This window comes from Triticum urartu, chromosome 5A (genome assembly GCF_056163025.1).
Source record: "Triticum urartu cultivar PI428250 chromosome 5A, HENAU_Tu73, whole genome shotgun sequence".
Lineage (NCBI taxonomy): Eukaryota > Viridiplantae > Streptophyta > Magnoliopsida > Poales > Poaceae > Triticum > Triticum urartu.
Genome location: NC_141877.1, coordinates 558,416,557 through 558,488,645, shown reverse-complemented (window position 1 = coordinate 558,488,645; position 72,089 = coordinate 558,416,557). Strand labels below are relative to the sequence as shown.

General features: G+C 45.7%; 1 protein-coding gene and 1 long non-coding RNA gene across 2 annotated transcripts; one reads left to right on the top strand and one right to left on the bottom strand.

Annotated features, from left to right (window-relative positions):
* Nucleotides 1-209: 209 nt before the first annotated feature.
* LOC147972849 (disease resistance protein RGA5-like) lies at nt 210-4,003 on the bottom strand. The gene is made up of 2 exons (XM_087521721.1): nt 2,808-4,003; nt 210-2,675 (listed from the first exon to the last, which is right to left on the bottom strand). The coding sequence occupies exons 1-2, from the start codon at nt 3,650-3,652 to the stop codon at nt 695-697; spliced, it is 2,826 nt and encodes a 941-aa protein (XP_087377847.1). The 5' UTR covers nt 3,653-4,003; the 3' UTR covers nt 210-694.
* Nucleotides 4,004-30,948: 26,945 nt separating this feature from the next.
* LOC147972848 (uncharacterized) lies at nt 30,949-32,040 on the top strand. Its single transcript, XR_015603510.1, has 2 exons — nt 30,949-31,461; nt 31,667-32,040. It is a non-coding gene; the product is annotated as an uncharacterized LOC147972848 (long non-coding RNA).
* The last annotated feature ends 40,049 nt before the right edge of the window (nt 32,041-72,089 follow it).

Below are 72,089 nucleotides of genomic sequence, written 5' to 3'. Positions count from 1 at the left end.
CCATTTTTTCATTTTGTTTTTGTTTTTTGCAGATCTGAATATATTACTGTGAACAACATCATTTTGAATTTACTTTTGCAAACTCCAAATCTCACGAACATGGGCATAATCCTTCTGGGCATAAAAGGGAGATCAAAAGCATGCGCACAATCTGTGCTGCAAACCAAGCTAGGCAGTGCGATAATAATCACATGCCAAGAGCAAAAATGTCACACACAAACAGCACCATGATTTTGTTACCATCCGTTCTGTACAACAAAGAAATGGCAAAACGATACCTGGAGACACAGTTGCAACATTTCAGAGGAAGAAAGAAAAACTCGTCCATATGTCTAGCAGTCAACACTAGACATGCGCGGAGACACGGTTACAGCAGTCAACACTGAGACATTTGTCCACAAAGACAGATGTACTGACACCCCGGAGGTTGGATGCATCAATTTCACCGATTCACCAAGACAAAGACAAAAGGAAGGGACTCCAGCAACAGCTACAAAAATCCATAGCTATAATTTAGCTCCTGATGAGAAGTGTGTGCATTGCCTGGAATGATAGAAGATCACTATGCGAAGTCCAGTTTGTGCAGCAGAGTCGAGACCCAGATGAGCAGACATTTTGGTTTGGTTTGAAGGAACCACCAGTCAATCAATACCTTAATAGTGTGGATGCAGCCTAGGATGGGCGTAAAAGTTGCTTATTGTTCTGCATCATCTGCTAGCATCTCCGGTTCACGAAACCTACGTAGTGTCGGTGTCGGACTGTTGGGAAGCATACTGACAGCAGCCTGAATAGCAGCCTCTAATGCCTCGACCTCCTCCACTCTCGCACACTCACAGTAGATGTTGACAGCAAGGTTCCTGAGGGCAGAGAGGTGGCGGATGCCAAGATCAAGAGGACAACCAAATCCAGATGCAGTTTTCACTTCATGCACAATGATCTGAAACTCGAGCCTTTCGAGCATCGGCATCGCTCCTTCCAAGAACATCAGATTCGTCCAATGGACAAAGTTCAGTTTCTTCAGACATCGAAACCCATTGTTGCCGACAACGAGACATCTTCCTTCGGGGTCCGCTACATTTGAGTATGACTTGAGAAACTGCAAGACAGGGAAGTCCGCAAGCACCTCGAGGGCTTCCTGTACAACTTCAACCTCGATGTCTAGGTAGGTGAGGTTGGCCAGTGAGGCCATCCACACTGGGATCTTCCTGAGACACCAACCTTTGATTGTTAGTTCCTGAAGGTGGTGAGGAGGAGGGCACCAGGAATCCAACAGGAAGTTCAGTGACCATGGGCTGATGAGCGTTAAACATCGAAGGTTAGATGTGCCTAGTTTGCCAAGCGATAAAACAAGATTATCTGCGTACGTCATTTTATCCTTGTATGCACCACTGATGCGCCAATCCAATCCAAGGCTTCTCAGTTTGGTCAAGCTGCCAAGTTCTTGTAGCACGGTTACCGGGGTAGTGTAGTCCACAACTACAAGTGACACAGATTCTAGAGCTTGCATGTTGCAGACTCCATTGGGCAATTTGACGCGATGAGCAAGTAACCATTTCAAATTCCGAAGTTTAGCAATACTTGCAGGCAGTTCGCTTGTACCATAGCAGTTGAGAAGGTCCAATATCACCAATAACTGCAGCTCTCCTATTTGTTCCGGAAGTTTAATGTTGTTACTTGCTCGAATCCTTAGGTATCTCAACTGAAACAATTTCCCTATATCTTCAAGATAGCAGCTTTCCAAATCCTCATTGCCATCTAGATCTAGCACTCTTAGAGCCCGGAAATTCAAAAGAGGAGGCATTCGTCCAGAGTACCTGAACATGTTGAGGGATCGAACATGAGCAACAGCCTTGGAACATGTTAACATATTTTCTGCATTAGTGCAGTCAGATGAGAGTCGGTGAACTTTGCCTTGCGGGCGCAGTACTTGTCTTTTGTCAGTAAATATAGTAACAAAATTATCTTCAACCGCCTTGGATACAATTAGATCGAGGATCAAATCATGCACCCGGCACGCATATACTCTGCCGTCGTATTGAAAATCCACAGCTTGGATCAGGCTTCTGTTTATGAGTTCATTAAAATAGCATTCCCCCTCCTCCTCTAGAGTCCTGCCTCCAAAAACCTTGATGAACCCTTCTGCTATCCACCTTCTTACCAAATAATCCCTCTTGATCACATAATCTTCAGGAAACATACTCATATACAATAAGCAGGTCCTTAAATGATGAGGAAGATCGTTATAACTCAGAGATAGTATCATGTTCATTTCCTCCACATCGGAGTTTTTCTCGAGTCCAAAACCAATCGAACCACAAACCTTCATCCACTCTTCTCTTGTGTCTGACTTGGTGGTTAACAGACTAGCCATGGTAATGATTGCCAAAGGTAAACCACCACATTTCTTTACAATTTCAACTGAAACTTCCTTGAGTTGGTGTGGGCATTTATCTTCAGAGCCGAAAATTCTTCTGAAGAACAACACCTTAGAGTGATCCTCACTCAGCGCCTTCAGTTCATACACAAGATCATAATCAGGGGAGGAGCATGATTTCGCGATGGTGCCGATTCTGGTTGTCACAATTATTCTACTGCCGCAAGCATTATCGCCGAAAGCACATTTTATAATCTTCCAGGCTTGGGTACTCCATATGTCGTCGATTACGATCAAATATCTAACACATGATAGAGAATTATGATTAAATAAACAGAAAACACAAGCATGTTATCTCTCCATATGTCATCAAGACAATCAAAATGTTCATGAGAAGGCGGCTAATTAAGAGTTGATTTATGGGATTATATACCTCTTATCCTGTAGGAAATCCCTCAATTCATTGATGAGCTGCTCCATGTCACCTGATCCAGTGATTTCACACTCATCTTTTTTGACTTGAGAGAGCATTGTTCGGAAGATCATCCCAATGTCAGGATTTTGTGACAAGGAAACAAAGGATTTGCAATCGAATCGATCTCCGATGTTTCGGTACACCTGATTAGCAAGAGTGGTCTTGCCCAATCCTCCGGCCCCCACAACTGACACCACCTTCATCCTCTCTTCTCCATCGTCCAGCAGCCTGACGAGCTCGTCCCTCGGACCGTGGACACCAACGAGGCCCCCCAACTCCGCATAGAGCGCCGGCAGCCGGCGGTCGACCGGCACCACGCCGGCGCCACTAGGGCTAGCCGCCGCATCAATCTTGTACCTCTTCCGGCGGTGTCCAGCCTCAACGACGCGGTCCCTGAGCTCCTGGATCTGCTCCGCGATCGCGCGGCGCGACACCATCTCCCTCACCCTGCCTACGTAGCCGAGGACCAGCCCCACCACGCCGCCGCCGCCGTCGGACCGGCGGCGGAGCTGGCCCATGTACTCGTCGACGCAGTCCTCGACGTCGTAGCTCATCTCCCGCACCTGGTCCCTCCACTCCCTGGTCTGCGGGTCGAGCGGCGCCGCGGCGTCGGCGTCGGCCAGCCGCTCGAGGAGCGCGTTCATGCTGCTCAGCTCGTCCCGCAGGAAGGCCACCTCCCGCCGCGTGCCCCTCTGCATCTGGTGCTGGTAGCAGTCCTCCCCCAGCAGCTCGGCCAGCTTGGCGAGCAGGGAGCTCATCGCCCCCGTCGCGGCGCTCGCCATGATCCCGCCGCCCCCGTCCATCCCTTGTCGATCGCGCCCCTCCCTTGTCACGCAGAGCAGCTCGAGGATTGATGATATGGCTTTTCTGCAACGGTGAGTGAGGATGATGGAGAGGGGGAGACGGGCGGAGGGGAGAAGTCGTAGCAAATCTCTGCCTGGGTCTTGGTCAACAACGAGACGCGGCAAGGCAAGGAAAAGAGTAGTCCTTTGGACTATGGAGGGTGGAAGACAGGGACGGGGATACGCGGCGGTGTGAAGGCGAGTAAAACAGAGCACCGCCGCCGCTCGCCGTCGAGGCTCCGGAGGCGCTGGGCTCTGTTCTCCTTCTTCTTCTTTTTTCTTTTGACAACTGATTGTGCCCCGATTTTTTTCGGGAGAGATTTTTTTGCTTTAGGTCTTTTTCGATTCGACGGAGGTGTGTGATTGCTTCTTTGATTTTTCTTGGCATTTATTTCTCACCCACGGCTTTACTACTTCTACCTCCTCGCATTGGCTGCACCCGATCTCCTTCTCTCCTTCCTTGCAAGATTCACTTTGTCTCGTTGCGGTTTATCAATCAAGCTATTCGATTGGGAGTGGCGATGGTGGCGGGGGAAGGTGTTGGGAAACTTAGTAATTTCAAAAAAAATCCTACGTACACGCAAGATCATGGTGATGCATAGCAATTAGAGAGGAGAGTATCGTCCACGTACCCTCGTAGACCGTAAGCGGAAGCGTTATGAGAACGCGGTTGATGTAATCGTACGTCTTCACGATCCGACCGATCCAAGTACCAAACATACGACACCTTCGAATTCAGCACACGTTTCAACTCGATGACGTCCCACGAACTCCGATCCAGCAGAGCTTCACAGGAGAGTTCCGTCAGCACGATGGCGTGATGACGGTGATGATGTTGTTACCGACGCAGAGCTTTGCCTAAGCACCACTACGATATGATCGAGGTGGATTATGATGGAGGGGGACACCGCACATGGCTTGGAACAATCAACTTGTGTGTCCTAGGATGCCCCCCTGCCCCCGTATATAAAGGAGCAAGGGGGAGGCCGGCCGGCCCTTGCAGGGCGTGCCAGGCGGAGGAGTCCTCCTCCTAGTAGGAGTAGGACTCCCCTTTCCTACTCCTACTAGGAGGGGGAAAGGAAGGAGGAGAGGGGGAAGGAGAGGGGGAAGGAAAGGGGAGGCGCCCCCCCCCCTTCCCTAGTTCAATTCGGACTAGAGGGGTAGGGGGCGCGCGACCTTCCCTGGCCGGCCCTCTCTCTCTCCACTAAGGCCCATGTGGCCCATTACTTTTCCCGGGAGGGTTTCGGTAACCCTCTGGCACTCCGGTTTTCTCCGAAATCACCTAGAACATTTCCGGTATCCGAATATAGTCATCCAATATATTAATCTTTATGTCTCGACCATTTCAAGACTCCTTGTCATGTCCGTGATCACATCCGGGACTCCGAACTACCTTCGGTACATCAAATCACATAAACTCATAATACCGATCGTCACCGAACGTTAAGCGTGCGGACCCTATGGGTTCGAGAACTATGTAGACATGACTGAGACACGTCTCCGGTCAATAACCAATAGCGGAACCTAGATGCTCATATTGGCTCCTACATATTCTATGAAGATCTTTATCGGTCAAACCGCATAACAACATACGTTGTTCCCTTTGTCATCGGTATGTTACTTGCCCGAGATTTGATCATCGGTATCTCAATACCTAGCTCAATCTCGTTACCAGCAAGTCTCTTTACTCATTCCGTAATGCATCATCCCACAACTAACTCATTAGTTGAATTGCTTGCAAGGCTTATAGTGATGTGCATTACCGAGAGGGCCCAGAGATACCTCTCCGACAATCGGAGTGACAAATCCTAATCTCGATCTATGCCAACTCAACAAGTACCATCGAAGACACCTGTAGAGCACCTTTATAATCACTCAATTACGTTGTGACATTTGGTAGCACACAAAGTGTTCCTCCGGCAATCGGGAGTTGCATAATCTCATAGTCATAGGAACATGTATAAGTCATGAAGAAATCAATAGCAGTAAACTAAAACGATCAAGTGCTAAGCTAACGGAATGGGTCAAGTCAATCACATAATTCTCCTAATGATGTGATCTCGTTTATCAAATGACAACCCATGTCTATGGTTAGGATAACCATCTTTGACCAACGAGCTAGTCAAGTAAAGGCATACTAGTGATACTCTGTTTGTCTATGTATTCACACATGTATTATGTTTCCGGTTAATACAATTCTAGCATGAATAATAAACATTTATCATGAAATAAGGAAATAAATAATAACTTTATTATTGCCTCTAGGGCATATTTTCTTCAGTCTCCCACTTGCACTAGAGTCAATAATCTAGATTACACAGTAATGATTCTAACACCCATGGAGCCTTGGTGCTGATCATGTTTTGCTCGTGAGAGAGGCTTAGTCAACGGGTCTGCAACATTTAGATCAGTATGTATCTTGCAAATCTCTATGTCTCCCACCTGGACTTGATTGCGGATGGAATTGAAGCGTCTCTTGATGTGTTTGGTTCTCTTGTGAAATTTGGATTCCTTTGCCAAGGCAATTGCACCAGTATTGTCACAAAAGATTTTTATTGGACCCGATGCACTAGGTATGACACCTAGATCAGATATGAACTCCTTCATCCAGACTCCTTCATTTGCTACTTCCGAAGTAGCTATGTACTCCGCTTCGCACGTAGATCCCGCCACGACGCTTTGTTTAGAACTGCTCCAACTGACAGCTCCACCGTTTAATATAAACACGTATCCGGTTTGCGATTTAGAATCGTCCGGATCAATGTCAAAGCTTGCATCGACGTAAACATTTACGACGAGCTCTTTGTCACCTCCATAAACGAGAAACATATCCTTAGTCCTTTTCGGGTATTTCAGGATGTTCTTGACCGCTGTCCAGTGATCCACTCCTGGATTACTTTGGTACCTCCCTGCTAAACTAATAGCAAGGCACACATCAGGTCTGGTACATAGCATTGCATACATGATAGAGCCTATGGCTGAAGCATAGGGAACATTTTTCATTTTCTCTCTATCTTCTGCAGTGGTCGGGCATTGAGTCTTACTCAACTTCACACCTTGTAACACAGGCAAGAACCCTTTCTTAGCTTGATCCATTTTAAACTTCTTCAAAACTTTATAAAGGTATGTGCTTTGTGAAAGTCCAATTAAGCATCTTGATCTATCTCTATAGATCTTGATGCCCAATATATAAGCAGCTTCACCGAGGTCTTTCATTGAAAAACTCTTATTCAAGTATTCTTTTATGCTATCCAGAAATTCTATATCATTTCCAATCAACAATATGTCATCCACATATAATATTAGAAATGCTACAGAGCTCCCACTCACTTTCTTGTAAATACAGGCTTCTCCAAAAGTCTGTATAAAACCATATGCTTTGATCACACTATCAAAATGTTTATTCCAACTCCGAGAGGCTTGCACCGGTCCATAAATGGATCGTTGGAGCTTGCACACTTTGTTAGCACCCTTTGGATCGATAAAACCTTCAGGTTGCATCATATACAACTCTTCTTCCATTCAGGAATGCAGTCTTCACACCCATTTGCCAAATTTCATAATCATAAAATGCGGCAATTGCTAACATGATTCGGATGGACTTAAGCACTGCTACGGGTGAAAAGGTCCCATCGTAGTCAACTCCTTGAACTTGTCGAAAACCTTTCGCAACAAGTCGAGCTTTGTAGACAGTAACGTTACCGTCAGCGTCAGTCTTCTTCTTGAAGATCCATTTATTCTCGATGGCTGGCCGATCATCAGGCAAGTCAACCAAAGTCCACATTTTGTTCTCATACATGGATCCCATCTCAGATTTCATGGCCTCAAGCCATTTTGCGGAATCTAGGATCATCATCACTTCCTCATAGTTCATAGGTTCGTCATGGTCAAGTAACATGACCTCCAGAACAGGATTACCGTACCACTCTGGTGCGGATCTTACTCTGGTTGACCTACGAGGTTCGGTAGTAACTTGATCTGAAGTTTCATGATCATCATCATTGGCTTCCTCACTAATTGGTGTAGGTGTCACAGGATCCGGTTTCTGTGATGGACTACTTTCCAATAAGGGAGCAGGTACAGTTACCTCATCAAGTTCTACTTTCCTCCCACTCACTTCTTTCGAGAGAAACTCCCTCTCTAGAAAGGATCCATTCTTAGCAACAAATGTCTTGCCTTCGGATCTATGATAGAAGGTGTACCCAACAGTCTCCTTTGGGTATCCTATGAAGACACATTTCTTCGATTTAGGTTCGAGCTTATCAGGTTGAAACTTTTTCACATAAGCATCGCAGCCCCAAACTTTAATAAACGACAACTTTGGTTTCTTGCCAAACCATAGTTCATAAGGCGTCGTCTCAACGGATTTAGATGGTGCCCTATTTAACGTGAATGCTGTTGAAAATATGCCCTAGAGGTAATAATAAAATGATTATTATTATATTTCCTTGTTCATGATGATTGTCTATTGTTCATGCTATAATTGTGTTATCCGGAAACCGTAATACATGTGTGAATACATAGACCACAACATGTCCCTAGTAAGCCTCTAGTTGACTAGCTCGTTGATCAATAGATGGTCATAGTTTCCTGATCGTGGACATTGGATGTCATTGATAACGGGATCACATCATTAGGAGAATGATGTGATGGACAAGACCCAATCCTAAGCATAGCACAAGATCGTGTAGTTCGTCTGCTATAGTTTTTCTAATGTCAAGTATCATTTCCTTAGACCATGAGATTGTGCAACTCCCGGATACTGTAGGAATGCTTTGGGTGTACCAAACGTCACAACGTAACTAGATGGCTATAAAGGTGCGCTACGGGTATCTCCGAAAGTGTCTGTTGGGTTGGCACGAATCGAGACTGGGATTTGTCACTCCGTGTAACGGAGAGGTATCTCTGGGCCCACTCGGTAGGACATCATCATAATGTGCACAATGTGACCAAGGAGTTGATCACGGGATGATGTGTTACGGAACGAGTAAAGAGACTTGCCGGTAACGAGATTGAACGAGGTATCGGGATACCGACGATCGAATCTCGGGCAAGTATCATACCGATAGACAAAGGGAATTGAATACGGGATTGATTGAATCCTTGACATCGTGGTTCATCCAATGAGATCATCGTGGAGCATGTGGGAGCCAGCATGGGTATCCAGATCCCACTGTTGGTTATTGACCGGAGAGTTATCTCAGCCATGTCTGCATGACTCCTGAGCCCGTAGGGTCTACACACTTAAGGTTCGATGACACTAGGGTTATAGGGAAAGTATGTATGCGGTTACCGAATGTTGTTCGGAGCCCCGGATGAGATCCCGGACGTCACGAGGAGTTCTGGAATGGTCCGGAGGTAAAGATTTATATATGGGAAGTCCCGTTTTGGTCACCGGAAAAGTTTCGGGTGCTATCGGTAACGTACCGGGACCACCGGGAGGGTCCCGGGGGTCCACCAGGTGGGGCCACCCGCCCCAGAAGGTTGCGTGGGCCAAGTGTGGGAGGGGACCAGCCCCAGGTAGGCTGGTGCACCTCCCCCCCACCAAGGCCCAAGGCGCGTGGAGAGTGGGAGGGGGCAAACCCTAGGTCCAGATGGGCCTTAAGGCCCACCCTAGGGCGCCCCCCTCTCTTCCCCTCCCCCTTGGCCGCAACCCTAGATGGGTTTTGGGGATGCCTCCACCCCTAGGGAGGGAAACCTAGATGGGGGCGCAGCCCCTCCCCTTCCCCTATATATACTTGAGGTATTGGGGGCTGCCCAACATATGATTTGATCTCTCTCTTGGCGCAGCCCTACCTCTCTCCCTCCTCGTCTCTCGTAGTGCTTGGCGAAGCCCTGCTGGAATCCCGCGCTCCTCCACCACCACCACGCCGTCGTGCTGCTGTTGGACGGAGTCTTCCCCAACCTCTCCCTCTCTCCTTGCTGGATCAAGGCGTGGGAGACGTCACCGGGCTGTACGTGTGTTGAACGCGGAGGCGCCGTTGTTCGGCGCTTAGATCGGAATAGACTGCGATCTGAATCGCTACGAGTATGGCCTTCATCCGCGTTCTTGTAACGCTTCCGCTTAGCGATCTACAAGGGTATGTAGATGCACTCCTCTTCCCTTCGTTGCTAGATTACTCCATAGATTGATCTTGGTGATGCGTAGAAAATTTTAAATTTCTGCTACGCTCCCCAACAGTGGCATCATGAGCTAGGTCTATGCATAGTTTCTATGCATGAGTAGAACACAAGTTGTTGTGGGCGTTGATTTTGTCAATTTACTTGCCGTTACTAGTCTTATCTTGATTCGGCAGCATCGTGGGATGAAGCGGCCCGGACCGACCTTACACGTACGCTTACGTGAGACTGGTTCCACCGACTGACATGCACTAGTTGCATAAGGTGGCTAGCGGGTGTCTGTCTCTCCCACTTTAGTTGGATCAGATTCGATGAAAAGGGTCCTTATGAAGGGTAAATAGAAATTGGCATATCATCGTTGTGGTTTTGCATAGGTAAGAAACGTTCTTGCTAGAAAACCATAGCAGCCATGTAAAACATGCAACAACAATTAGAGGACGTCTAACTTGTTTTTGCAGGGTATGCTATGTGATGTGATATGGCCAAAAGGATGTGATGAATGATATATGTGATGTATGAGATTGATCATGTTCTTGTAATAGGAATCACGACTTGCATGTCAATGAGTATGACAAACGACATGAGCCATAGGAGTTGTCTTAATTTATTTATTACCTGCGTGTCAATGAAAACGCCATGTACTTACTTTACTTTATTGCTAACCGTTAGCCGTAGTAGTAGAAGTAATAGTTGGCGAGGCAACTTCATGAAGACACAATGATGGAGATCATGATGATGGAGATCATGGTGTCATGCCGGTGACGATGGTGTTCATGTCGTGCCTCGAAGATGGAGATCAAAGGCGCAAGATGATATTGGCCATATCATGTCACTTTATGATTTGCATGTGATGTTTGTCATGTTTACATCCTATTTGCTTAGAACGACGGTAGCATAAATAAGATGATCCCTCGCAATAATTTCAAGAAAGTGTTCCCCCTAACTGTGCACCGTTGCGAAGCAGGTTCGTTGTTTTGAAGCACCATGTGATGATCGGGTGTGATAGATTCTAACGTTCGAATACAACGGGTGTAAGCCAAATTTACACACGCAATACACTTAGGTTGACTTGACGAGCCTAGCATGTACAGACATGGCCTCGGAACACGAAAGACCGAAAGGTCGAACATGAGTCGTATAGAAGATACGACCAACATGAAGATGTTCACCGATGATGACTAGTCCGTCTCACGTGATGATCGGACACGGCCTAGTTGACTCGGATCATGTATCACTTAGATGACTAGAGGGATGCCTATCTGAGTGGGAGTTCATTGAATAATTTGATTAGATGAACTTAACTATCATGAACATAGTCAAAAGGTATTTGCATATTATGTCGTAGCTCACGCTTTGGTTCTACTGTTTTAGATATGTTCCTAGAGAAAATTTAGTTGAGAGTTGACAGTAGCAATTATGCGGACTGAGTCCGTGAACTGAGGATTGTCCTCATTGCTGCACAGAAGGGCTATGTCCTTAATGCACCGCTCAGTATGTTGAACCTCAAGCAACGTCTGTAGATGTTGGGAAACATCTGACATACACGTTTTTGATGACTACATGATAGTTCAGTGTGTAATGCTAACGGTTTAGAATTGTGGCACCAAAGACGTTTTTGAAACGTCGCAGAACATATGAGATGTTCCAAAGACCGAAATTCGGATTTCAGACTAGTGCCCACGTCAAGAGGTATGAGACCTCTGACAAGTTTCTTAAGCCTGCAAACTAAGGAAGAAAAGCTCAATCGTTAAGCATGTGCTCAGATTGTCTAACTACTACAATCGCTTGAATCGAGTGGGAGTTAATCTTCCAGATGAGATAGTGATAGTTCTCCATAGTCACTACCACCAAGCTATTAGAGCTTAGTGATGAACTATAACATATCAGGGATAGACATGATGATCCTTGAGCAATTCGCGATATTTGACACCGTGAAAGTAGAAATCAAGTAGGAGCATCAATTGTTGATGGTTAGTTAAACCACTAGTTTCAAGAAGGGCAAGGAAAAGAAGGGATACTTCATGAGATGACAAATCAGTTGCCGCTCTAGTGAAGAAACCCAAGGTTGAACCAAACCCGAGACTAAGTGCTTCTATAATGAGGGGAACGGTCACTGAAGCAGAACTACTGTGACGCCCGGATAATTAAGCTACAGTGAACCTCCGCTAATGATAATGCGTCACCTCGGTTACTGTTGATAAACTCGCGTCAGTTCAAATTTCAAATTTAAAATAAAGTCAAACAATAAAAGTTTTCAAATATTAAAACTAAATGTTCGGGTGGAGACAAATGATGCATAGGTAATTATGGTGGAGAAACCACACTTTTATAAGATTTTTAAATAATATAAAATGAATAAAATAGTAGCTAAAACAATTAAATAAATGCCTTTTGATTTTATAAAATACTAAACTATTTTGTTCAGGGGTAAAACTTTTTGTGACAGTAGTTGGAATTGTAACTTTAATTTAGGTGTGGGTTTTACTTTTTGTAAAATTATAAACTATTAAAGAAATAAAAGAAAACAGAAAACAAAGGTAAGAATAAAACAAAACAAAAGAAACCAAGCCCCCTTCCCCCTGGGCCGTTCGGCCCAACCGGGCATCCCGGCCACCAGGCCCAGCCCACCAGCTCCCCATCTTCAACCCCTGTTCATCAGGGGAGTGCTGGCTGTTGCTCGTGCGTCCATGGACGGATCGTCCACGCGCCGTGCATCCATGGCTCCTGGACGGTCTATAAGATCCCCCTCGACGCGTTGACGAACCCTAGCTCTCCTTTTCCCCTCCCCTGTGCCGCTTTCGTCCCCGCAACCCTTGGCCGAACCTGCATCGCCATGGCCTCCGACATCCACGCGCCCACCGAGCTCCCCGCGCCCAGCCACCTCGTCCGCGAGCTTCGCCGACGTCCACTCCTTCGACTACGTCCACCAGTTGGAGCCGGGAGCCCCTGGATCGCAGGGATCGACGTCGTCTTCAACCTCCAACCACCGCGACGCCATCGACGAATTCGTCGCCGTCGCTCCACCCCCGGCCTTCTCGATCTCGCCTACGACACCGCGGTGAGGTCCTCACTCGATTCCCGCTCTTCCCTGCTCGACCCATGCCTATAGCCGTCGTTCCCCACAGAACTTTGGCCGCCGTTAGTCCTCATGGCCTCTTGCTTCGACCACCTCCACTGCTGCGCTACTGCTGCTACTGTCGCGCAGGCTCGTTCGCTACTGCATCCTGCGCTCCCGCGCGTGCCCACCCGTGGCCTCGCCTCCGCCTACCGCCGCTCACCCGCTGCCATGCGTCCGCCTCGCCTGACCGCGTCGGCCGTGGCCGCCATCGCCGTCCACGCGCGCGACACCGTGCCTGGCGCTGTTCGCTCGCACCGGCCACGCCCCCAGGCTCCCCTGCCCGCGCTGCCCTGTCACCCGCACCTGCCAGCCTCTCCCATCCGCCTGGCCATGCTCGCCCGCGCCGCTCGAGCTTCCTGCACGCGCGCTCGCCGACGCTGCCGCCGCCCCTGCTAGTCCTGCGCGCGCCCGCTGGAACCCTTGTCGCCGCCTCCGCCTGCAGCTAGCTCCGGCAACGCGGCCCGGGCCGCATCCGGCCGTGCGCGGCGTTGCCTGGGCGTCTCCGCACCATGCCGATAACTGCTGCTGCTCTGAACGTACTGCTGCTGCTGAATGCTACTGTAACTATGGCTAGCTTTGCAAATATTAGGCTGACTAACCCCCTTGACAGCCTCTAATCAGCGGGTAAACAATTACTAATAGGCCAAGAAAAATTATGAGTAGAAAGTATACTTGACAAACTTCATTTTATCCCATTGGACCAAATCCTTTCGATGAACGGATTAAATCGTACGAAAATCACAAAAGGCTATCTTCTATTAACAAAGAACATAATTAACCCCTAGTTGTGTGTGTGCGTGTGTGTTCTGTGTTTGTGAGGCCGGCCCCATGTTCAATTAGTTTAGGGTTAATTAGTATGTAGGTTAGCTACTAGCAGATGACATGTGGACCCCATTAATTAGGTTAGTATTTATTTATTTGTTTAGGTATAGCCTATGACATGTGGGATCCACTTCTACTATTCATGTGTTGACCAGTCAAATGTTGACTGGTTCAACCCAGCCCCACTGGCCCCACTTGCCACACAATAGACTAGGAAACCCATGGGTACACTTAGTATATTCTGTTTTAATTTCGAAATATAATTAAATCCAGAAATTTTAGAAAATCATTTAAACTTCGGAAAATCATATAAAATAATCCATAATTCGGATGAAAATACTTTATACATGAAAGTTGCTCAGAACGATGAGACGGATCCGAATACACGGTACGTTGATCAGCCACACGTCCCTAGCATAGCGAACATGCAACTTTCACTGTCCAGTCCGTCTATCCGAAAACGTGAAACATTGGTAATACTTTCCCGGATGTTTCCCCCCTTCGCCGGTATCACTTATTCCTGCGTTAGGTCACCCCTAGCACAACGTATTGCCGCGTCTTGCTTTGTGTTACATTTGATTGCTCTGTCATTTATTGTGTTCCCCCTCCGTTACTTCTTTCCGGTAGGCTCCGAGACCGTTGCCGATACCCCTGTGATCGACTACATCGACGACGACCCCTTCTTCTTGCTAGAGCAACCAGGCAAGCCCCCACCTTGATCACCAGATATCGCCTACTCTTCTCTATACTGCTTGCATTAGCGTAGTGTAGCATGTTACTGCTTTCCGTTAATCCTATTCTGATGCATAGCCTATCCTTGCTACTACTGTTGTTACCTTTACCTGCTATCCTAATGCTTAGTATAGGATGCTAGTGTTCCATCAGTGGCCCTACACTCTTGTCCGTCTGCCATGCTATACTACTGGGCCGTGATCACTTCGGGAAGTGATCATGGGCATATATTATACACTTTATACTATTACATTACTTGTGATGCTGTTCGGAGATGGGGGCTGAAGGGGCAGGTGGCTCCATCCTGGTAGAGGTGGGCCTGGGTTCCCGACGGCCCCCGATTGTTACTTTGAGGCGGAGCGACAGGGCAGGTTGAGACCACCTAGGAGAGAGGTGGGCCTGGCCCTGGTCGGCGTTCGCAGATACTTAACACGTTTAACGAGATCTTGGTATTTGATCTGAGTCTGGCTACTGGCCTATACGCACTAACCATCTACGCGGGGACAGTTATGGGCACTCGACGTCGTGGTATCAGCCGAAGCCTTCATGACGTCAGCGACTAAGTGGCGCGCGCCGGATTGGACCGTAAGCCTGCTCTTGTATTAAGGGGGCTAGTTCTGCTTCCGGTCACGTACGCAACGTGCAGGTGTGCAATGGGCGATGGGCCCAGACCCCTGCGCCATAGGATTTAGACCGGCGTGCTGACCTCTCTGTTGTGCCTAGGTAGGGCTGCGACGTGTTGATCTTCCGAGGCCGGGCATGACCCAGGAAAGTGTGTCCGGCCAAATGGGATCGAGCGTGTTGGGTTATGTGGTGCACCCCTGCAGGGAAGTTAATCTATTCGAATAGCCGTGATCTTCGGTAACAGGACGATTTGGAGTTGTACCTTGACCTTATGACAACTAGAACTGGATACTTAATAAAACACACCCTTCCAAGTGCCAGATACAACCGGTGGTCGCTCTCTCACAGGGCGACGAGGGGAGGATCATCGGTTAGGATTATGCTATACGATGCTACTTGATGATACTTGGAGGACTTCAGTCTACTCTCTTCTACATACTGCAAGACGGAGGTTGCCAGAAGCGTAGTCTTCGAAAGGACTAGCTATCCCCCCTTATCCCGGCTTTCTGTAGTTCAGTCCACATATGATCCCCTTATTCCATTTGATACCCATGCATATGTAGTGTAGCTCCTTGCTTGCGAGTACTTTGGATGAGTACTCACGGTTGCTTTCTCCCCCTCTTTTCCCCTTTCCTTTCTTTCTGGTTGTCGCAACCAGATGCTGGAGTCCAGGAGCCAGACGCCACTGTTGATGACTACTACTACTACTACTACTACTACTACTACTACTACTACTACTACTACTACTACTACTACTACTACTACTACTACTCGGGAGGTGCCTACTACTACGTGCAGCCCGCTGACGACGACCAGGAGTAGTTTAGGAGGATCCCAGGCAGGAGGCCTGCGCCTCTTTCGATCTGTATCCCAGTTTGTGCTAGCCTTCTTAAGGCAAACTTGTTTAACTTATGTCTGTACTCAGATATTGTTGCTTCCGCTGACTCGTCTATGATCGAGCTCTTGTATTCGAGCCCTCGAGGCCCCTGGCTTGTAATATGATGCTTGTATGACTTATTTAAGTTTTAGAGTTGTGTTGTGATATCTTCCCGTGAGTCCCTGATCTTGATCGTACACATTTACGCGCATGATTAGTGTACGATTGAATCGGGGGCGCCACAACTACCCTAGATACTTGGTAGACGAGAAGGTTGGCAAGGTCGAAAGAAGTATTTTGGATATACGTTATATTAATGTGTACTTTACTAGTACTCCTAGTAGCACGAGGGTAATAAATACCGGTTCGATTGCTAAGTGTTAGTAACTCGAAATAAAAGGCTACGGAGACTAGCTAAAGGTGAGATGACGATATGTTGGAAGTGTTTCCAAGGTTGATGTGATCAAACATCGCACGCTCCCTCTACCATCGGGATTGGTGTTAAACCGAAATAATTGTTATTTGGTGTTTGCGTTGAGCATAGACATGATTGGATTATGTTTATCACCACACGGTTATTCAATTAAGGAGAATAATGGTTACTCTGTTTATTTGAATAATACCTTCAATGGTCTTGCACCTAAAATGAATGGTTTATTGAATCTCGATCGTAGTGATACACATGTTCATGCCAAAAGATATAAGATAGTAATGATAGTACCACGTACTTTTGGCACTGCCATTTGAGTCATGTTGGTATAAAACGCATGAAGAAGCTCCATGTTGATGGATCTTTGGACTCACTCATTTTTGAAAAGATTGAGACATGCGAACCATGTCTATTGGTAGATATGCATGAAGAAACTCCATGCAGATGGATCGTTTGGACTCACTTGATTTTGAATCACTTGAGACATGCAAATCATACCACATGGGCAAGATGACTGAAAGACCTCGTTTTCAGTAAGATGGAACAAGAAAGCAACTTGTTGGAAGTAATACATTTTGATGTGTGCAGTCCAATGAGTGCCGAGGCACGCAGTGGATATCGTTATGTTCTTACTTCATAGATGATTTGAGTAGATGCTGAGTATATTTACTTGATGAAACACAAATCTGAATTATTGAAAGGTTTAAGTAATTTCAGAGTGAAGTTGAAGATCATCTTGACAAGATGATAAAATGTCTATGATATGATCATAGAGATGAATATCTGAGTTACGAGTTTGGCACATAATTAAGACATTGTGGAAATTGTTTCACAACTAATACCGCCTGGACCACCATAGTGTGATGGTGTGTCCGAACATCATAACTGCACCCTATTGGATATGGTGCATACCATGATGTCTCTTATCAAATTACCACTATCGTTTATGGGTTAGGCATTAGAGACAACCGCATTCACTTTAAATAGGGCACCACACAATTCCGTTGAGACGACATCATATGAACTATGGTTTAGAGAAACCTGAGCTGTCATTTCTTAAAAGTTTGGGGCTGCGACGCTTATGTGAAAAGTTTTAGGCTGATAAGCTCGAACCCAAAGCGGATAAATGCATCTTCATAGAATACCCAAAACAGTTGGGTATACCTCCTATTTCAGATCCGGAAACAAACGTGATTGTTTCTAGAAACGGGTCCTTTCTCGAGGAAAAGTTTCTCTCGAAAGAACTGAGTGGGAGGATGGTGGAGACTTGATGAGGTTATTGAACCGTCACTTCAACTAGTGTGTAGCGGGGCACAGGAAGTTGTTCCTGTGGTACCTACACCAATTGAAATGGAAGCTTATGATAGTGATCATAAAACTTCAGATCAAGTCACTACCAAACCTCATAGGTCGACAAGGATGTGTACTACTTCAGAATGGTACGTAATCTTGTCTTGGAAGTCATGTTGCTAGACAACAATGAACCTACGAGCTATGGAGAAGCGATGGTGGGCCCGAATTCCTACGAATGGCTCGAGGCCATAAAATCCGAGAGAGGATCCATGTATAAAACAAAGTATAGACTTTGAAAGAACTACTTGATGGTCGTAAGGCTGTTGGGTGCAGATGGATTTTAAAAGGAAGACATACATTGATGGTAAGTGTCACCATTAAGAAAGCTTGACTTGTCGTTAAGATGTTTCCCGACAAGTTCAAGGAGTTGACTACGATGAGACTTTCTCACTCGTAGTGATGCTAAGAGTCTGTTGGAATTATGTTAGCAGTTACTGCATTATTTATGAAATCTTGCAGATAGGATGTCAAAACATTGTTTCCTCGACGTTTTTCTTGAGGAAAGGTTGTATGTGATACAACTAGAAGGTTTTGTCAGTCCTGAAAGATGCTAACAAGTATGCAAAGCTCCAGCAATCCTTCTAAGGACTGGAGTAAGCATCTCGGAATTGGAATGTACGCTTTGATGAGATGATCAAAGATTTTGGGTTTATACAAAGTGTATGAGAAACTTGTATTTCCAAAGAAGTGAGTGGGAGCACTATAGAATTTTTGATGAGTATATGTTGTTAACATATTGTTGATCAGAAATGATGTAGAATTTCTAGAAAGCATACAGGGTTATTTGAAAAGTGTTTTTCAATGGAAAACCTAGATTAAGCTACTTGAACATTGAGCATCAAGATCTATAAGGATAGATCAAAACGCTTAATAGTACTTTCGAATGAATACATACCGCGACAAGATTTTGAAGGAGTTCAAAATGGATCAGCAAAGAAGGAGTTCTTAGCTGTGTTACAAGGTGTGAATATTGAGTAAGACTCAAGACCTGACCACGGCAGAAGAGAGAGAAAGGACGAAGGTCGTCCCCTATGCTTTAGACGTAGGCTCTACAGTATGTTATGCTGTGTACCACACCTGAAGTGTGCCTTGCCATGAGTCAGTCAAGGGGTACAAGAGTGATCCAGGAATGGATCACACGACAGCGGTCGAACTTATCCTTAGTAACTAGTGGACTAAGGAATTCTCTCGATTATGGAGGTGGTAAAAGAGTTCGTCGTAAAGGGTTACGTCCATGCAAACTTTGACACTAATCCGGATGACTCTGAGTAGTAAACCAGATTTGTATAGTAGAACAGTTATTTGGAATAGCTCCAAGTAGCGCGTGGTAGCTGCATCTACAAGATGACATGGAGATTTATAAAGCACACATGGATCTGAAAGGTTCGGACTCATTGACTAATAAACCTCTCTCACAAGCAAGATATGAACAAACCCCATGGGTGTTGGATTCATTACAATCACATAGTGATGTGAACTAGATTATTGACTCTAGTGCAAGTGGGAGACTGTTGGAAATTGTTGGGGAACGTTGCAGAAAACAAAAATTTTCCTACGGTTTCACCAAGATCCATCTATGAGTTCATCAAGCAACGAGTGATCAGATTGCATCCCCGTATACAATTCCCTTTGTCAATCGGTACGTTACTTGCCCGAGATTCGATCGTCGGTATCCCAATACCTCATTCAATCTCGTTACCGGCAAGTCACTTTACTCGTACCATAATGCATGATCCCGTGACCAGACACTTGGTCACTTTGAGCTCATTATGATGATGCATTACCGAGTGGGCCCAGAGATACCTCTCCGTCATACGGAGTGACAAATCCCAGTCTTGATCCGTGTCAACCCAACAGACACTTTCGGAGATACCCGTAGTATACCTTTATAGTCACCCAGTTACGTTGTGACGTTTGGTACACCCAGAGCACTCCTACGGTATTCGGGAGTTACACGATCTCATGGTCTAAGGAAAAGATACTTGACATTGGACAAACTCTAGCAAACGAACTATACGATCTTGTGCTATGTTTAGGATTGGGTCTTGTCCATCACATCATTCTCCCAATGATGTGATCTCGTTATCAATGACATCCAATGTCCATAGTCAGGAAACCATGACTATCTATTGATCAATGAGCTAGTCAACTAGAGGCTTACTAGGGACATGTTGGTGTCTATGTATTCACACATGTATTACGATTTCCGGATAACACAATTATAGCATGAATAAAAGACAATTATCATGAACAAGGAAATATAATAATAATCCTTTTATTATTGCCTCTAGGGCATATTTCCAACAGTCTCCCACTTGCACTAGAGTCAATAATCTAGTTACATTGTGATGAATCGAACACCCATAGAGTTCTGGTGTTGATCATGTTTTGCCCTAGGGAGAGGTTTAGTCAACGGATCTGCGACATTCAGGTCCGTATGTACTTTACAAATATCTATGTCTCCATCTTGAACATTTTCACGAATGGAGTTGAAGCGACGCTTGATGTGCCTGGTCTTCTTGTGAAACCTGGGCTCCTTGGCAAGTGCAATAGCTCAAGTGTTGTCACAGAAGAGTTTGATCGGCCCCGACGCATTGGGTATGACTCCTAGGTCGGTGATGAACTCCTTCACCCAAATTGCTTCATGCGCTGCCTCCGAGGCCGCCATGTACTCCGCTTCACATGTAGATCCCGCCACGACGCTCTGCTTGCAGCTGCACCAGCTTACTGCTCCACCATTTAACATATACACGTATCCGGTTTGTGACTTAGAGTCATCCAGATCTGTGTCGAAGCTAGCATCGATGTAACCCTTTACGACGAGGTCTTCGTCACCTCCATAAACGAGAAACATGTCCTTAGTCCTTTTCAGGTACTTCAGGATATTCTTGACCGATGTCCAGTGTTCCTTGCCGGGATTACTTTGGTACCTACCTACCAAACTTACGGCAAGGTTTACATCAGGTCTGGTACACAGCATGGCATACATAATAGACCCTATGGCTGAGGCATAGGGGATGACACTCATCTCTTCTATATCTTCTGTCGTGGTCGGACATTGAGCTGAGCTCAATTTCACACCTTGCAACACAGGCAAGAACCCCTTATTAGACTGATCCATATTGAACTTCTTCAATATCTTATCAAGGTATGTGCTTTGTGAAAGACCTATGAGGTGTCTTGATCTATCTCTATAGATCTTGATGCCTAATATATAAGCAGCTTCTCCAAGGTCCTTCATTGAAAAACTCTTATTCAAGTAGGCCTTAATGCTGTCCAAAAGGTCTATATCATTTCCCATCAAAAGTATGTCATCTACATATAATATGAGAAATGCTACAGAGCTCCCACTCACTTTCTTGTAAACGCAGGCTTCTCCATAAGTCTGCATAAACCCAAACGCTTTGATCATCTCATCAAAGCGAATGTTCCAACTCCGAGATGCTTGCACCAGCCCATAAATCGAGCGTTGGAGCTTGCACACCTTGTCAGCATTTTTAGGATCGACAAAACCTTCCGGCTGCATCATATACAATTCTTCCTTAAGAAAACCATTAAGGAATGCCGTTTTGACGTCCATTTGCCATATCTAATAATCATAGAATGCGGCAATTGCTAACATGATTCGGACGGACTTCAGCTTCGCTACGGGTGAGAAAGTCTCATCATAGTCAACCCCTTGAACTTGTCGATAACCCTTAGCGACAAGCCGAGCTTTATAGATGGTCACATTTCCATCCGCGTCTGCCTTCTTCTTAAAGATCCATTTATTTTCTATGGCTCGCCGCTCAACGGGCAAGTCAGTCAAAGTCCATACTTCGTTTTCATACATGGATCCTATCTCGGATTTCATGGCTTCCAGCCATTTGTTGGAATCCGGGCCCGCCATCGCTTCTTCATAGTTTGAAGGTTCACTGTTGTCTAACAACATGATTTCCAAGACAGGGTTGCCGTACCACTCTGGTGCGGAACGTGTCCTTGTGGACCTACGAAGTTCAGTAGCAACTTGATATGAAGTTTCATGATCATCATCATTAACAACCTCTCTAGTCGGTGCAGGCACCTCAGGAACATTTTCTTGAGTTGCGCCATTTTCTTGTTCAAGAGGTAATACTTCATCAAGTTCTACTTTCCTCCCACTTACTTCTTTCGAGAGAAACTCCTTCTCTAGAAAGGATCCATTCTTGGCAACAAAGATCTTGCCTTCGGATCTGAGGTAGAAGGTATACCCAATAGTTTCTTTAGGGTATCCTATGAAGACGCATTTTTCCGACTTGGGTTCGAGCTTTTCAGGTTGAAGTTTCTTGACATAAGCATCGCATCCCCAAACTTTTAGAAACGACAGCTTAGGTTTCTTCCCAAACCATAATTCATACGGTGTCGTCTCAACGGATTTTGACGGAGCCCTATTTAAAGTGAATGCGGCAGTCTCTAAAGCATAGCCCCAAAATGATAGCGGTAAATCGGTAAGAGACATCATAGATCGCACCATATCTAATAGAGTGCGATTACGACGTTCGGACACACCATTACGCTGAGGTGTTCCAGGCGGCGTCAGTTGTGAAACTATTCCACATTTTCTTAAGTGTGTGCCAAACTCGTGACTCAAGTATTCTCCTCCACGATCTGATCGCAAGAACTTGATTTTCCTGTCACGTTGATTCTCAACCTCACTCTAAAATTCCTTGAACTTTTCAAAGGTCTCAGACTTGTGTTTCATTAAATAGACATACCCATATCTACTCAAGTCATCAGTGAGGGTGAGAACATAACGATAGCCACCGCGAGCCTCAACACTCATTGGACCGCACACATCAGTATGTATGATTTCCAATAAGTTGGTTGCTCGCTCCATTGTTCCTGAGAATGGAGTCTTGGTCATTTTACCCATGAGGCATGGTTCGCACGTGTCAAATGATTCGTAATCAAGAGACTCTAAAAGTCCATCTGCATGGAGCTTCTTCATGCGTTTGACACCTATGTGACCAAGGTGGCAGTGCCACAAGTATGTGGGACTATCATTATCAACCTTACATCTTTTGGTATTCACACTATGAATATGTGTAGCATTACGCTCGAGATTCATTAAGAATAAACCATTCACCATCAGAGCATGACCATAAAACATATCTCTCATATAAATAGAACAACCATTATTCTCGGATTTAAATGAGTAGCCATCTCGAATTAAACGAGATCCTGATACAATGTTCATGCTCAAAGCTGGCACTAAATAACAATTATTGAGGTTTAAAACTAATCCCGTAGGTAAATGTAGAGGTAGTGTGCTGACGGCGATCACATCGACCTTGGAACCATTCCCGACGCGCATCGTCACCTCGTCCTTCGCCAGTCTCCGCTTATTCCGCAGCTCCTGCTTTGAGTTACAAATGTGGGCAACTGCACCGATATCAAATACCCAGGAGCTACTACGAGTACTGGTAAGGTACACATCAATTACATGTATATCACATATACCTTTCGTGATGCCGGCCTTCTTGTCTGCTAAGTATTTGGGGCAGTTCCGCTTCCAGTGACCACTTCCCTTGCAATAAAAACACTCAGTCTCGGGCTTGGGTCCATTCTTTGGCTTCTTCCCGGCAGCTTGCTTACCGGGCGTGGCAACTCCCTTGCCGTCCTTCTTGAAGTTCTTCTTACCCTTGCCCTTCTTAAACTTAGTGGTTTTATTCACCATCAACACTTGATGTTCCTTTTTGACTTCTACCTCTGCTGATTTCAGCATTGCAAATACTTCAGGAATGGTCTTTTCCATCCCCTGCATATTGAAGTTCATCACAAAGCTCTTGTAGCTCGGTGGAAGCGACTGAAGGATTATGTCGATGACCGCGTCATCCGGGAGATTAAGTCCCAGCTGAGTCAAGCGGTTATGTAACCCAGACATAGTGAGTATGTGCTCACTGACAGAACTGTTTTCCTCCATCTTACAGCTGAAGAACTTGTTGGAGACTTCATATCTCTCGACCCGGGCATGAGCTTGAAAAACCATTTTCAGCTCTTCGAACATCTCATATGCTCCGTATCTCTCAAAACGCTTTTGGAGCCCCGGCTCTAAGCTGTAAAGCATGCCGCACTGAACGAGGGAGTAATCATCGATACGTGTCTGCCAAGCGTTCATAACGTCTTGTTCTGCAGAGAGAGCATGTGCTTCACCTAGCGGTGCTTGTAGGACATAATCTTTCTTGGCAGCTATGAGGATGATCCTCAGGTTCCGGACCCAGTCCGTATAGTCGCTGCCATCGTCTTTCAGCTTGGTTTTCTCTAGGAACGCATTGAAGTTGAGGACAACGTTGGCCATTTGATCTACAATACATGTTGTAAAGATTTTAGACTAAGTTCATGATAATTAAGTTCATCTAATCAAATTATTCAATGAACTCCCACTTAGATAGACATCCCTCTAGTCATCTAAGTATAACATGATCCGAGTTAACTAGGCCGTGTCCGATCATCACGTGAGATGGACTAGTCAACATCGGTGAACATCTTCATGTTGATCGTATCTTCTATACGACTCATGCTCGACCTTTCGGTCTTCTGTGTTCCGAGGCCATGTCTGTACATGCTAGGCTCGTCAAGTCAACCTAAGTGTTTGCATGTGTAAATCTGTCTTACACCCGTTGTATGTGAACGTTGGAATCTATCACACCCGATCATCACGTGGTGCTTCGAAACAACGAACTGTCGCAACAGTGCACAATTAGGGGGAACACTTTCTTGAAATTATTATGAGGGATCATCTTATTTACTACCGTCGTTCAAAGTAAAAAAGATGCAAAAACATGATAAACATCACATGCAATCAAATAATAATAGTGACATGATATGGCCAATATCACATAGCTCCTTTGATCTCCATCTTGGGGCTCCATGATCATCTTGTCACCGGCATGACACCATGATCTCCATCATCATGATCTCCATCATCGTGTCTCCATGAAGTTGCTCGCCAAATATTACTTCTACTACTATGGCTAACACGTTTAGCAATAAACTAAAGTAATTTACATGGCGTTTCTCAATGACACGCAGGTCATACAAAAAATAAAGACAACTCCTATGGCTCCTGCCGGTTGTCATACTCATCGACATGCAAGTCGTGATTCCTATTACAATAGCATGAACATCTCATACATCACATATATATCATTCATCATTCATCACAACTTTGGCCATATCACATCACAAAACACTTGCTGCAAAAACAAGTTAGACGTCCTCTAATTGTTGTTGCAAGTTTTTACGTGGCTGCAATAGGGTTCTAGCAAGAATGTTTTCTTACCTACGTGAAAGCCACAACATGATTTGTCAACTTCTATTTACCCTTCATAAGGACCCTTTTCATCGAATCCGCTCCAACTGAAGTGGGAGAGACAGACACCCGCCAGCCACCTTATGCAACTGGTGCATGTCAGTCGGTGGAACCGGTCTCACGTAAGCGTACGTGTAAGGTTGGTCCGGGCCGCTTCATCCCACAATACCGCTGAAGCAAAATAAGACTAGTAGTGGCAAGAAAGTTGACAACATCTAGGCCCACAACAAATTGTGTTCTACTCGTGCAAAAAGAACTACGCATAAACCTGGCTCTGATACCACTGTTGGGGAACGTTGCAGAAAACAAAAATTTTCCTACGGTTTCACCAAGATCCATCTATGAGTTCATCTAGCAACGAGTGATCATACTGCATCTACATACCTTTGTAGATCACGCGCGGAAGCGTTCAAAGAACGGGGATGAGGAAGTCGTACTCGACGTGATCCAAATCACCGAAGATCCTAGCGCCGAACGGACGGCACCTCCGCGTTCAAAACACGTACGGTCAGTGTGACATCTCCTCCTTCTTGATCCAGCAAGGGGGAAGGAGAGGTTGATGAAGATCCAGCAGCACGACGGCGTGGTGGTGGATGCAGGAGTCACCACAGTAGGGCTTCGCCGTTCTACTGCGAGAGGGAGAGGTGTAGCAGGGGAGAGGGAGGCGCCAAGAGTCAAGGGTGCGGCTGCCCCTCCCCCCCTTTATATAGGCTCCCCTAGGGGGGCGCCGGCCCTAGGAGATGGGATCTCCTAGGGGGGGCGGCGGCCAAGGGGTTGAGTGCCCCCCAAGCCAGGTGGGGCGCCCCCCACCCTAGGGTTCCCAACCCTAGGCGCATGGGGTGGGCCAAAGGGGGCGCACCAGCCCACTATGGGCTGGTTCCCCTCCCCACTTCAGCCCATGGGGCCCTCCGGGATGGGTGGCCCCACCCGATGGACCCCCGGGACCCTTCCGATGGTCCCGGTACAATACCGGTGACCCCTGAAACTCTCCCGATGGCCGAACCTGCACTTCCTATATATAATTCTTCACCTCCGGACCATTCCGGAACTCCTCGTGACATCCGGGATCTCATCCGGGACTCCGAACAACTTTCGGGTTACTGCATATTCATATCTCTACAACCCTAGCGTCACCGAACCTTAAGTGTGTAGACCCTACGGGTTCGGGAGACATGTAGACATGACCGAGATGGCTCTCCGGTCAATAACCAACAGCGGGATCTGGATACCCATGTTGGCTCCCACATGCTCCTCGATGATCTCATTGGATGAACCACAATGTCGAGGATTCAAGCAACCCCGTATACAATTCCCTTTGTCAATCGGTACGTTACTTGCCCGAGATTCGATCGTCGGTATCCCAATACCTCATTCAATCTCGTTACCGGCAAGTCACTTTACTCGTACCATAATGCATGATCCCGTGACCAGACACTTGGTCACTTTGAGCTCATTATGATGATGCATTACCGAGTGGGCCTAGAGATACCTCTCTGTCATACGGAGTGACAAATCCCAGTCTTCATCCGTGTTAACCCAACAGACACTTTCGGAGATACCCGTAGTATACCTTTATAGTCACTCAGTTATGTTGTGACGTTTGGTACACCCAAAGCACTCCTACGGTATCCGGGAGTTACACGATCTCATGGTCTAAGGAAAAGATACTTGACATTGGAAAAACTCTAGCAAACGAACTATGCGATCTTGTGCTATGTTTAGGATTGGGTCTTGTCCATCACATCATTCTCCTAATGATGTGATCTCGTTATCAATGACATCCAATGTCCATAGTCAGGAAACCATGACTATCTATTGATCAATGAGCTAGTCAACAAGAGGCTTACTAGGGACATGTTGGTGTCTATGTATTCACACATGTATTACGATTTCCGGATAACACAATTATAGCATGAATAAAAGACAATTATCATGAACAAGGAAATATAATAATAACCATTTTATTATTGCCTCTAGGGCATATTTCTGTTGGAAATATGCCCTAGAGGCAATAATAAAATGGTTATTATTATATTTCCTTGTTCATGATGATTGTCTATTGTTCATGCTATAATTGTGTTATCCGAAAACCGTAATACATGTGTGAATACATAGACCACAACATGTCCCTAGTAAGCCTCTAGTTGACTAGCTTGTTGATCAATAGATGGTCATGGTTTCCTGATCATGGACATTGGATGCCATTGATAACAGGATCACATCATGTAGTTCGTCTGCTATAGTTTTTCTAATTTCAAGTATCATTTCCTTAGACCATGAGATTGTGCAACTCACGGATACCGTAGGAATGATTTGGGTGTACCAAACGTCAGAACATAACTGGGTGGCTATAAAGGTGCACTACGGGTATCTCTGAAAGTGTCTGTTGGGTTGGCACGAATCGAGACTAGGATTTGTCACTCCGTGTAACGGAGAGGTATCTCTGGGCCCACTCGGTAGGACATCATCATAATGTGCACAATGTGACCAAGGAGTTGATCACGGGATGATGTGTTACGGAATGAGTAAAGAGACTTGCCGGTAACGAGATCGAACGAGGTATCGGGATACCGACGATCGAATCTCGGGCAAGTATCGTACCGATAGACAAAGGGAATTGAATACGAGATTGATTGAATCCTTGACATCGTGGTTCATCCGATGAGATCATCGTGGAGCATGTGGGAGCCAACATGGGTATCCAGATCCCGCTATTGGTTATTGACCGGAGAGTTGTCTCGGCCATGTCTGCATGACTCCCGAGCCCGTAGGGTCTACACACTTAAGGTTCGATGACGCTAGGGTTATAGGGAAAGTATGTACGCGGTTACCGAATGTCGTTCGGAGTCCTGGATGAGATCCCGGACGTCACGAGGAGTTCCGGAATGGTTCGGAGGTAAAGATTTATATGTGGGAAGTCCCATTTTGGTCATCGGAAAAGTTTCGGATGCTATCGGTAATGTACCGGGACCACCGAGAGGGTCCCGGGGGTCCACCAGGTGGGGCCACCAGCCCCAGAAGGTTGCGTGGGCCAAGTGTGGGAGGGGACCAGCCCCAGGTAGGCTGGTGCGCCCCCCACCAAGTTCCAAGGCACGTGGAGAGTGGGAGGGGGCAAACCCTAGGTCCAGATGGGCCTTAAGGCCCACCCTAGGGCGCCCCCCTCTCTTCCCCCCCTTGGCCGCAACCCTAGATGGGTTTTGGGGCTGCCACCACCCCTAGGGAGGGAACCTTAGATGGGGGCGCAACCCCTCCCCTTCCCCTATATATACTTGAGGTATTGGGGGCTGCCCAACATATGATTTGATCTCTCTCTTGGCGCAGCCCTACCTCTCTCCCTCCTCGTCTCTCGTAGTGCTTGGCGAAGCCCTGCTGGAATCCCGCGCTCCTCCACCACCACCATGCTGTCGTGCTGCTGCTGGACGGAGTCTTCCCCAACCTCTCCCTCTCTCCTTGCTGGATCAAGGCGTGGCAGACATTACCGGGCTGTATGTGTGTTGAACGCGGAGGCGCCGTTGTTCGGTGCTTAGATCGGAATTGACCGTGATCTAAATCGCTACGAGTACGACTCCTTCATCCGCGTTCTTGTAACGCTTCCGCTTAGCGATCTACAAGAGTATGTAGATGCACTCCTCTTCCCTTCGTTGCTAGATTACTCCATAGATTGATCTTGGTGATGCATAAAAAATTTAAATTTCTGCTACGCTCCCCAACAAATACAGTTGTATCTAAAGCATAACCCCAAAATGATAGCGGTAAATCAGTAAGAGACATCATAGATTGCACCATATCTAGTAAAGTATGATTACGACGTTCGGGCACACCATTACGCTATGGTGTTCCGTGTGGCGTGAGTTGCGAAACTATTCCGCATTGTTTTAAATGAAGACCAAACTCGTAACTCAAATATTCTCCTCCACAATCAGATCATAGAAACTTTATTTTCTTGTTACGATGATTTTCCACTTCACTCTGAAATTCTTTGAACTTTTCAAATGTTTCAGACTTATGTTTCATCAAGTAGATATACCCATATCTGCTCAAATTATCTGTGAAGGTGAGAAAATAACGATACCCGCCGCGAGCCTCAACATTCATCGGACCATATACATCAGTATGTATGTTTTCCAACAAATCTGTTGCTCGCTCCATAGTTCCGGAGAATATATCAGTATGGATGTTGATCCCGCAGTGCGACACCATCTCCCTCACCCTGTGCCCACGTAGCCGAGGACGAGCCCCACCACGCCGCCGCCGCTCCGGCGGCGGCGAAGCTGGCCCATTGTACTCGTCGACATAGTCCTCGACGTCATAGCTCATCTCCCGCACCTGGTCCCTCCACTCCCTCGTCTGCAGGTCGAGCGGCGCCGCGGCGTCGGCGTCGGTCGGCCAGCCGCTCGAGGAGCGCGTTCATGCTGCTCAGCTCGTCCCTCAGGAAGGCCACCTCCCACCACGTGTCGCGCTGCATCTGGTTCTGGTAGCAGTCCTCCCCCAGCAGCTCGGCGAGCTTGGCGAGCAGGGAGCTCATCGCCCCCGTCGCGGCGCTCGCCATGATCCCGCCACCCCCGTCCATCCCTTATGGATTGCGTCCCTTGTCACACAGAGCAGAGAATGATGGAAGGGAGCAAACGGGCGGAGTAGACGAGTCGTATCAAATCTCTGTATGGGTCTTGGTCAACAACGCGACGCGGCAAGGCAAAGAAAAGAGTAGTCCTTTGGACTTTGGAGGTGGAAGATAGGGACGGGGATATGCGGCGGTGTGAAGGCGAGTAAAACAGAGCACCGCCGCCGCTCGCCGTCGAGGCTCCGGAGGCGCTGGGCGCCCCTGCCGTCGGCTGCCTCTATTCTCCTTCTATTTTATTTTTTTGACAACTGATTGTGCCCCGATTTTTTCGGGAGAGATTTTTTTGCTTTAGGTCTTTTTTGATTCGATAGAGGTGTGTGATTGCTTCTTTGATTTTCTTTGCATTTATTTCTCACCCACCGCTTTACTACTTCTACCTTCTCGCATTGGCTGCACCCAATCTCCTTCTCTCCTTTCTCGCAAGATCCACTTTGTCTCGTTGCGGTTTATCGACCAAGCTATTCGATCGGGAGTGGCGATGGTGGCAGGGGAAGCAAGGATGGTGCAGGTCGTGCTAATGATGCTGACAGGCCGTCCCGGCATCATCGTCGTGCGCTGGCAGCCCATGAGACACCGCACCCGAGCGCAACCAAAAACACTACATGCCCACGTGTCATGGACCCCAGGAAAACCAACCGGGTGCGAGGTGGCCGTTGAGATCGGATAGAGGTGAGCGCGCCAAGGGGCCGTTCGCGCGAGGCCTGGGCGCAGCAGACGGCTCGGAGGGCACTCTCACACCGGCGAGGTTCCAGAAGGCGGCTACTCGAGCGTCTTTTATTGGAGTATAAAATGGCCTTGGACCCTTTTTTTTTAAAAAAAAAGAAGAGAGAAAGAAAAAAGGACTTGGCCAACGCCATTTTATTCCGAACTTAAACAAAGGTGGAAGGAAGTATGTAAGTTGAATTTTGGAAATTCAACTGATGTAATCATGGAAAGAGCCCAAGGAAAGGTACGTAGGAACAAGAATCCGATAGTTCTCTGTAGCTTGATCCTTAAGCTTGGCATCGCAACCATTCGGTTCCTCCTCCGCTCAAAGCCTCCCTCTCCCCTTTCCCCTCGATGCAAAGCCCCCACACTTTGCAGGAGAATCGCTTCGCGTCTGGACGTCAGTTGGAGGGAGATCGCTCCCCTCGCTCGTACGACGCCTGCATGTCACGACCACAAAGGAATATCTATCAAACATTAATCTCCTCCGCACTCCGAAAGTCTCACCGGAATATCATCGTCATCATCATCGTAGTCGTAGCTGGTCTAACCACCACACAAACCGGTCGCCCGCTTTGCCGCGTACCGGCGCCACCACCCGGATCGCCGACGATCTCCGCCGAAAACGACGGCTCGGGCATCTAATCCGCAGCTGCTTTTGTCGCCTTCGCCTGGCGCGCGGCACCCTTCCGACCTCCGCCCGCCTTTCCCGCCGCTAGATATAGAGCTGCGCCTCGGTGCGCATACAGGGCAGTTCATGGCCTGACACGCGCGCGGGAAGAAGATTAAAAATACACGATCTTGGTGGTCTTCTTGGTTCCGCGTCATGGTTGTCGAGGGGAATGACGCCGGATCCGAAAGAGAGACGCATGGCGTGCGTGTGGCGCGTTTCGGACCAGGCTTCATTCCCCATGACACCATCATGGTTCAGGTTCACGGACTCGGCCTCGGCGGGTGTTCTTGTGAGCTCCGCCTGTGCTTCCCTCCGTGTGGTCTGAAGCACAGCAGACAACCATGGCCTGCCTGCAGCTAGCGAAGGTAAAGGTGTAACTAGATACTACTCCAGTATTGTTTTCTAATGGATTGTGAGATCAATACTACTCTGCCGTGGCTGCTGCAGTAGACTTGCTCTGGCCGGCGCACGAGCATGCATGGATGCTCTGCAGCTGAGCATCGATGCAGCTTCGGCGATCATATCCTCTTTTCTCCTTGGCTAATTTCAGGCTGACGATTATTGTAATAGGGAAGGATTTCTTCAAGATGAGGTGCGCGCATGACAGATGGGTCGACATAAATCAACTCCAGAGCAACTCTGCTTACAGCAAAGCAAATAGAAGAACTGTAGTTTGATCAAGTACTCCAAGACCACCAAATCTATCAGCCTGTTTTCAGAATGTAAGCTGCATGCTGCAATGTCAGAGACTGCATGCTGCAAATGTCAGATTTAGGTGCAAACATTCAGCATCAAGGCAACTGCAATCACAAGTTTGTAACACGGCATAACTGCTGCGGCACAGTTAAACTAATTCCAGAGGCCCCTTTCATTTCATGTCATTTTGTTTTGTTTCATCAGTGATGGCTCAGTGGGGTGCATCTAATGTCAGTTTCAGTTATTCACAGCCATATCCTGTCTATTTTTTTACTTTAACCAAAAGGGAAACAAGCATTTAAAATACAGGCACATGACAACATCAGTGCAAGCTCTACTGTTTCCGACAACATAGGGATGACTTGCTTGCCGCAGTGCAGGTTACCACTTGTTGGAACAAGCTTCTTCATCTCACGCTGGTTACCCCTTCTACAATAAAATGTAACATCCAAAACAGTCCCCAAAACAGATTCAGAGAAATGTGTTAAGTTTGGCATTCCCCTTCTACAATAAATTCTAACACGCAAAACAATAATAATTAAAAATAAGTAAACAAAATATCCGTACATTTTTAAAATCATGGTACTTTCAAAAAACCGTTCATATTTAAAAAATATTCACATGTTTTAACACGTGTTCATGTAATTACTATTATTGTTTTGAAAAGTATCCATGTAATTAAGAGAATATTTCATGCATTTAAAAAAAATGTTTATGTGAGTAAAATGTGTTCGCCTCTTCTAAAAATGTGTAAGCAGTTTTTTTAAGTGTTCACAAATCTTGTTTGAAATGTTCGTCTCAATAAGAAAGTGTTTGCACATTTTATAAAATGCTCATGTAGTTTTAAAAAGTGTTCACATGTTTTACCAAAAAATGTCCATGTAGTTTCTAAAAAGTGTTCTTTTTATCAAAGTTCCCATGTAATGTGATTTTAAAAAATATTCAAAAAAAGATGTCCATGTACTTTAAACATGCCTTTTTAAACAAAAAAAAAGAAAAACACACAAGAAATGGAAAAGGAAAAGAAGGAAAAAACTAAAAGAAAATAACACTAAAACAAAACAAAAAATGGTCCCTCATTTTTTTGGAAAACCAAATAAACATTGGTCCGAAATAACAAATCATATCATCCCGCTACTAGGCCTCGACCCACGTTGGCGCGGTGTAGGTGAGCGCCATGTTTATCTCGCACTAGGCGAGAAATTATGGGCCAGTTCATTTTCGGATTGTGAATCTGCTTATGAGTTTGCAAAAGTTGCTAAAAGAAAGAGTTTGCAGAATCACAATGTGAAAAACTGAAATTTGCACATACTTCTCTTGGAAGGGAGCCCTCTATTCTCATGTATGTCCGGAAGCTGCTCTTCCATAACTTTCCAGACTTAAAAATGAAAGGGTAAACTAAAGAACAAATGCTATATACAGTGTCCCGATTCTTTAACGAGACTACAACTAAATTGTCTTCGCAACCATCTCTCTTTGCGCGATGTCCCTATGAGTTAAACAATCTCTTCATTGGTTATCGTGGGAGAAGCTTGCTACACCTAAAGTCAAGGGTGTGATGGAGTTCAGTGATTTCCATTTCTTCAACTTAGCAAAGCTTGGCAAACATGGTTGGTGCATGATGAATCATCCTAAGACGCTATGTGCTAGGGTGTTGAAGGGGAAATACTATTCTCACTTGGATTTTCTTTAGGCAACAACTCCAGCTCGCGCGTCGATCGGTTGGAAGGCGATCGTGGTTGGGAAGGAGGCCTTCAAAGTGGGTCTGATCCATTGAGTCGGTGATGGTACGACTATATCAATGTGGATAGACAGTTGGAATCCAAGAAGTACAACTCTGAAACCAAAAGGGCGCATGGGGCACCCTGCTCTCTAAAGTTTTAGATTCGATCAACGGCTACACATGAAACTTGGACATGGAAGTTTTCCATCGGAATCTTCTCCTACCGGTCATAGAAGCAATCCTCAATATTTGTAGATACATTGGTGTGGGCTTTGGAGAAATTGGGCGTCTTCTCTATGAATCATATTGCTTTCTTGTGACTCGTAATGAGCTTAATACTCTTGAAGAAAAAACGACTACATAAACTTCATATGCAAACAAACAATTGTGGACCGCACTCCGGAAACTACATGTAGCACCGAAGGTTCGGGATGTCGTGTCCTTCTCTATCTTGTTTTAACCGGAGTGTCGTGTCCTCTTTTCAAGTTCTTTCCATTTTTGTCAGGTCTTGCATCTCTTTTCAACCGGAGTGCTATCCGAATTTGTTCTTCCTTGTTCCTCGTTTCTAACAGAGTGTTTTCAACTTTATTCATCTTCGTTGTATTCTTTCTCGAAGATGGTGTAACCTCTCAAGGTTCTTTAGTTTCACTAGTTTGTCAAAGAAGCAACTTAGTTTTACCTCTTTCTCTTTCTCTTCCTCTTTCGTTTTCCCTCCGGTGCCATCCTAGATCTCGGGACGAGATCCTCTTGTAGTGGTGGAGTGTTGTAACGCCCCGAGACCGATGCGCCAGGTGTCTTCCAGTTATTCGTTGTTGTTGCCTTGTCATTTGCTTGTGTGTTGCATCTTGCCATGTCATCATCCTCATTGCATCATCATGTTTCCAAAACTTGCATCCGTCCCGGTCTCCCCATTCCTTCCGTTGTTCATTCTGAGCCCAGACACACTTGCACGCGCCCGCGACATGTCCGAAATATTATTTTATAAGTGGCCAGAAAATGTTCTCGGAATGGGATGAAAGTTGGCGTGCGGTCTTATTATAGTGTAGGTAGACCGCCTATCAAGTTTCGTCGCATTTGGAGTCCGTTTGATGCCCCAACGGATATTTATAGTGACATTATAGTCGGTCTATCGTCGGACGTTTTCGGTCTCCGGAAACAGTTGCCGGGCTACTCTCTCTTCTCTCCTCTCAGCTCATCACACTCTGCCCAGCCCACATCTAGTTCCCCTCTGTCCGGAGCCGCACAATCGCGATCGTATGGTCCGAAAACACCTCCTAACCCCCTAACCCTAGCACCTGTCTATATATAGCCCCTACCCCTGCCAAAAATGGCCTAAACCTCCTTCCCCCGCAGCCGCCGTCGTCTCCTACCTCGCTTTCAGCGCCCAGCCAGCACCCCGCCTCCACTTGTCGCCGCCAGAGCCACCCGTCGTCGCCGCCACGTCAGTCGCGTCGCCCCTGCGCCCACTCCCGCGTCGCCGCGTGTCCTCCCGTGCGCCCCACTTCCCCGCGGCCCTTAGAGCCCTTGGGAGGCCCGCCCCGGGTCGGATATGGGCCCGACCGTTGTGCCCCGTTCGCCCCGCTTGAGCTGGATCGGGAGAGCCCGATTCCAAGCTTCCCGCGTCGTCGCCTGACCTCCTCGCCGGAGTTGAGTACCCCGGGCGCCACGCCTCTCTCTTTCCCCTGCCCCTCCTTCTTCCTCTCGCTCTCTCTCTCTCACAAAGCTCTCTCTCTCTCTCCCCGTGTCGCGCAGGGCCTGGGAGTTTTGTCGCGCCGCCTGATACGTCTCCAACGTATCTATAATTTAATACTCTAGATGCATGCTGGATATCGGTCGATGAGTGGAGTAATAGTAGTAGATGCAGGCAGGAGTCGGTCTACTTGTCTCGGACGTGATGCCTATATACATGATCATACCTAGATATTCTCATAACTATGCTCAATTCTGTCAATTGCTCAACAGTAATTTGTTCACCCACCGTAGAATACTTATGCTCTCGAGAGAAGCCACTAGTGACACCTATGGCCCCCGGGTCTATCTTCATCATATTAATCTCCTACTACTTAGTTATTTCCTTTGCTTTTTACTTTGCCTTTATTTTACTTTGCATCTTTATCATAAAAATATCAAAAATATTATCTTATCATATCTATCAGATCTCACTCTCGTAAGTGGCCGTGTAGGGATTGACAACCCCTATTTGCGTTGGTTGCGAGGATTTATTTGTTTTGTGCAGGTACGAGTGACTCGCGCGTAGCCTCCTACTGGATTGATACCTTGGTTCTCAAAAACTGAGGGAAATACTTACACTACTTTGCTGCATCATCCCTTCCTCTTCGGGGAAAACCAACGCAGTGCTCAAGAGGTAGCACCGCCGCATGGAGTTCGCCAGATCTCGCGACCTCCGCTGTTTGTTCGCCTGGATCCGTGTCGCCCTCGCCGTCCTTGCCCACATCTAGTCAGATCCGGTGCCCAGGGGCCGGATCTACCCATTCCCGTCGTCAGCCGGACCCATCCCCGCCGCCTGCCGCCGTCCCCTCGCCGGAATCCATCGGTCGCTGCCGTGTTGTTCCTCCTGTGCTTCTCGCTCGCCCCTTCGTTGACTGCGACGCCCAAGGCCCAGCACTGCCTCTGCTTCGATCGGCCTCCGCAGCCAGCCCAACAGCGCCCGGCCTGCTTCTTCCACCAACCGAGCCAAGGCCCAGGGTGAGCGCCACCCTTCCACTATTGGGCCAGCCAGTTTTGGCCCAGATCTGTTTTTTCCTGCGATTTTAGCATTGTCCTGAGACTGCAGTTTTACAGAAAAGTCCTCCTAGTTCATGCATAATATAACTCACAATTGGTGCATCGGTTTAAAATGTTTTATATATGAAAAATGCTTAGCATTATGTGTAGATTAATAATATGCCACTTTCAGGCATGTTTAAAATGTTTAAAATGTTGTTTGATTAAATTTGCTCCTATGACACGCTAAAATGCTTTATTTCATAACTTAATAACCGTAGCTCCAAACTTAACAAACTTTATATGTAAATGGGGTAGAAAATGCCTAGTTTAACATGGTGCATTCATCTTGTATGTTTAACAACTCTAAAATATGGTTTAGGGCAGAACAGTACCGAATCCATAATTTGCATATGAGGATTTTCCGGACTCGTTGTTTGTTATATCCGGCCTCATTTAAACTTGCCTAGATAGGTAGTTTTCATTTGCTTCACCTCTTGCCATGCTAACCAACATTTAATATTGATGGGTACCTAAACAAGAGAGAACTAAATAAGTCACGTGGTGTTTCGTCAATATGCAACGGAGTTGCATATTGAGCTCCACTTAATTTGTAGGATACTTGTGCACTTTCCCGTGCCATGCTTCATTAAACCGGACATGCATCATACTTGGTTGTGCATCATGCCATGTTGATGTGATGGTTGTTTACTATGTTGTTTGCTTCTTTCCAGTGTTGCTTATTCGGGTTAGTTCCGATAACGTCACGTTTGTGAGGATCCGTTCGACTATGTCTGTTTGTCTTCTTCATAGACTCGTTCTTCTTCCTTGCGGGATCTCAAGCTAGATGACCATACCCTCGAAACCACTTCTATCTTTGCTTGCTAGTTGCTCGCTCTATTGCTATGCCGCGCTACCTACCACTTGCTATATCATGCCTCCCATTTTGCCATGTCAAGCCTCTAACCCACCTTCCTAGCAAACCGTTGTTTGGCTATGTTACCACTTTGCTCAGCCCCTCTTATAGCGTTGCTAGTTGTAGGTGAAGCTGAAGTTTGTTCCATGTTTGGAACATGGATTTGTTGGAATATCACAATATCTCTTATTTAATTAATGCATCTATATACTTGGTAAAGGGTGGAAGGCTCGGCCTTATGCCTGGTGTTTTGTTTCACTCTTGCAGCCCTAGTTTCCGTCATACCGGTGTTATGTTCCTTGATTTGCGTTCCTTGCACGGTTGGGTGTTATGGGGACCCCTTGACAGTTCGCTTTGAATAAAACTCCTCCAGCAAGGCCCAACCTTGGTTTTACCATTTGCCTCGCCACCACCTACTTTTCCCTTGGGAGTCGCGCTCCCGAGGGTCATCTTTATTTTAACCCCCCGGGCCAGTGCTTGTCTAAGTGTTGGTCCGAACCGAGCCGCCTGCGGGGCCACCTCGGGGAAACTCAAGGTCTGGTTTTACTCATAGCTTGTCTCATCCGGTGTTGCCCTGAGAACGAGATATGTGCAGCTCCTATCGGGATGTCGGCGCATCGGGCGGTCTTGCTGGTCTTGTTTTACCATTGTCAAAATGTCTTGTAACCGGGATTCCGAGTCTGATCGGGTCTTCCTGGGAGAAGGAATATCCTTCGTTGACCGTGAGAGCTTGTGATGGGCTAAGTTGGGACACCCCTGCAGGGTTTGAACTTTCGAAAGCCGTGCATGCGGTTATGGGCAGATGGGAATTTGTTAATGTCCGGTTGTAGAGAACTTGACACTTAACTTAATTAAAATGCATCAACCGCGTGTGTAGCCGTGATGATCTATTCTCGGCGGAGTCCGGGAAGTGAACACGGTTCTTGTGTTATCCTTGAACGTAAGTAGTTTTAGGATCACTTCTTGATCACTTCTAGTTCACGACCGTTGCGTTGCTTCTCTTCTCGCTCTTATTTGCGTATGTTAGCCACCATATATGCTTAGTGCTTGTTGCAGCTCCACCTCAATAACCTTTCCTGCCCATAAGCTTAAATAGTCTTGATCTCGCGGGTGTGAGATTGCTGAGATGAGATTGCTGAGTCCTCATGGCTCAGAGATACTTCCAAACAGTTGCAGGTGCCGATGATACCAGTGCAGATGACGCAACTGAGCTTAAGTGGGAGCTCGATGAAGATCTTGTTCGTTGTGTTGTTTTCTTTCCGGTTGATCAGTAGTGGAGCCCAGTTGGGACGATCGGGGATCTAGCATTTGGGGTTTTCTTCTTTTATTTTGGTTTCGTAGTTGGACCTTGATTGTATTCTGGATGATGTATGTTATATTTATGTATTGTGTGAAGTGGCGATTGTAAGACAACTCTTTATCCCTCTCTTATTCAGTACATGGGATTGTGTGAAGATTACCCCTTTTGCGACAAACCTATCATGCGGCTATTCCTCTAAGTCGTGCCCCGACACGTGGGAGATATAGCCGCATCATGGGTGTTACAAGTTGGTATCAGAGCCTTGTTGGGGAACGTAGTAATTTCAAAAAAAATTCCTACACACACGCAAGATCATGGTGATGCATAGCAACGACAGGGGAGAGTGTTGTCTACGTACCCTCGTAGAGCGGCAACGGAAGCGTTGACACAACATAGAGGAAGTAGTCATACATCTTCCCGATCCGACCGATCCAAGTACCGAACGTACGGCATCTCCGAGTTCTGCACACGTTCAACTCGGTGACGTCCCTCGAGCTCCGATCCAGCCGAGTGTTGAGGGAGAGTTTCGTCAGCATGATGGCGTGATGACGGTGATGATGTTCTACCGACGCAGGGCTTCGCCTAAGCACCGCTACGATATGACCAAGGTGGAATATGGTGGAAGGGGGCACCGCACACGGCTAAGGAACGATCACGAAGATCAACTTGTGTGTCATGGGGTGCCCCCTTGCCCCCGTATATAAAGGAGGGAGGGGGAGGTGCGGCCGGCCCCTAGGGGTGCGCCTGGAGGAGTCCTACTCCCACCGGGAGTAGGACTCCCCCCTCTTGCCTTGTTGGAGAAGGAAAGGGGAAGGGGGAAAGAGGAAAGGGGGGCGCCCCCCTTCCTTGTCCTATTGGGACTAGGGGGGAGGGGAACGCGGCCTGCCCTGGCCGGCCCTCCTCTTCTCCCTTAGGGCCCACGTAGGCCCATTAACTCCCGGGGGGTTCCGGTAACCCCCTGGTACTCCGGTAAAATCCCGATTTCACCCGGAACGATTCCGATATCCAAATATAGGCTTCCAATATATCAATCTTTATGTCTCGACCATTTCGAGACTCCTCGTCATGTCCATGATCACATCCGGGACTCCGAACAACCTTCGGTACATCAAAACACAAAAACCCTAATTACAATCGTCACCGAACTTTAAGCGTGCGGACCCTACGGGTTCGAGAACTATGTAGACATGACCGAGACACGTCTCCGGTCAATAACCAATAGCGGAACCTGGATGCTCATATTGGCTCCTACATATTCTACGAAGATCTTTATCGGTCAGACCGCATAACAACATACGTTGTTCCCTTTGTCATCGGTATGTTACTTGCCCGAGATTCGATCGTCGGTATCTCAATACCTAGTTCAATCTCGTTACCGGCAAGTCTCTTTACTCGTTCCGTAATACATCATCCTGCAACTAACTTATTAGTTGCGTTGCTTGCAAGGCTTGAGTGATGTGCATACCCAGAGGGCCTAGAGATACCTCTCCAACAATCGGAGTGACAAATCCTAATCTCGAAATACGCCAACCCAACAAGTACCTTCGGAGACACCTGTAAAGCACCTTTATAATCACCCAGTTACGTTGTGACATTTGGTAGCACACAAAGTGTTCCTCCGGTAAACGGGAGTTGCATAATCTCATAGTCATAGGAACATGTATAAGTTATGAAGAAAGCAATAGCAACAAACTAAACGATCAAGTGCTAAGCTAACGGAATGGGTCAAGTCAATCACATCATTCTCCTAATGATGTGATCCCGTTAATCAAATGACAACTCATGTCCATGGCTAGGAAACATAACCATCTTTGATCAACGAGCTAGTCAAGTAGAGGCATACTAGTGACACTCTGTTTGTGTATGTATTCACACATGTATTATGTTTCCGGTTAATACAATTCTAGCATGAATAATAAACATTTATCATGATATAAGGAAATAAATAATAACTTTATTATTGCCTCTAGGGCATATTTCCTTCAGTCTCCCACTTGCACTAGAGTCAATAATCTTGATTACACAGTAATGATTCTAACACCCATGGAGCCTTGGTGCTGATCATGTTTTGCTCGTGGAAGAGGCTTAGTCAGCGGGTCTGCAACATTCAGATCCGTATGTATCTTGCAAATTTCTATGTCTCCCACTTGGACTAAATCCCGAATGGAATTGAAGCGTATCTTGATGTGCTTGGTTCTCTTGTGAAATCTGGATTCCTTCGCCAACGCAATTGCACCAGTATTGTCACAAAAGATTTTCATTGGACCCGATGCACTAGGTATGACACCTAGATCGGATATGAACTCCTTCATTTGCTGCTTCCGAAGCAGCTATGTACTCCGCTTCACATGTAGATCCCGCCACGACGCTTTGTTTAGAACTGCACCAACTGACAGCTCCACCGTTTAATATAAACACGTATCCGGTTTGCGATTTAGAATCGTCCGGATCAATGTCAAAGCTTGCATCTACGTAACCATTTACGATGAGCTCTTTGTCACCTCCATATACGAGAAACATATCCTTAGTCCTTTTCAGGTACTTCAGGATGTTCTTGACCGCTGTCCAGTGATCCACTCCTGGATTACTTTGGTACCTCCTTGCTAGACTTATAGCAAGGCACACATCAAGTCTGGTACACAGCATTGCATACATGATAGAGCCTATGGCTGAAGCATAGGGAACATCTTTCATTTTCTCTCTATCTTCTGCGGTGGTCGGACATTGAGTCTTACTCAACTTCACACCTTGTAACACAGGCAAGAACCCTTTCTTTGCTTGATCCATTTTGAACTTCTTCAAAACTTTTTCAAGGTATGTGCTTTGTGAAAGTCCAATTAAGCGTCTTGATCTATCTCTATAGATCTTAATGCCCAATATGTAAGCAGCTTCACCGAGGTCTTTCATTGAAAAACTCTTATTCAAGTATCCCTTTATGCTATCCAGAAATTCTATATCATTTCCAATCAGTAATATGTCATCTACATATAATATCAGAAATGCTACAGAGCTCCCACTCACTTTCTTGTAAATACAGGCTTCTCCAAAAGTCTGTACAAAACCAAATGCTTTGATCACACTATCAAAGCGTTTATTCCAACTCCGAGAGGCTTGCACCAGTTCATAAATGGATCGCTGGAGCTTGCACACTTTGTTAGCTCCCTTTGGATCGACAAAACCTTTCAGTTGCATCATATACAACTCTTCTTCCAGAAATCCATTCAGGAATGCAGTTTTGACATCCATCTGCCAAATTTCATAATCATAAAATGCGGCAATTGCTAACATGATTCGGACAGACTTAAGCATCGCTACGGGTGAGAAGGTCTCATCGTAGTCAATCCCTTGAACTTGTTATTTTATTTTCTCGGGTTCGGGTTTTTGTACTCCAACTCTTGCCGTTTCCGGCTTTAAGTTATTTTATTTTCTCGGGTTCGGGTTTTTGTCTCCGTGTGTTGTTGTCATTGTCATGCATCTCATACCATGTCATCATGTGCATTGCATTTGCATACGTGTTCATCTCATGCATTCGAGCATTTTCCCCGTTGTCCGTTTTGCATTCCGGCGCTCCGTTCTCCTCTGGTGGTCATTTCTACCTTTCTTTCGTGTGTGTGGATTAAACATTTCCGGATTGGACCGAGACTTGCCAAGCGGCCTTGGTTTACTACCGGTAGACCGCCTGTCAAGTTTCGTATCATTTGGACTTCGTTTGATACTCCAACGGTTAACCGAGGGACCGAAAAGGCCTTGTGTGTGTTGCAGCCCAAGACCCCTCCATTTTGGCCCAAAACCCACCTAAACCCTCTCCATCATCTAGATCGTTCGATCACGATCGCGTGGCCGAAAACCGCACCTCATTTGGACTCTCCTAGCTCCCCCTATGCCTATATAAAGACCTCCTTCCCCAAAAATCCGTGCGAAACCCTAACCTACCTTCCCCTCTCCGCGCCGGACGTGTCCGTCCGCCGCCGGACACGCCGCGCCGCCGCCCGCGCCCAACCATAGGGCGACACGTGGCCTCGTCCCGCCGCTGCCACTCCGGCCCGGGAGGCCCAGGTCGGGCCCCCGAGGCCCATCGCCTCCCGCCGCCGCCCGGGGTCGTCTTCCTCCTCCGCCCGGCGCCAGTCGCCGCCTCCGCAGCCCTGAAGTCGCTCCGCCGGCGACCATCGCCGCCGCGCGAGCTCGCCGCCCCTCCGTAGATCGCCGGTCCGGCCACCGCTCCGTCCGCCGCGCCGGGTGCCGCGCCGCGCCGCCCGGACCTCGCCGACCCCCGGATCCGACGTCTCCTCCTTCCCCGACGAACTCCGGCTTCGTCCCCGACGATCTCCGGCGAGCTACAGTAAATCCGGCGATCCTCGTTTTCCACGCCGGCCAGATCCAGATCTGGGATATTTTCTCTCGGTTGACTCTTTGCCCCGAAACCCTAATTATCTTGCCATGTTCATCGCATCGTAACTTTGCATCCGTAGCTCTGTTTTGGGCATATAGCATATCAAAATGTTCATCTCAGAGAGTACATAATTTCGTTCCATTGCATCATTTTCATTTGAGTTCATCTTGATGCCCGAAATGCTGTTAGAAGAGGGCTACTTGAGTTAACTGTCAGATCTGCTACTCCATTTAGATATTTGTCATTTTTGCCATGATTATTGTGTGCATGATATGCCCATGAGTTCTACATATGTTTTGTTAAGGGTTTTGACATATTTCCAGAGGTGCAACCCATGTATTTTTGTGATGTGTGTGGTGACTAGCACAAGCTTGCAAAGTGAGGCACTTGGTAATTCTGTTTTCAGGGACTTAGCATTTCCACCAAGTCTTTGACCTGTTTATCTCATGGTGCCATATGTTCATATTGTTTCCTAGTGATCCGTGCCTCTTTTGAGGATGATCAGTAAGGATGTTTTGTTAATCTTGTAGTGCTCTATCCATCCATGTCTTTGTTTGCAATTATGGAGCACCCTAGCTTGAGTCAATCGAGCTCTACTTTTGCTACTTCGTGAATCTAGGCAGATTGTCTACTTGTTAGCGATTTTGCCAAGGATGTTGTAGTTGATCCGTGCATGCTATGCTATTGTTCTTGCCATGTCTAGCTTGGATTTTGTGTATTCTTGATGGGTGTATGCTTAAATTATTATGACTTTCTCCGTAGTGAGTGCATCGAGCTCGTAAACATGCCTACTTGATATCCGTTTTCAGTATGCTTCAGTTTTCACTAAGTCTGAGAACTGATTATGTTTTTTGCCATGTTCACATGCTTGCAATTGTATTTCCTGATCCCTTTTGGCTCAAGGTCACTAAGGGACTTTTGTTAAGCTCTTTGAGTAGCTCCATGCCATGCTTTACTTTGCCATGTTCAGGTCCAGTAGCATGTAGTTTTGTTGCTCCGAAGAGTGCTACCTGATCTGAAATTCCGGACAAGTGTTAATTTCACTAAGTCTGAAATCTGTTTACCATATGCATTTTTGCCATGCTTGTTTGAACCTGTTAAGGGGTGATTTGGCCGTAGCTCAGTGCTAGACTTTTGTCAAGAATCTTGAATACATCCCTGCCATGTATTTTGATGCCATGTTTGGGTGTTTTAGCATGTTCATCTCATTGCATTTCGATGGGTACTTGCTGTAAATCGCAGACCGGTGTCATATTTGAATTGCTTGCCATTTCCAAACCGTAACTCCGATTCCGGCGTTCTTTATATCGTTTTCAAGTGATTTCATCTAATATTTCCAGTGGCACACTTGGATTCCCAAGTTGAGGCCAGGTTCTTGCATCCCTTGTCAAATCTTGCATATGCATCCCGCATCGCATCCCGCATAGCATACCATCCTTGCATCATATTGTTTGAGCTTTGCACGTGGTTGATTGTGTCCTTGTTGCTTGTTTGTCTTGTTTGGGTAGAGCCAGGAGACGAGTTCGCTAACAAGGAGCCCATTGAGTTTGCTTTCGAGGATCCAGTCAACTCTGACAACTTTGCAGGCAAGATGATCATACCCTCGAAATCACTACTATCTTTGCTTTGCTAGATGCTCGCTCTTTTGCTATGCCAATGATACGATGCCTACCACTTGCTTTCAAGCCTCCCAAATTGCCATGTCAAACCTCTAACCCACCATGTCCTAGCAAACCGTTGATTGGCTATGTTACCGCTTTGCTCAGCCCCTCTTATAGCGTTGCTAGTTGCAGGTGAAGATTGGAGGCCGTTCCTTGTTGGAACATTTATTTACTTGTTGGGATATCATTATATTGTCTTGTTATCTTAATGCATCTATATACTTGGTAAAGGGTGGAAGGCTCGGCCTCTCGCCTAGTGTTTTGTTCCACTCTTGCCGCCCTAGTTTCCGTCATATCGGTGTTATGTTCCCGGATTTTGCGTTCCTTACGTGGTTGGGTTATAATGGGAACCCCTTGATAGTTCGCCTTGATTAAAACTTTTCCAGCAATGCCCAACCTTGGTTTTACCATTTGCCACCTAGCCTCTTTTTCCCTTGGGTTTCCGGAGCCCGAGGGTCATCTTATTTAACCCCCCCCCCCCCCCGGGCCAGTGCTCCTCTGAGTGTTGGTCCGAACCGAGTAGACTGCGGGGCCACCTCGGGGCAACTTGAGGGTTGGTTTTACTCGTAGGATGTCTCATCTGAGTGTGCCCTGAGAACGAGATATGTGCAGCTCCTATCGGGATTTGTCGGCACATTCGGGTGGTGTTGCTGGTCTTGTTTTAACCTGTCGAAGTGTCTTGAAGAATCGAGGTACCGAGTCTGATCGGAACGTCTCGGGAGGAGGTCTATTCCTTCGTTGACCGTGAGAGCTTGTCATGGGCTAAGTGGGACTCCCCTGCAGGGATTTGAACTTTCAAAAGCCGTGCCCGCAGTTATGGGCAGATGGGAATTTGTTAATGTCCGGTTGTAGATAACTTGAACCTTAACTAAATTAAAATGAATCAACTGAGTGTGTTACCGTGATGGCCTCTTCTCTGCGGAGTCCGGGAAGTGGACACGGTGTTGGAGTAATGTTTGCGCAGGTTGTTCTCTAGTTACTCGCTCGCGCTTTGCCTCCTCTTCTCGCTCTCTTTTGCGAACAGGATAGCCACCATATATGCTAGTCGCTTGCTGCAGCTCCTCATATATTTTTACCTTGCCTTACCTATAAGCTTAAATAGTCTTGATCGCGAGGGTGCGAGATTGCTGAGTCCCTGTGGCTCACAGATTACTATTACACCAGATGAAGGGCCTGATGATTCCACTCCAGGTGACGCGCTCGAGCTCAAGTGGGAGTTCGACGAAGACTCTCAACGTTACTATGTCTCTTTTCCTGATGATCAGTAGTGGTGCCCAGTTGGGGGTGATCGGGACCGTATCGCTTGTTGGGTTATCTTTTATTTTGGCGCCGTAGTCGGGCCATGAGTGTTTGGATGATGTAATGTTATTTATGTATCTTGATTGACGTGGCGAGTGTAAGCCAACTATGTTATCTCCCCTTTATTATTTATATTACATGGGATGTTGTGAAGATTGCCTTACTTGCGACACATGCCTTCAATGCGATTGTGCCTCTAAGTCGTGCCTTGACACGTGGGAGATATAGTCGCATCGAGGGTGTTACAGTCTCATCATAGTCAATCCCTTGAACTTGTTGAAAACCTTTCGCAACAAGTCGAGCTTTGTAGACAGTAACATTACCGTCAGCGTCAGTCTTCTTCTTGAAGATCCATTTATTCTCAATTTCTTGCCGATCAACGGGCAAGTCAACCAAAGTCCACACTTTGTTCTCATACATGGATCCCATCTCAGATTTCATGGCTTCTAGCCATTTTGCGGAATCTGGGCTCACCATCGCTTCTTCATAGTTTGTAGGTTCATCATGATCCAGTAGCATGACTTCCAGGACAGGATTACCGTACCACTCTGGTGCGGATCTTACTCTGGTTGATCTACGAGGTTCGGTAGAAACTTGATCTGAAGTTTCATGATCATTATCATTAGCTTCCTCACTAATTGGTATAGGTGTCACAGAAACCGGTTTCTGTGATGTACTACTTTCCAATAAAGGAACAAGTACAGTTACCTCATCAAGTTCTACTTTCCTCCCACTCACTTCTTTCAAGAGAAACTCCTTCTCTGGAAAGGATCCATTCTTAGCAACGAATGTCTTGCCTTCGGATCTGTGATAGAAGGTGTACCCAACAGTCTCCTTTGGGTATCCTATGAAAACACATTTCTCCGATTTGGGTTCGAGCTTTTCAGGTTGAAGTTTTTTCACATAAGCATCGCAGCCCCAAACTTTCAGAAACGACAACTTTGGTTTCTTGCCAAACCACAGTTCATAAGGCGTCGTCTCAATGGATTTCGATGGTGCCCTATTTAATGTGAATGCAGCTGTCTCTAAAGCATAACCCCAAAACGATAGCGGTAAATCAGTAAGAGACATCATAGATCGCACCACATCTAGTAAAGTACGATTACGATGTTCGGACACACCATTACGCTGTGGTGTTCCGGGTGGCGTGAGTTGCGAAACTATTACGCATTGTTTCAAATGTAGACCAAACTCGTAACTCAAATATTCTCCTCCACGATCAGATCATAGAAACTTTATTTTCTTGTTACAATGATTTTCAACTTCACTCTGAAATTCTTTGAACTTTTCAAATGTTTCAGACTTATGCTTCATTAAGTAGATATACCCATATCTGCTTAAATCATCTGTGAAGGTGAGAAAATAACGATATCCGCCACGAGCCTCTACATTCATCGGACCACATACATCTGTATGTATGATTTCCAACAAATCTGTTGCTCTCTCCATAGTACCGGAGAACGGCGTTTTAGTCATCTTGCCCATGAGGCACGGTTCGCAAGTACCAAGTGATTCATAATCAAGTGATTCCAAAAGTCCATCAGTATGGAGTTTCTTCATGCGCTTTACATCGATATGACCTAAATGGCAGTGCCACAAATAAGTTGCACTATCATTATCAACTCTGCATCTTTTGGTTTCAACATTATGAATATGTGTATCACTAATATCGAGATTCATCAAAAATAGACCACTCTTCAAGGGTGCATGTGAAGGAAATATGCCCTAGAGGCAATAATAAAGTTATTGTTTTATGTCCTTATATCATGATAAATGTTTATTATTCATGCTAGAATTGTATTAACTAGAAACATAATACATGTGTGAATACATAGACAAACAGAGTGTCACTAGTATGCCTCTACTTGACTAGCTCGTTAATCAAAGATGGTTATGTTTCCTAACCATGGACAAAGAGTTGTTATTTGATTAATGGGATCACATCATTAGGTGAATGATCTGATTGACATGACCCATTCCATTAGCTTAGCACCCGATCGTTTAGTATGTTGCTATTGCTTTCTTCATGACTTATACATGTTCCTGTGACTATGAGATTATGCAACTCCCGTTTGCCGGAGGAACACTTTGTGTGCTACCAAACGTCACAACGTAAATGGGTGATTATAAAGGTGCTCTACAGGTGTCTCCAAAGGTACATGTTGGGTTGGCGTATTTCGAGATTAGGATTTGTCACTCCGAATGTCGGAGAGGTATCTCTGGGCCCTCTCGGTAATGCACATCACATAAGCCTTGCAAGCATTACAACTAATGAGTTAGTTGCAAGATGATGTATTACGAAATGAGTAAAGAGACTTGCCGGTAATGAGATTGAACTAGGTATTGAGATACCGACGATCGAATCTCGGGCAAGTAACATACCGATGACAAAGGGAACAACATATGTTGTTATGCGGTCTGACCGATAAAGATCTTCGTAGAATATGTGGGAGCCAATATGAACATCCAGGTTCCGCTATTGGTTATTGACCGGAGACGTGTCTCGGTCATGTCTACATTATTCTCGAACCCGTAGGGTCCGCACGCTTAAGGTTTTGATGACAGTTATATTATGAGTTTATGCATTTTGATGTACCGAAGTTTGTTCGGAGTCCCGGATGTGATCACGGACATGACGAGGAGTCTCGAAATGGTCGAGACATAAAGATTGATATATTGGAAGCCTATAATTGGATATCGGAAGTGTTCCGGGTGAAATCGGGATTTTACCGGAGTACCGGGAGGTTACCGGAACCCCCCGGGAGGTATATGGGCCTTAGTGGGCTTTAGTGGAAGAGAGGAGAGGTGGCCAGGTATGGGCCACGCGCCTCTCCCCCCCTAGTTTGAATAGGACAAGGAGAGGGGGCCGGCGCCCCCCTTCCTTCTCTCTCTCTCCTTTCCCCCTTCCCGAATCCTATTCCAACTTGGAAAGGGGGGGAATCCTACTCCCGGTGGGAGTAGGACTCCTCCTGGCGTGCCCTCCTCCTGGCCGGCCGCACCCCCCCCCCCCTTGATCCTTTATATACGGAGGCAGGGGGAACCCCATAGACACAAGTTGATCCACGTGATCATAGTCTTAGCCGTGTGCGGTGCCCCCTTCCACCATAATCCTCGATAATATTGTAGCAGTGCTTAGGCGAAGCCCTGCGACAGTAGAACATCAAGATCGTCACCACGCCGTTGTGCTGACAGAACTCTTCCCCGACACTTTGCTGGATCGGAGTTCGGGGATCGTCATCGAGCTGAACGTGTGCTAAAACTCGGAGGTGTCGTAGTTTCGGTGCTTGATCGGTCGGGCCGTGAAGACGTACGACTACATCAACCGCGTTGTGCTAACGCTTCTGCTGTCGGTCTACGAGTGTACGTAGATCACACTCTCCCCTCTCGTTGCTATGCATCACCATGATCTTGCGTGTGCGTAGGAATTTTTTTGAAATTACTACATTCCCCAACAGTGGTATCAGACCCTAGGTTTTATATGTTGATGTTATATGCATGAGTAGAACACAAGTGAGTTGTGGGCGATATAAGTCATACTGCTTACCAGCATGTCATACTTTGGTTCAGCGATATTGTTGGACGAAGCGGCCCGGACCGACATTACGCGTACGCTTACGCGAGACCGGTTCTCCCGACGTGCTTTGCACAGAGGTGGCTAGCGGGTGACAGTTTCTCCAACTTTAGTTGAACCGAGTGTGGCTACGCCCGGTCCTTGCGAAGGTTAAAACAACACCAACTTGACAAACTATTGTTGTGGTTTTGATGCGTAGGTAAGATTGGTTCTTGCTTAAGCCCGTAGCAGCCACGTAAAACTTGCAACAACAAAGTAGATGACGTCTAACTTGTTTTTGCAGGGTATGTTGTGATGTGATATGGTCAAGACATGATGCTAAATTTTATTGTATGAGATGATCATGTTTTGTAACCGAGTTATCGGCAACTGGCAGGAGCCATATGGTTGTCGCTTTATTGTATGCAATGCAATCACGCTGTAATGCTTTACTTTATCACTAAGCGGTAGCGATAGTCGTGGAAGCATAAGATTGGCGAGACGACAACGATGCTACGATGGAGATCAAGGTGTCGCGCCGGTGACGATGGTGATCACGATGGTGCTTCGAAGATGGAGATCACAAGCACAAGATGATGATGGCCATATCATATGACTTATATTGATTGCATGTGATGTTTATCTTTTATGCATCTTATCTTGCTTTGATTGACGGTAGCATTATAAGATGATCTCTCACTGATTATCAAGAAGTGTTCTCCCTGAGTATGCACCATTGCGAAAGTTCTTCGTGCTGAGACACCACGTGATGATCGGGTGTGATAGGCTCTACGTTCAAATACAACGGGTGCAAAATAGTTGCACACGCGAAATACTCAGGTTATACTTGACGAGCCAAGCATATATAGATATGGCCTCGGAACACGGAGACCGAAAGGTCGAGCGTGAATCATATAGTAGATATGATCAACATAGTGATGTTCACCAATGAAACTACTCCATCTCACATGATGATCGGACATGGTTTAGTTGATTTGGATCACGTAATCACTTAGAGGATTAGAGGGATGTCTATCTAAGTGGGAGTTCTTTAAGTAAATTAATTGAACTTAAATTTATCATGAAACTTAGTACCTGATAGTATCTTGCTTGTTTATGCTTGATTGTAGATAGATGGCCCGTGCTGTTGTTCCGTTGAATTTTAATGCGTTCCTTGAGAAAGCAAAGTTGAAAGATGATGGTAGCAATTACACGGACTGGGTCCGTAACTTGAGGATTATCCTCATTGCTGCACAGAAGAATTACGTCCTGGAAGCACCGCTGGGTGCCAGGCCTGCTGCTGGAGCAACACCAGATGTTATGAACGTCTGGCATAGCAAAGCTGATGACTACTCGATAGTTCAGTGTGCCATGCTTTACGGCTTAGAATCGGGACTTCAACGACGTTTTGAACGTCATGGAGCATATGAGATGTTCCAGGAGTTGAAGTTAATATTTCAAGCAAATGCCCGGATTGAGAGATATGAAGTCTCCAATAAGTTCTATAGCTGCAAGATGGAGGAGAACAGTTCTGTCAGTGAGCATATACTCAAAATGTCTGGGTATAATAATCACTTGATTCAATTGGGAGTTAATCTTCCAGATGATTGCGTCATTGACAGAATTCTCCAATCACTGCCACCAAGCTACAAGAGCTTCGTGATGAACTATAATATGCAAGGGATGAATAAGACTATTCCCGAGCTCTTCGCAATGCTGAAAGCTGCGGAGGTAGAAATCAAGAAGGAGCATCAAGTGTTGATGGTCAACAAGACCACTAGTTTCAAGAAAAAGGGCAAAGGGAAGAAGAAGGGGAACTTCAAAAAGAACAGCAAGCAAGTTGCTACTCAAGAGAAGAAACCCAAACCTGGACCTAAGCCTGAAACTGAGTGCTTCTACTGCAAGCAGACTGGTCACTGGAAGTGGAACTGCCCCAAGTATTTGGCGGATAAGAAGGATGGCAAGGTGAACAAAGGTATATGTGATATACATGTTATTGATGTGTACCTTACTAATGCTCGCAGTAGCACCTGGGTATTTGATACTGGTTCTGTTGCTAATATTTGCAACTCGAAACAGGGACTACGGATTAAGCAAAGATTGGCTAAGGACGAGGTGACGATGCGCGTGGGAAATGGTTCCAAAGTCGATGTGATCGCAGTCGGCATGCTACCTCTACATCTACCTTCGGGATTAATATTAGACCTAAATAATTGTTATTTGGTGCCAGCGTTAAGCATGAACATTATATCTGGATCTTGTTTGATGCGAGACGGTTATTCATTTAAATCAGAGAATAATGGTTGTTCTATTTACATGAGTAATATCTTTTATGGTCATGCACCCTTAAAGAGTGGTCTATTCTTATTAAATCTCGATAGTAGTGACACACATATTCATAGTGTTGAAGCCAAAAGATGCAGAGTTGATAATGATAGTGCAACTTATTTGTGGCACTGTCGTTTAGGTCATATCGGTATAAAGCGCATGAAGAAACTCCATACTGATGGGCTTTTGGAACCACTTGATTATGAATCACTTGGTACTTGCGAACCATGCCTTATGGGTAAGATGACAAAAACACCGTTCTCCGGTACTATGGAGAGAGTAACAGATTTATTGGAAATCATACATACAGATGTATGTGGTCCGATGAATGTTGAGGCTCGTGGCGGATATCGTTATTTTCTCACCTTCACAGATGACTTAAGCAGATATGGGATATCTACTTAATGAAACATAAGTCTGAAACGTTTGAAAAGTTCAAATAATTTCAGAGTGAAGTTGAAAATCATCGTAACAAGAAAATAAAATTCCTACGATCTGATCGTGGAGGAGAACATTTGAGTTACGAGTTTGGTGTACATTTGAAAAATTGTGGAATAGTTTCGCAACTCACGCCACCCGGAACACCAAAGCGTAATGGTGTGTCCGAACGTCGTAATCGTACTTTACTAGATATGGTGCGATCTATGATGTCTCTTGCTGATTTACCGCTATCGTTTTGGGGATACACTCTAGAGACGGCCGCATTCACGTTAAATAGGGCACCATCAAAATCCGTTGAGACGACGCCTTATGAACTGTGGTTTGGCAAGAAACCAAAATTGTCGTTTTTGAAAGTTTGGGGCTGCGATGCTTATGTGAAAAAGCTTCAACCTGATAAGCTCGAACCCAAATCGGAGAAATGTGTCTTCATAGGATATCCAAATGAAACTATTGGATACACCTTCTATCACAGATCCGAAGGCAAGACTTTTGTTGCTAAATTCGGAAACTTTCTGGAGAAGGAGTTTCTCTCGAAAGAAGTGAGTGGGAGGAAAGTAGAACTTGACGAGGTAACTGTACCTACTCCCTTATTGGAAAGTAGTACATCACAGGAACCTGTTTCTGTGACTCCTACACCAGTTAGTGAGGAAGCTAATGATGATGATCATGAAACTTCAGAACAAGACACTACTGAACCTCGTAGATCAACCAGAGTGAGATCCGCGCCAGAGTGGTACGGTAATCCTGTTCTGGAAGTCATGCTACTATATCATGATGAACCTACGAACTATGAAGAAGCGATGGTAAGCCCAGATTCCGCAAAATGGCTTGAAGCCATGAAATCTGAGATGGGATCCATGTATGAGAACAAAGTATGGACTTTGGTTGACTTGCCCAATGATCAGCAAGCAATTGAGAATAAATGGATCTTCAACAAGAAGACTGACGCTGACGGTAATATTACTGTCTACAAAGCTCGACTTGTCGCAAAAGGTTTTCGGCAAGTTCAAGGGTTGACTATGATGAGACCTTCTCACCCGTAGCGATGCTTAAGTCTGTCCGAATCATGTTAGCAATTGCCGCATTTTATGATTATGAAATTTGGTAGATGGATGTCAAAACTGCATTCCTGAATGGATTTCTGGAAGAAGAGTTGTATATGATGCAACCAGAAGGTTTTGTCGATCCAAAGGGAGCTAACAAAGTGTGCAAGCTCCAGCGATCCATTTATGGACTGGTGCAAGCCTCTCGGAGTTGGAATAAACGCTTTGATAGTGTGATCAAAGCATTTGGTTTTATACAGACTTTTGGAGAAGCCTGTATTTACAAGAAAGTGAGTGGGAGCTCTGTAGCATTTCTGATATTATATGTGGATGACATATTACTAATCGGAAATGATATAGAATTTCTGGATAGCATAAAGGGATACTTGAATAAGAGTTTTTCAATGAAAGACCTCGGAGAAGCTGCTTACATATTGGGCATTAAGATCTATAGAGATAGATCAAGACGCTTAATTGGACTTTCACAAAGCACATACCTTGATAAAGTTTTGAAGAAGTTCAAAATGGATCAAGCAAAGAAAGGGTTCTTGCCTGTGTTACAAGGTGTGAAGTTGAGTAAGACTCAATGCCCGACCACTGCAGAAGATAGAGAGAAAATGAAAGATGTTCCCTATGCTTCAGCCATAGGCTCAATCTTGTATGCAATGCTGTGTACTAGACCTGATGTGTGCCTTGCTTAAGTCTAGCAGGGAGGTACCAAAGTGATCCTGGAGTGGATCACTGGACAGCGGTCAAGAACATCCTGAAATACCTGAAAAGGACTAAGGATATGTTTCTCGTTTATGGAGGTGACAAAGAGCTCATCGTAAATGGTTACGTTGATGCAAGCTTTGACACTGATCCGGACGATTCTAAATCGCAAACCGGATACATGTTTAAACGGTGGAGCTGTTAGTTGGTGCAGTTCTAAACAAAGCGTCGTGGTGGGATCTACGTGTGAAGCGGAATACATAGCTGCTTCGGAAGCAGCAAATGAAGGAGTCTGGATGAAGGAGTTCATATCCGATCTAGGTGTCATACATAGTGCATCGGGTCCAATGAAAATCTTTTGTGACAATACTGGTGCAATTGCCTTGGCAAAGGAATCCAGATTTCACAAGAGAACCAAGCACATCAAGAGACGCTTCAATTCCATCCGGGATCTAGTCCAGGTGGGAGACATAGAGATTTGCAAGATACATACGGATCTGAATGTAGCAGACCCGTTGACTAAGCCTCTTCCACGAGCAAAACATGATCATCACCAAGGCTCCATGGGTGTTAGAATCATTACTGTGTAATCTAGATTATTGACTCTAGTTCAAGTGGGAGACTGAAGGAAATATGCCCTAGAGGCAATAATAAAGTTATTATTTTATTTCCCTATATCATGATAAATGTTTATTATTCATGCTAGATTTGTATTAACCGGAAACATAATACATGTGTGAATACATAGACAAACAGAGTGTCACTAGTATGCCTCTACTTGACTAGCTCGTTAATCAAAGATGGTTATGTTTCCTAACCATGGACAAAGAGTTGTTATTTGATTAACGGGATCACATCATTAGGTGAATGATCTGATTGACATGACCCATTCCATTAGCTTAGCACCCGATCGTTTAGTATGTTGCTATTGCTTTCTTCATGACTTATACATGTTCCTATGACTATGAGATTATGCAACTCCCGTTTGCCAGAGGAACACTTTGTGTGCTACCAAACGTCACAACGTAAATGGGTGATTATAAAGGTGCTCTACAGGTGTCTCCAAAGGTACATGTTGGGTTGGCGTATTTCAAGATTAGGATTTGTCACTCCGAATGTCGGAGAGGTATCTCTGGGCCCTCTCGGTAATGCACATCACATAAGCCTTGCAAGCATTACAACTAATGAGTTAGTTGCAAGATGATGTATTACGAAACGAGTAAAGAGACTTGTCGGTAACGAGATTGAACTAGGTATTGAGATACTGACGATCGAATCTCAGGCAAGTAACATACCGATGACAAAGGGAACTGTGTTGTTATGCGGTCTGACCGATAAAGATCTTCGTAGAATATGTGGGAGCCAATATGAACTTCCAGGTTCCGCTATTAGTTATTGACCGGAGACGTGTCTCGGTCATGTCTACATTGTTCTCGAACCCGTAGGGTCCGCACGCTTAAGGTTTTGATGACAGTTATATTATGAGTTTATGCATTTTGATGTACCGAAGTTAGTTTGGAGTCCCGGATGTGATCACGGACATGACGAGGAGTCTCGAAATGGTCGAGACATAAAGATTGATATATTGGAAGCCTATATTTGGATATCGGAAGTGTTCCGGGTGAAATCGGGATTTTACCGGAGTACTGGGGGGTTACCGGACCCCCCCCCCCCCGGGAGGTATATGGGCCTTAGTGGGCTTTAGTGGAAGAGAGGAGAGGTGGCCAGGGCTGGGCCGCGCGCCTCTCCCCCCTAGTCCGAATAGGACAAGGAGAGGGGGCCGGCGCCCCCCTTCCTTCTCTCTCTCCTTTCCCCCTTCCCGAATCCTATTCCAACTAGGAAAGGGGGGGAATCCTACTCCCGGTGGGAGTAGGACTCCTCCTGGCGCGCCCTCCTCCTGGCCGGCCGCACCCCCCCTTGATCCTTTATATACGGAGGCAGGGGGCACCCCATAGACACAAGTTGATCCACGTGATCATAGTCTTAGCCGTGTGCGGTGCCCCCTTCCACCATAATCCTCGATAATATTGTAGCGGTGCTTAGGCGAAGCCCTGCGACAGTAGAACATCAACATCGTCACCACGCTGTCGTGCTGACGGAACTCTTCCCCGACACTTTGCTGGATCGGAGTCCGGGGATCGTCATCGAGCTGAACGTGTGCTAAAACTCGGAGGTGCCGTAGTTTCGGTGCTTGATCGGTCGGGCCGTGAAGACGTACAACTACATCAACCGCGTTGTGCTAACGCTTCCGCTGTCGGTCTACGAGGGTACGTAGATCACACTCTCCCCTCTATTTGCTATGCATCACCATGATCTTGCGTGTGCGTAGGAATTTTTTTGAAATTACTACGTTCCCCAACAGCATGACCATAAAAGATATTACTCATATAAATAGAACAACCATTATTCTCTAATTTAAATGAATAACCGTCTTGCATCAAAAAAGATCCAGATATAATGTTCGTGCTCAACACTGGCACCAAATAACAATTATTTAGGTCTAATACTAATCCCGAAGGTAGATGTAGAGGTAGCGCGCCGACTGCGATCACATCGACTTTGGAACCATTTCCCATGTGCATCGTCACCTCGTCATTCGCCAGTGTTCGCTTAATCCGTAGTCCCTGTTTCGAGTTGCAAATATTAACAACAGAACCAGTATCAAATACCCAGGTGCTACTACGAGCTCTAGTAAGGTACACATCAATAACATGTATATCACATATACCTTTGTTCACCTTGCCATCCTTCTTATCCGCCAAATACTTGGGGCAGTTCCGCTTCCAGTGTCCAGTCTGCTTACAATAGAAGCACTCAGTTTCAGGCTTAGGTCCAGATTTGGGTTTCTTCTCATGTAAATAGAACAACCATTATTCTCTGATTTAAATGAATAACTGTCTCGCATCAAACAAGATCCAGATATAATGTTCATGCTTAACGCTGGCACCAAATAACAATTATTTAGGTCTAATATTAATCCCGAAGGTAGATGTAGAGGTAGCGTGCCGACTGCGATCACATCGACTTTGGAACCATTTCCCACGCGCATCGTCACCTCGTCCTTAGCCAATCTTCGCTTAATCCGTAGTCCCTGTTTCGAGTTGCAAATATTAGCAACAGAACCAGTATCAAATACCCAGGTGCTACTGCGAGCATTAGTAAGGTACACATCAATAACATGTATATCACATATACCTTTGTTCACCTTGCCATCCTTCTTATCCGCCAAATACTTGGGGCAGTTCCGCTTCCAGTGACCAGTCTGCTTGCAGTAGAAGCACTCAGTTTCAGGCTTAGGTCCAGGTTTGGGTTTCTTCTCTTGAGTAGCAACTTGCTTGCTGTTCTTTTTGAAGTTCCCCTTCTTCTTCCCTTTGCCCTTTTTCTTGAAACTAGTGGTCTTGTTGACCATCAACACTTGATGCTCCTTCTTGATTTCTACCTCCGCAGCTTTCAGCATTGCGAAGAGCTCGGGAATAGTCTTATTCATCCCTTGCATATTATAGTTCATCATGAAGTTCTTGTAGCTTGGTGGCAGTGATTGGAGAATTCTGTCAATGACGCAATCATCTGGAAGATTAACTCCCAATTGAATCAAGTGATTATTATACCCAGACATTTTGAGTATATGCTCACTGACAGAACTGTTCTCCTCCATCTTACAGCTATAGAACTTATTGGAGACTTCATATCTCTCAATCCGGGCATTTGCTTGAAATATTAACTTCAACTCCTGGAACATCTCATATGCTCCATGACATTCAAAACGTCGTTGAAGTCCCGATTCTAAGCCGTAAAGCATGGCACTGAACTATCGAGTAGTCATCAGCTTTGCTCTGCCAGACGTTCATAACATCTAGTGTTGCTCCAGCAGTAGGCCTGGCACCCAGCGGTGCTTCCAGGACGTAATTCTTCTGTGCAGCAATGAGGATAATCCTCAAGTTACGGACCCAGTCCGTGTAATTGCTACCATCATCTTTCAACTTTGCTTTCTCAAGGAACGCATTAAAATTCAACGGAACAACAACACGGGCCATCTATCTACAATCAAACATAGACAAGCAAGATACTATCAGGTACTAAGTTCATGATAAATTTAAGTTCAATTAATCATATTACTTAAGAACTCCCACTTAGAAAGACATTCTTCTAATCTTATAAGCGATCACGTGATCCAAATCAACTAAACCATAACCGATCATCACGTGAAATGGAGTAGCTTTCAATGGTGAACATCAATATGTTGATCATATCTACTATATGATTCACGCTCGACCTTTCGGTCTCAGTGTTCCGAGGCCATATCTGCATATGCTAGGCTCGTCAAGTTTAACCTGAGTATTCTGCATGTGCAAAACTGGCTTGCACCCGTTGTAGATGGACGTAGAGCTTATCACACCCGATCATCACGTGGTGTCTGGGCACGATGAACTTTGGCAGCGGTGCATACTCAGGGAGAACACTTTTATCTTGAAATTTAGTGAGAGATCATCTTATAATGCTACCGTCAATCAAAGCAAGATAAGATGCATAAAAGATAAACATCACATGCAATCAATATAAGTGATATGATATGGCCATCATCATCTTGTACTTGTGATCTCCATCTCCGAAGTACCGTCATGATCACCATCATCACCGGCGCGACACCTTGATCTCCATCATAGCATCGTTGTCGTCTCGCCAATCTTATGCTTCCACGACTATCGCTACTGCTTAGTGATAAAGTAAAGCATTACAACGCGATTGCATTGCATACAATAAAGCGACAACCATATGGCTCCTGTCAGTTGCCGATAACTCGGTTACAAAACATGATCATCTCATACAATATATAGCATCATGTCTTGACCATATCACATCACAACATGCCCTGCAAAAACAAGTTAAACGTCCTCTACTTTGTTGTTGCAAGTTTTACGTGGCTGCTACGGGCTTAGCAAGAACCGTTCTTACCTACGCATCAAAACCACAACGATAGTTTGTCAAGTTGGTGCTGTTTTAATCTTCGCAAGGACCAGGCGTAGCCACACTCGATTCAACTAAAGTTGGAGAAACTGACACCCGCCAGTCACCTGTGTGCAAAGCACGTCGGTAGAACCAGTCTCGCGTAAGCGTATGCGTAATGTCGGTCCGGGCCGCTTCATCCAACAATACCGCCGAACCAAAGTATGACATGCTGGTAAACAGTATGACTTATATCGCCCACAACTCACTTGTGTTCTACTCGTGCATATAACATCAACGCATAAAACCTGGCTCTGATACCACCGTTGGGGAACGTAGTAATTTCAAAAAAATTCCTACGCACACGCAAGATCATGGTGATGCATAGCAACAAGAGGGGAGAGTGTTGTCTACGTACCCTCGTAGACCGGCAATGGAATCGTTGACACAACGTAGAGGAAGTAGTCGTACGTCTTCCCGATCCGACCGATCCAAGTACCGAACGTACGGCACCTCCGAGTTCTGCACACGTTCAACTCGGTGACGTCCCTCGAGCTCCGATCCAGCCGAGTGTTGAGGGAGAGTTTCGTTAGCACGATGGCGTGATGACGGTGATGATGTTCTACCGACGCAGGGCTTCGCGTAAGCACCGCTATGATATGACCGAGGTGGAATGTGGTGGAAGGGGGCACCGCACACGGCTAAGGAACGATCACGAAGATCAACTTGTGTGTCATGGGGTGCCCCCTTGCCCTCGTATATAAAGGAGGGAGGGGGAGTGAAAGTGCAACTATCCCTAGGTGGATTTGGTAATTCATAACAACATATAGCTCATTGAGCTAATGCTATTCCAAGATGACTATTTCAGGAAAGCTCAATGATTGGCATGGCATGGATGTGAAAGTGGAACCCTCAAAATGCTAAGGACAAAGGATTGGCTCAAGCTCAAAAGCTCAAGACTCTTCATTTTATATTTTAGTGATCCAAGATCACATTGAGTCTTTAGGAAAAGCCAATACTATCAAGGAGGGATGAGGTGTTGCTTAATGAGCCTCTTGCTTCATGTGCTTAGTGATATGCTCCAAAACCCTCAACTACTTTCCCATATCCACATATGACCTAAACCCTAAGCCAAACTCGGTCCTACCGATTCTTTCTATCCGGCGCCACCGAGTTTCACTTGTCATTAGCCACTGCCAAACCCTAGCAATTCGGTTCTACCGATAGGGATCTCGGTCTCACCGAGATGGGATTGCAAACTCTCTGTTTCCCTTTCGTAACTTTTCGGTCTCACCGAAAAGAGCGAATCGGTCCCACCGAGATTGCAATGTAAATCCAATGTTTCCTTTTTGTAACTTTTCGGTCTCACCGAAAGAGCAAATCGGTCCCACCGAGTTTGCCTCACCAACTCTCTGGTTAGCTAATTACCAAATTCGGTCTCACCGAGTTTGTGTAATCGGTCTCATCGAGATTACGTTATGTCCAAACCCTAACCATATCGGTCCTACCGAGTTGCATGCCGGTCCCACCGAAAATCTCTAACGGTCACTAGGTTTACCTTTTCGGTCCGACCGAGTTTGTTGATTCGGTCCCACCGAGATTGGAAAACTGTGTGTAACGGTTGGATTTTGCGTGGAGGCTATATATACCCCTCCAGCTCCTCTTCATTCGTGGAGAGAGCCATCAGAACACATACACAATTCCAACTCATATGTTCTGAGAGAGAACCACCTACTCATGTGTTGAGACCAAGATATTCCATTCCTACCATATGAATCTTGATCTCTAGCCTTCCCCAAGTTGCTTTCCACTCAAATCTTCTTTCCACAAAATCCAAATCCTATGAGAGAGAGTTGAGTGTTGGGGAGACTATCATTTGAAGCACAAGAGCAAGGAGTTCATTACCTACACACCATTTGTTACTTCTTGGAGAGTGGTGTCTCCTAGATTGGCTAGGTGTCACTTGGGAGCCTCCGACAAGATTGTGGAGTTGAACCAAGGAGTTTGTAAGGGCAAGGAGATCGCCTACTTCATGAAGATCTACCACTAGTGAGCAAGTCCTTCGTGGGCGATGGCCATGGTGGGATAGACAAGGTTGCTTCTTCGTGGACCCTTTGTGGGTGGTTGCTTCTTCGTGGACCCTTGGTGGGTGGAGCCCTCCGTGGACTCGCGCAACCATTACCCTTCGTGGGTGGAGCCCTCCGTGGACTTGCGCAACTGTTACCCTTCGTGGGTTGAAGTCTCCATCAACGTGGATGTAGGATAGCACCACCTATCCGAACCACGGGAAAAACATCGGTGTCTCCAATTGCATTTGAATTCTCCAAACCCTTCCCTTTACATTCTTGCAAGTTGCATGCTTTACTTTCCGCTGCCAATATACTTTTGCATGCTTGCTTGAATTGTGTGATGATTGCTTGACTTGTCCTACAATAGCTAAAATCTGCCAAGAACTAAAATTGGGAAAAGGTTAAGTTTTTATTTGGTCAAGTAGTCTAATCACCCCCCCTCTAGACATACTTTCGATCCTACAAGTGGTATCAGAGCTTTGTCTCCATTTGCTTTGATCTCCATAGCTTTTGGTGGTCATAGCCTTGGTTTCACAACCTAGGAGAGTTTGGCGTCTAGCGAGGGAAATTATCACCGCAGAGGTCCTTACTGGTACTAATTTTGCTAGTTGGAAGCATAAAATGAAAATGCATATTCTTGGACATAACCCCGCCGTTTGGGCTATTGTGTGTGTTGGTTTGCAAGGTGACTTCTTTGATGGGAAAGAACCAAACCGTGAAGCTACCGCGGATGAGTTGAAGATGTTGCAATACAATGCTCAAGCTTGTGATATTCTCTTCAACGGATTGTGCCCCGAAGAATTCAACAAAATCAGCCGTCTTGAGAATGCAAAGGAAATTTGGGATACTTTGATTGATATGCACGAAGGTACTGACTCCGTCAAGGAATCCAAGTTGGTTGTGCTTCAAAGTCAACTTGACAAGTTCAAAATGAAGGATGGTGAAGGTGTCGCTGAAATGTACTCTAGGCTTGCTCTCATCACAAATGAGATTGCCGGCTTAGGAAGTGAAGAGATGACCAATAGATTCATCATCAAGAAGATTCTAAGAGCCTTGGATGGAAAATATGATACCGTGTGCACATTGATCCAAATGATGCCCAATTACAAAGATCTCAAGCCAACGGAGGTGATTGGAAGAATTGTTGCTCATGAGATGTCACTTAAGGATAAAGAGGAACTTCACAACAAATCAAGTGGTGCCTACAAAGCCTCATGTGAAGCGCCTACATCATCAAGTGAGAAACAAAACTTCAATAAAGAATTGAGCTTAATGGTGAAGAACTTCAACAAGTTCTACAAGAGTAGAAGCAAAGATAGAAGCTTCAAGTCAAGGTCCTACAATGACAAAAGATCTTCTAGTCGAGAGCGAAACTGCTACAGTTGTGGAAGACCCGGACACTATTCCAATGAGTGTACGGCTCCCTACAAGAGAAGAGAAGATTCTCCAAAAAGAAGAAGCAAAGAATCACCACCAAGAGAGAGAAGGAGTAGAGATGATCGTTATGAACGAAGATACTCACGGAGAAGCAAGGATTCAGAAAGGAAGGAAAAATCATCAAGGAGCTACACAAAACGAAGACATCAAGCTCATGTTGGTGAATGGGTATCCGGCTCCGACTCCGACAGCCACTCCGAGAGAAGTTATCACTCCGACTCCGAAGATACTCAAGATGAAGGTGTTGCCGGTCTAGCACTTGTGTCAACCAACTCCTACGACATATTTGACTCACCAAATGAAGGAATTGGAAGATGCTTCATGACCAAAGGTCCTAAGGTAACACGCCCCGAGTATGTTGATTTCAATAGTGATGAAGATGACTTGTTAGGTGATGATTTGCTTGTTGACAACTCTAGTGATGAATACTATGATGAAACGTCAATTAATCATGCTAATCAAGATAAAACGAATGACAATGATAAGGAGAAGATTGAGGCTCTAACTAAAGAACTAAACACTCTTAAGTTAGCTCATGAAACTATCTTCGAAGATCATCGAGAACTTTTAGGAGCTCATGAGAAATTACGCTTTGAAAAGCTCAATCTTGAGCAAGGGCATGAGTTCTTAAAAGCAATCAATGATGATCTCCGCAAGAAAAGTTCTTCTTACATTGCCAAGCATTTACTCTTATCCACTTACATGCCTCAAGTCAAGTCTAGTAACAAGAACAAGAAAGATTCTTCCTCTAGCAGTAACAATGATCATGCTAAATCCAATATTGTTGCTTCTAGTAGTTCTCTTGATTCCACTAATGATTCTCTTAGCCAAGTTACACTTGAGCAAGAAAATAGCTTATTGAAGGGAATTATAGAGAAAGGAGTGTACAAAAGCCTTGCCGGGAGTAAGCAATTCGAGGAAATTGTGCGCAAGCAAGGAATGCACCGGAAGAATCAAGGTGTTGGTTTTGAACGAAAGTTCAATGCCAATGGAGTTGAGTGGGAAGAAGATCAATACCCCAAGACAAAGTTTGTTCCTCAACAAGAGAAGTATGATACTTCTTTCAAGGGGACACAAGCTCAAGATGATCTTCCACCACAAGACTACAAGCAAAAAGGCAAGGACAAGCTTCAAGAGGAAATTGATGCATTTGAAGAAGCTCCTAAGACCTTAGTCAAGTGGATTCCCAAGACTACTTCAAGTTCCACTTCATCAAGTACGACTACAACTCCAAGGATTCCCATCAAGATGGTGTGGATCCAAAAGAAGAAGAACTAGAGAGTTCTTGAGGGTGACTCTGCCAACATACTTCACTCTTATCATTTTGGCAAGAACAAGTGCAATCAACTTCCACATCTTGCACTACTTCAAGGAGTCACAAACCCTCTTGTTGGTAAGACAAGGGACAAGGTAACCTAAAAGTTTTCATGGACATCATCTTGTGTGTGCATCACTCTATGTCTATGGATATCCTTGTTTGTTCCTTGTGGGACTAACCCATGTAGGTATTGAAAGTGCAATTCACTCAAATGGATAGCTCCAAGTGATCTACATCGACATTGAGCATCCACATCTTCAACATCTACATGAAGTCATCATCGACAAAACCTGAGGTTAGTTCATCCCTCTAAGGGGGGATATCACATCTAGGGGGAGCTTTACTCTAAGACTTGAGCTAAAGTAACTCTAAAGATGTGAACACAACAATGCTTTATGTAAAAGTGGTAACCCCACTTGAGCTTAAACGATGAGTATGACCTATGATCAAGTGTTCTCACTTGACTCCTAAGTTAATATACTCATATATAGATGACCTTGTCATCGCAAATTGCTTGATAGATGCTAGAATTGGTTGTGCATGCCTTGTCACATATTTCATTTGCCATCTTATTGTGTGAGCATGCTGGTTGCATATTTTACTCATTCGAGGACATCCACTTGTTGTTTTGATTGTTTGGTTTTATTTCCTTTTGCCAAGTGGATGGACAAGAATGCCTAAGAACCTCCTCTAGCTATCTATGATTTTCTCGTCTCAAACTCTATTCATGTTACATCACAAAATTTGATCAAGTCAGATTCGAACCACTCTATGTGAGGAGCGCTCGGAGTCCCCGATTCGTCAGAGACTTAAACTTCCAAAAACCTCTTTATGATTCTCGGTCTGACCGATACCCTACTTTCGGTCCTACCGAGATCATTAAGTTGATCTAAGTTTTCGATCTCGGTGCAACCGATTTGAACCTTTCGGTCACACCGAGTTTCAGTAACTGCTTGCAGTTATGAATCTCGGTGCCACCGAGTTGTTCCACTCGGTCACACCGACAGGGTCGGGCTATATATAGTCACGGGCAAAAATTTGGAAATTTCTCCAAACCCCTTCGCCCGCGCGATAGCCTGCTCTGCCAACTTGGTCTCCGGATCGTCTCCTCGCCGCCAGCCGCCTCCAGTCGCTGGTCTCCGTCGCCGTCAACGGGAATTCTACCCCACCGTTGCCGCCGTAGCGAGTCTCTGCCGAACTAGGGTATGGAGTCGATCTTTGTGCTATTCTCCAATCTGATTCTTAGCACATTGTGATCATCATGATTCTTGCCACGATTGAAACACTCCTATCGAGTCAATGCGTTCGTAGATTAGTTTTGATTCGAAAATTTTAGGGTTAGGTTTCCGCCGAAACCATCTCGGACCCACCGAGTTGAAAAACTCGGTCCCACCGATTTGGCTTATGCCATTGCACAAGTGAGACTCGGTCTGACCGAGAATTACTTATCGGTGTGACCGATTTTGGAACTTTGCGAAACCCTAGCAGCCTTGGTGCCACCGAACTATGACTCGGTCTGACCGAGTTCACTAGTTTAGGTTTCAAAACTGCTTCGGTATCATCGAGTTTAAAAATCGATAGATCCGAGATGATTTCAGTGGGAAACTAAAACTAAGATTTTGAGTCATTCTTTTGCAAAAATCTCTGCATTTTGTGATGCTCATCCACTCTACCTCATCTATAAACTGTTCACAGGGTCAGCAGTCAACTTGTTCATCATGTCAGACCAGAGTGGCAGCCAGAATGTGTTAGAACAGCAAGTGCACATGAGTGAGGGAACTAGTCCCTCCAGTTCTTCTGATGAAGGCAGCAGGAGTACTCCTAGCAATCTGCCAAAAGCTCCCACCAGACAAAGGAAGAAAAGAACTTCAGATTCTGAGGATGAAGATTATGTGGCAGAGGAGGAAGCCACATCAAAGAGAGTAGTGCTTGAGAAGGAACATGGCTCAGCACAGGGCACAAAGCTAGGGATGAAAATCAAAAGGCCAGCGGGCAGGCAGCCTATGCCAAAGGCCAGAGCTTCAACCAAGATTCCTGAGAAGTCCACTCCCATAGAGCCAGTTGCTGCTGAAGGCAAGAAAAGGAAGGAAAGGGTCAAGAAGACCGTAGCCAGAGTGCTTGGAAAGGCTTCCATCATAGAAGAAGAGGTTGCTCCACCAGCACCTAAGGCACCTAAGCTTATGGGTGATGCTATCAGGACAGGGGATGCTGCATCTAAGCCCAAAGAAGCACCCAAAGCTGCCTCCAAGCCCAAGCCAAAGCCAAAGAGGAATACAAGAAGCATCCCAGCTGCTGAGAAGAACAAGGCCCCAGTGCCTGAAGCTGCTGAAGAAGATGATGAAGAGCAAGTTCTCAGAAAACTCAAGCCCAAGATCCCAGACCACAATGATGCTCATCCTGTGGCTGAGGACATGAAGCTCAGGAGAGACTCAGGGCTGAGGAAGTGGAGAGAAGCAGATCCGTATGCTTCAAGGAGAAGGACTGCTGTGGATTACAGATTTCACACCAAGGAACAGCAAGATTTCTATGAGACAGTGCTGCTTGATAAGAAGCCCATAGTTTGTGACATGAGATGGGTTGATTGGGAGTACATGAAGGAAAATGAGGAACACTACCCTGGAGTGTATGACAGCTTTAGTGCTTGTGGAGTTGCAAACTTTGTTGGGCAGAAGCTCACAAAGTGGAACGAGGAACTCATCATGCAATTCTACTCCACAACACACTTCTACCCAGATGGAAGGATTACATGGATGTCTGAAGGTACGAGGTACCAATCTACTGTTGTTGAGTGGGCACCGCTCATAAATGCCCTAGAGGAGCATGAGGATGACTTGGATATCTATTCCAAGAAGAAGATGGATCATAACTCTATGTCCAACATGTACAAGGAGATTCCAAATGAAGCACTTGACGCTTTCAAATTTGGCTCAGTGCATTATCTTCTCTCAGGGCTGCCAACCATAAATTGGATACTGAGGCACACTCTCTTGCCCAAGTCAGGTGATCACAAGATGATCAGAGGCCATGCAATCAATTTGCTTCATATCTTTGATGTGCCACAGAAGTTCAAGGTGATGAGCCTCACGGTAGAGACCATCAAGAGGACTGCAGCAGACCAGAAGAGGAGCTGTGGGTATGCCCCACAAATTCAGGAGCTCATTAACTCCAAGATGGGCACGAGCATATACTTGTTGGACAAGGAACACCTGCCCATCCGTCCAGATTTTGAGGACAATCAAGTTGTGATGACTGAAAATGAACCATCATCTGCCCAAGCACAAGCCAAGAAGGAGAAGGCAAGGAAGGAGAAAGCTGCCAAGATGCCAACTCAAGAGGAGGCATCTGAGTATTTCTTGAAAACCAAACAAGAGCAGCTTGGTTACCTGATTGCATCCACCCTGCGGATTGAGAAAGGACTAGCCACCCTAACTCAGAACCAGGCAAGCTTAGAGAGGATCATGGAACAAAAGTTCTATGACTTGGATGTCAAGGTGACAGAGATTCAGACTGCCGTGGAGCAGCTCCAAGATGACATGCAGGAGAGAAGAGGCAGGACTACAACTGATGCCTTTGCCAGAGTACCACGAGGTCCGAGGTCGTCTGCCGTGCCAGTTGCTGACACCAGAGCCACCACTTCTACACCAGCTACAGCTTCAGTTCCACCAGCTCCAGCATCTACTTCAGCCTCGACTCCGACCACGTCTACAGAAGGCTTCGTCCTTGGAGTGCTCCGGACTCCACCACCACCAGAAGATCAAGCCTGAGCGTCGATCTAGCACTATGCATTTTCTAGGAACTTTTTGGTAACTTGTTGCCAAAGGGGGAGAAAAATGTATAGATCATAGGCTTCGAGAGAGAGAGAGAGTGTTGCTTTTTTTATCTCTTGCTTTATTTGGTGGTTTTTTGAACTTTGTTTGCTTTTGAGTGCTTGAGATACTATGTCATTGCTCGTGAGACATTGATGATCATGTCTTTGATCATAAGCTACACTTAATGTTTGCTTAATGCTATTATCTTATCTATCTTATGTGATCATTCACTATTCTTGGTGATGAGTGCATGTATTTCATTCTTATCATTTTAAGTGCTCCACCAAGATGTATGTGACATGGAAGAGTAACCCATGACTCTAACTCCTTGTGCATTTGCAGTCCGAAGCAAATTTTAAATATGCACAAATTTAGGGGGAGCTCTTACTTATCACATACTTCTCAAAGCGACGATATATTTCATGCTTATTATCATTTGTCGAAGCTTTGATCTATATGTTGTTATCAATTACCAAAAAGGGGGAGATTGAAAGTGCAACTATCCCTAGGTGGTTTTGGTAATTCATAACAACGTATAGCTCATTGAGCTAATGCTATTCCAAGATGACTATTTCAGGAAAGATCAATGATTGGCATGGCATGGATGTGAAAGTGGAACCCTCAAAATGCTAAGGACAAAGGATTGGCTCAAGCTCAAAAGCTCAAGACTCTTCATTTTATATTTTAGTGATCCAAGATCACATTGAGTCTTTAGGAAAATCCAATACTATCAAGGAGGGATGAGGTGTTGCTTAATGAGCCTCTTGCTTCATGTGCTTAGTGATATGCTCCAAAACCCTCAACTACTTTCCCATATCCACATATGACCTAAACCCTAAGCCAAACTCGGTCCTACCGATTCTTTCTATCCGGCGCCACCGAGTTTCACTTGTCATTAGCCACTGCCAAACCCTAGCAATTCGGTTCTACCGATAGGGATCTCGGTCTCACCGAGATGGGATTGCAAACTCTCTGTTTCCCTTTCGTACGGTCTCACCAAAAAGAGCGAATCGGTCCCACCGAGATTGCAATGTAAATTCAGTGTTTCCTTTTTGTAACTTTTCGGTCTCACCGAAAGAGCAAATCGGTCCCACCGAGTTTGCCTGACCAACTCTCTGGTTAGCTAATTACCAAATTCGGTCTCACCGAGTTTGTGTAATCAGTCTCATCGAGATTACGTTATGTCCAAACCCTAACCATATCGGTCCTACCGAGTTGCATGTCGGTCCCACCGAAAATCTCTAACGGTCACTAGGTTTACCTTTTCGGTCCGACCGAGTTTGTTGATTCGGTCCCACCGAGATTGGAAAACTGTGTGTAACGGTTGGATTTTGCGTGGAGGCTATATATACCCCTCCAGCTCCTCTTCATTCATGGAGAGAGCCATCAGAACACATACACAATTCCAACTCATATGTTCTGAGAGAGAACCACCTACTCATGTGTTGAGACCAAGATATTCCATTCCTACCATATGAATCTTGATCTCTAGCCTTCCCCAAGTTGCTTTCCACTCAAATCTTCTTTCCACAAAATCCAAATCCTATGAGAGAGAGTTGAGTGTTGGGGAGACTATCATTTGAAGCACAAGAGCAAGGAGTTCATTACCTACACACCATTTGTTACTTCTTGGAGAGTGGTGTCTCCTAGATTGGATAGGTGTCACTTGGGAGCCTCCAACAAGATTGTGGAGTTGAACCAAGGAGTTTGTAAGGGCAAGGAGATCGCCTACTTCGTGAAGATCTACCGCTAGTGAGGCAAGTCCTTCGTGGGCGATGGCCATGGTGGGATAGACAAGGTTGCTTCTTCGTGGACCCTTTGTGGGTGGTTGCTTCTTCGTGGACCCTTCGTGAGTGGAGCCCTCCGTGGACTCGCGCAACGGTTACCCTTCGTGGGTGGAGCCCTCCGTGGACTCATGCAACCATTACCCTTCGTGGGTTGAAGTCTCCATCAACGTGGATGTAGGATAGCACCACCTATCCGAACCACGGGAAAAACATCTGTGTCTCCAATTGCGTTTGAATTCTCCAAACCCTTCCCTTTACATTCTTGCAAGTTGCATGCTTTACTTTCCGCTGCCAATATACTCTTTGCATGCTTGCTTGAATTGTGTGATGATTGCTTGACTTGTCCTACAATAGCTAAAATCTGCCAAGAACTAAAATTGGGAAAAGGTTAAGTTTTTATTTGGTCAAGTAGTCTAATCACCCCCCCTCTAGACATACTTTCGATCCTACAGGGAGGTGCGGTCGGCCCCTAGGGGTGCGCCTAGAGGAGTCCTACTCCCACCGGGAGTAGGACTCCCCCCTCTTGCCTTGTTGGAGAAGGAAAGGGGAAGGGGGAAGAGGAAAGGGGGGCGCCGCCCCCCCCCCCTTCCTTGTCCTATTCGGACTAGGGGGGAGGGGGCGCGCGGCCTGCCCTGGCCGGCCCTTCTCTTCTCCCTTAGGGCCCATGTAGGCCCATTAACCCCAGTGGGGTTCCGGTAACCCCCCGGTACTCCGGTAAAATCCCGATTTCACCCGGAGCGATTCCGATATCCAAATATAGGCTTCCAATATATCAATCTTTATGTCTCGACCATTTCGAGACTCCTCGTCATGTCCGTGATCACATCCGGGACTCCGAACAACCTTCGGTACATCAAAACACAAAAACCCTAATTACGATCGTCACCGAACTTTAAGCATGCGGACCCTACAGGTTCGAGAACTATGTAGACATGACCGAGACACGTCTCCGGTCAATAACCAATAGTGGAACCTGGATGCTCATATTGGCTCCTACATATTCTACGAAGATCTTTATCGGTCAGACCGCATAACAACATACGTTGTTCCCTTTGTCATCGGTATGTTACTTGCCCGAGATTCGATCGTCGGTATCTCAATACCTAGTTCAATCTTGTTACCGGCAAGTCTCTTTACTCGTTCTGTAATACATCATCCTGCAACTAACTTATTTGTTGCGTTGCTTGCAAGGCTTGAGTGATGTGCATTACCGAGAGGGCCCAGAGATACCTCTCCGACAATCGGAGTGACAAATCCTAATCTCAAAATACGCCAAACCAACAAGTACCTTCGGAGACACCTGTAAAGCACCTTTATAATCACCCAGTTACGTTGTGACATTTGGTAGCACACAAAGTGTTCCTCCGGTAAACGGGAGTTGCATAATCTCATAGTCATAGGAACATGTATAAGTTATGAAGAAAGCAATAGCAACAAACTAAATGATCAAGTGCTAAGCTAACGGAATGGGTCAAGTCAATCACATAATTCTCCTAATGATGTGATCCCGTTAATCAAATGACAACTCATGTCTATGGCTAGGAAACATAACCATCTTTGATCAACGAGCTAGTCAAGCACAGGCATACTAGTGACACTCTGTTTGTCTATGTATTCACACATGTATTATGTTTCCGGTTAATACAATTCTAGCATGAATAATAAACATTTATCATGATATAAGGAAATAAATAATAACTTTATTATTGCCTCTAGGGCATATTTCCTTCAAGCCTTCCCCGACTTAGGAGCCCCCTGCTTGATCGAATCGCTGACGTTGTTGAGTCTAGAACAAAATATTTTGAGTCTTAGGATTATATATATCGGAGAGTAGGATTCTTTTTACTCCTCGGTCCCTTCGTCGCTCTGGTGAGGCCTCCTGACGTAGAAGTTTTGACTCTTCTCTCCTCAAATTTCACGAAATTTTTTTAGGATCACGCAGATATCTTGGAATTGTTCCGATGGTTTTGTGACGAGAACATTGTTCTTGGTGCCTCTTGACATTTAGGGGTTGTGGAAGTGTCCCGGGGAGTTGAGCTCCGAGGTGTTGTCGTCACAATTTTATCATTGCAGTTCTGGAATACCTGAGTTCACCGACATCGAAAATCTCTTTTATGTAGTTGTTGGTGAGATAACCTCGACGCCACCCAGTACTAGGGCAGGAGTTCGGGAGTATTGCCATAACTCGTATAACAGATGCTTTTCGAAGGTTGAGGTAAATGATTTCTGAAGGTTTTTTGGTTATGTGTTGAAGGATGGATACAGCTGGATGTAGGTATTGTTAGTTTGGGTGAGATATTATGCTTCCCCTGTATCCCCAACACCTGATTGCATAACCAGAAAGTTTCGGGAGTTTATAAGTGGGAATTCAAGTATATCGTAGGATATCTTTCCAAGGAACACATGATACGATATGGGATCTATCATATGTTTGTTCCGGCTTATTCTGCAAGCCAATCCTTTGTTTTGTTTCGAGTTGTGGTATTCGAGTTGCTTCAATGTCAAGTGTTGATTCCATACCTCCCCTAAGTGGTGTTCTCACACTTCTATGTGAATACCAATCCTTCTTGATCATCGAGTTTGTTATCTCAATTTCTTCTCAACCGGTGTGCTCCTCTTCAAGTGGATCCGATCATTTTCTACATCCGCAAGATCAACTATAAGTCTTCTCAACGTTGTTTGTTTCATCCGTCCCAAGTTGCCTTTGTTTTCCCGCCCTCCCACCCTTTTTCTTCAAGGACTCGAATTTCTTAATCAATTATCCTTTTATTCACGTGAAGTCTCTCCATTCTTTTCCGTCAATATTCTTATCTGGTGATTCTCAGGAAGGTACTAAGGAAGCCTCAA

Bases quoted from the DNA above. Each gene is read 5' to 3' on its own strand.
- LOC147972849 (XM_087521721.1), bottom strand. From the start codon at position 3,652: ATGGACGGGGGCGGCGGGATCATGGCGAGCGCCGCGACGGGGGCGATG. The intron at 2,676-2,807 runs GTATATAATCCC...ATCATGTGTTAG, and splicing joins GATTTCCTACAGGATAAGAG to ATATTTGATCGTAATCGACG.